Below are 70,346 nucleotides of genomic sequence, written 5' to 3' on the forward strand. Positions count from 1 at the left end.
GGCCACCTGGGTGTTAAATGGCTCTCCCCCTAGAAGGCCTAGGGAGGGGAGGTCTCCAAAGGGCTAAACCAGGAAATCAATAGACCCTTTGTTTTCTCACTTCTGATGAAATAATAAAGCTCCATAGCTTTAAAATAGCCCTTAATATTCCCAACACCACACCTAACACCTATACCTGACAGAAACTGTTGAGTGACCAACATGTATGTGCACGCACACACACACACACACACACACACACACACACACACGACTTACAAGTGTACTGCACTGGGGGATGACCCTGCTCTTCTGCCTGCAGGCCCACCTCAGCACCAGATGAAGCTTGGCACTGGCTTCCACCTATGGGTAGGGTGACTCCTGCTGGGCTCTGATGCTCCCCATGTAGGCTGGGAGGCGAGTTTGGCAGTAACTGAGTGGAGACTGAAGGTCCAAGTCCCCGAGTCCCAGCAGGGACCCAGCTGGCAGTGAGAGGCAGTTAGAGAGTGGCAAGAAGGGCGTAAGCGACCAGAGAGTTCAGACTGAAGGGGGAACCTTTCCAGCTCTCCACTGTAAGTGGCCTTTGTTAGACTCAAGAGCAAAATGAGAAGGTTTAAGGGACAGAGCGAATGCGATGTCTCAGGGGTTGTGTGCTAGGCAGTGCGGCACTCTCTGGGCAGGAGGCTGGACTGGCAGGGGCCTCTCACTCTTGTGTAATGTCTTGGCTGAGATCCATAGACACACAGACAGGATGTTGCTGCCACCTTGCTGTCTAGAGATACCCTTCAGGCCAATGACTCCAATGTGTCTGGCATCCCAGCCTGTACTGCCTACCAGCCCAGACTGCATCTTCCCCACAGCCAGCAGACTGCACCTGCTGGTGTCTAGGCAGCGTCATGGAACCCGAGCCCCATTTGTTTTAACATGGGCTCCATCCGTCTGCTCATTCTGCTGGAACCAAGCCCTGGAAGTGGCCACTCCAAGGCTGAGTGGTCCTCAATGGAACATGACCAGGAAGGTGCCTTGGCTCTGGATCTCCACCTAGAGGCAAAGGGGAAAGACAGCCAGGGGCTCCCAATGGAAAGCTCCCATATTTCTGAGACTTACACATCTACAGGAGAAGAACCATGGGGTCTGGCTGGACCATGATAGGGGCTGCCCAGGAACCAGGCAGCAGAGGATGGGTACACAGCCAACAGTGGAAAGGGAGGAGGCACCTTTTGTGTAAAATAAGAATGCCAAAGTTATGGTCACTTCTTAGAAGGGGGAGAGGGCAAAGGAGAAAAAAATCACAGATTCAAAAAAAAGGCCACAGGTCTGAGTAGAGGATGCCTGCTGGACCCAGCTCCTCCTGACTCCTAAGACAATAACCAAGGAGACCGAAGATGCAGGCTGTCCTAGTGTCAGGATACCTGCGTTCCTCTCTACCAGTCAGGCCTCAGTTTAGTCACGCCGTCACTGGGGCAACCTGGAGACAAATGGGCTCCAGGACCGAGGGCCAAGCCTCCCTTGCCCAGGCTCGTCTGCTCCCAAACACCTTCTGGGAAGGGCCAGCCCTGGTCAGACCGTGAGGACAGGGGTGCAGGAAAGGAGCACCATCTGAGGAGAGAGCCAGGCAAGGGCGGGAGGAGGTCCCACCTGGCCAGTCACTTAAAGGTGTCATCAGTGTTTTTGAACATGAGAATGGCGTTATAGATCTTCAAGGCTGGGCCCAGCTTGACACTCATGATCTTCACAATGTCCGCCTGTGTCAGCAAAAGGAAGGCCTCGCCGTCAATCATCTGAGGGGGCGGGAGAGGGAGGAGGAAGTCGGAGGAGAAGGAAAGGGTGGTGGGGGGACAGGTGAGAGGAAGGGAGGGGCAGATATGTGAGGTGGGTATGGGAAGGGGAGAAGGGGCATGTGGCAGGTGGGAAAGGAAGAGGGGGTAAAGAGGAAGGACAAGGAAGGGAAAAAGAAGAAAGAAAGACAGCAATGGGGGTGGAGAAGGAAATCAGGACAGCTTGGTTCCCGCTGTACACATAGAGCTTCTCTTTCTCTTTCTGCTAACAGGTCTGTGTCAGCGTCTATACTGGAAAACCCTCCCTGGAGCCCTTACAAATAGTAGCTTCGAGAATTCAGCTGCTGCTATACAGTTGTGGGACATCGTACTTAATTCAAATGTGAAGCTCCTTGTTTGAAAGTTATTAAGAATTTCAAAATAGTGACAGCTAAGGACAGAGCCAAATCCATGTTCGTCTAAGTCCAGGGTACAGGGATGCTGCCCAGGAAGCCAGGCAGGCTCGTGGTCTAAGTAGTTTCATTCATTAATCCTCCTTCAAAAATGCTACCTGGGCTCCTTCTGTAACCGGGGTAACAGCCTCCATATCTACACATGTGATCTTGCATTTGTGAAATGCCCGCAGCCAAAACAAAACAAAGACAAGAGAAAGCCCATCGCAGCGCCATGGGAGCCCACCGGTCAGTCTCAGTGCCACTGAGGGTGAGCTGGGCAGATGCTGCATTCTGAGAGCTGCGGCATGGGGTGTACTGTTACCTCTGACCTTTTCCCGCCCCCAAATCAGAGAGACAGAGAACACCTGGATCTAACAAAGCCTTTGGATCTGATCTCTAGTTTAAATGTTTCCTATTACAATCATTTATTTTGTGTATATGTGGCTGTGGGTGTGAAAGTGGATGTGGACATGTCCCGATATGCATGTGGGGGTCAGAGGACAATTTTTGGGAGTCAGCTCTCTCTTTCCATCATGTGAATCCCGGGGATCAAACTCAGGTCTTTAGGCTTGGTGTGAAGAGCCTCCATCCGCTTAGCTAATCTGCTGGTCCTCACTTCTAGACTTTTAAAAATGTCATGAGAAAAAATAAAATGAGAAAAAGAAGAAAAAGGCTACCTTCCTAGAATGGAGGATATTTAAGGGTTATATAACACCGTAAACAATTTATGTGGGTTTTACTTAGCTCAAGAACTATTGTTTAAAATGTTCTGAGGTAACAGGAAATGCGGATATGGGCAGGGTGTGGATGACCTGAGGAGCAACCACTGATTGCTGGTGCAATAACAACACTGTATAAAGTCACGAGTCACAGTCCTTGGGTGAATCATGATGGTGCCTGTAATCTAACAACCTCATGCCAGGGCAGACAAAGCAAGTGTGTGGAAGGCTGATGAGTGCACATTCTAGTCAGGGAGAAAAGTCAGGTGTGAGGAGGGAGGGAGGGAGATGAAGAGAACAGAGGAAGGAGGTTGTATGGGACTCAGGAGGGGAAACCATGTAAATGTCCATGAACAGGAGTCCTGCAGCCTGTTCATTAGATGGAGAGAAACTGAGAGTGTACACAGCACTACACAACAGGTCTCCCAACACTACAGGGAATGAAGAGAGAGACCCACAGCGCCCCTGCTGTCTGATCCTACTGCATAATTTAAGAATAGGCAAGCCCAGTCTATAGTGCTATAATCCACAGTGCTATAAAAGGTTTGATGATCCACAGTGCTTATGTTTTGGGGTAGAGCCTGACTAGTGGGGGCTGAGGAAGAACTTTCTGGTGTGATGGGAATGGTCTGTCTTGATGGAGGTAGATTCAAGTACACACATTTATAAAACTTGTGGTGTTGGGTGTTCGCCTCAGTCAGTTCATCTAGGGATGGTAGGGTGGAGGGGAGGGCCTAGCTATTGAACAGTGGCAAAGAACAGCCTTAGCTTGCAAGAAGCTCTGGGCTCAGTCCTCAGCACCAAAACCGAAGCCAAACCAAACCAAACCAAACCAAACCAAACCAAACCCCAAACAAATGAAAGTGAAACCAACAAGCCACCCATGGAGCAGGCATTTGCTCCCTGTTGGTCAGAAGGTTCTAGAAACAGGAGTCCAGCTAGACACCCAGACAAGCACAAATAAGATCAGCAACACAGGGGGCAAGACCAGCATCCAGACGGGAAGAGGCAGACCGTGCTGGGTCTACAGACATCCATCTTTCTTACAGGGCACAGATTTAGGCAGCTGAACCCACACTGCTGGGGCAAGGGACTGCTTCTGTTGATTTGGAAGGAAGACTCAAACACACTCGAGGACTCCTTCTACTGTCAAATTCCACAGATTAAGAGAGTCATGAAGAAAGTTCTTTATTTAGGGGCAACTGTGCACACAAAATCAGACTACCAACTATTTCTAGAAGTCTCACCCGTATTGGGCTTTTGGTATAGTGGTGGGATTTCTATATGACTCTATAATGTTGTCTGACAGATGTACACACATGCCAGTGATATGATCATGTAGCTATCTATACTCACTCCTGGTCTCTAAAGTTCACAGTGACCTGCCAGGTAGCCTTCAGTGCACTTGCTCTCCCTCCATCTTAAAAACGGGAGGATGTGGGCTCAGAGACAAGCGGTTCAAACTGGGAGAGCTAGGATTCCGGCCCAGGCTGCCTTCAACCTGACATTCGTTTTCCCATAACCCACTGCTTCATATCTTCCCTAAACTCTTGGGCATTAACTTTCGTGTATTGGGATCTTTGCAACAAATATCTACACCTACGCCACCCAATATCTGCTTTGGGTTCAGTGGTATGCAGGGATGCAGCTCAGTGGTGGAGTATCTGCTTGGCCTGGCTGAAGCTGTGTTTGCCCCCCAGCATCCCAAATTGTGAAACACTTCAAACAGCCCCGGGGGAGACAGCATAAGAACAAATGGATTCCTTCTTCAGGACACATCTTTCTTCCCAAAGGGAATCTGAACACAGTGTCTCCAAGCCAGGCCACAGTCCCTGCATGATTTCTCAGACATGGGCGACTATGACTCGTCTTGCCTTGCAGAGCATCAGAGGTCCCTCTCGGGCTCGGGTAATGCTGGTGAGGGTAATGGATTTCCGCCATCTCAACGGCAGCAACTTTGTCTCTGTCCCTCTGCACTGGTACCTTACCTCATCTTTGAAGAGGCGTGCTTGGTCCTCAGAGCCCGTCAAGGTCAGAACAAAGCTGAAGACCTTGGAAATCAAAGGAGATATTCGTTAACCAGGGGAGGGTAATTCTACATGGTCTTGGGGCCCCTTGGACTATGCCAGCAGTTTCTTTCTTATTAGCCTTAGGAAGTCCTCATGTCTTTGTATGGTGGTACATGAGGGAAGGTCTCTTGTTGCTTAAAGTATGTCTGTCCTGCTAGAGTCCCAGCTTGACTGACAGGACCCACCTTCTCTATCCACCATAAGAGGCCTGATTTGGTCAGCCTTGCTGTGCCGCTAAAGGGGCTGTGCATAGGAAGAATGAGCCCAAGGTGGAGGCTGTGAGGAGTGGCATGAGGCTCCATCTGAGCCAGCCCTAGCCTGAGCCCCCTCCTAGGGTGTGGTTTAGCGGACAGGAAGAAGAGGGGGAGAGGCTAAGGAAAGACTCCATACCTCTTCAATGGTCCACTTGGAGACCGTGGAGGCTGAGATACCTGCCACTCCTGGCAAGAGCTTGCAGTGCTGCTCCCAGCACAGAGAGAATGAGCGATCAGGGTGGGTGGCCAAGGTGGACATGAAGAGGGACTGGTGCACCACACTGGGAGGAAGGGCTAGAAGGGAGAAGCAGAGAGCAGTGGGCTAGCACTAGGGAGAGCTCACACTTAGGACACAGGGGACACTGGCTGGCACAACGGACAGGGTGAGGACCCCTCCTGAAAGCCTGCAGAACCACGTGGGTGAGTTGGTATGCTGCTGGCCAAATGGGTTGCTTGCTTGCAGGCTTCGGCACCCACTGTGGAGTAACCCCAGACTCTGGGCCTTTGAGGGTTCTCTCTTGGAGCTGGTGGCATCAAACAACCCTTACATTCAAACGAGTTCATCCCTGACATCAGTACTGAGTTCTGTGTCCTTTCTGAAGCCCTTTTGGACTCTGAGCAGGGTCATTCTGGCCCCAGAGAATGAGTTCTTACCAGCTGTCCAGCCACAGGCTGCCATCGCTTGCTTCCTCATCCGCTCAGGAATCTGATGCCACTGTTTGACTTCCTCTTTAGCAGGTTGGGCACTCACCCCTTTGACTTTACTCAATTCAACTGCTGACAACCTGACTCCATCCTCTGCACTCTCCTGGAGGCCTACTCTGCCTCGGTCCACAGTTCTGGCTAATTGCTCTAATGTAGTGCTTGCTGATAATTCTGGATGCAGAATGCAGCACTTCTAGCGCCGTCTTCTCTATGGCAGCCTCTGCCCGGTACAGACTACCCTGCCCCACCTCATTCCCTAAGCCTTAGCCTCGTGGCTTCTTCAGCTCCTCGTAGTCCCACCCTGGGCCTCTGGGATCCTACCACAGACCCACTGTCATTCTCCTGCAGCCTCTGCATCTCAGTCCACACCTGTGCATTGCTCAGCGAAGCATCACTGATGCTTGTTCCCTGTGACTGCAACAGTTCCAGCTGTGACCCAGCAGCTGTGCCTTCCCTGCCTAATCATGTTTTAGGACCATAGGTAAAGATGGTACCCTGGGTCCTATCTTACTCCCCAGAGCAGAGCCTGACTCTAGTGAGCAGCCGCAGCATTGTATTTAATGCTAGAAGGTTCTTCCAAAGAGGTGACCCTTGTGGGACCTGGGCAATGAGCACAGCCAAGGGCCAGGTGGTGTTCCCTGATGGGACGGTCACGTGCGCATCTGGACCTTGCATCAAGGTCTACCATGGATGGTGTGAGGGGTCTCCTCTAGAAGGGGAGCTGCAGCCAGGGTCCCTTCCTGGTTAAAGGCCTGCCGGTACAACAGACAGCCCTCTGTGGAGATGAGAGACCTGGGCTCTGTCCCTGAGATGCCTTAGGGGCCAGAGTGAGGCCTGAGTCCCTCCCTTTTCCTTTGGCCATAGCTGTAACCACTGGAAAGACTGACTTCTGGGCTGGAGAGAGGGCTTAGCAGGTAAAGGTACGTAAGGTATAGGCTGTGCAAGCCTGAGAACTTGAACTAGATTCCCCAAGCCCATATAAAGGTAGAAAGAGAGAACAGACGTGACAAAGTTGTCCTCTGACCTCCACGTGCACACCAGGGCATCACTCACTCCCCCAATCCCTCCACATTCAGTCAGGAGGTGCCCTCTGGTGGTTAGAATGTAGTCCTGCACATGGGAGCTGACCAAAGTACCATGGCAGGCAAGAGAGAGGCCTATATAGCCTGACCCTGGCTGGGATAGCTTTCTAGGGAGGACCCAGACATCAGCCAAGATGCTTGGCATTCAGACCTGAGGCTACAAAAACTATCTTCTGTTTCCATCAGGAGGAAACAGTAAAGAGAGAAGCCAGGGTGGGGGGAGTCTTCCAGGCACAAGCTTGTAACTGGTGTACAGTTAGCTGTGCTGAACACACATGATTATTCTCAGCATCTGACTGAGGACGCCAGGCTCAGGGAATCTGGTGTGAGACACCAGGGATGCTCACACAAGACAGAGCAGCAAGGGTGCAAGCAGCCAGTGGTCTGAGTACCGGGAGAAAGGTCTGAGAGGATAGCAATCCAGACACCTGCAGCTCCACAACTGTGAGGTGAATACATGCCTGCTCTTCAGGCCACCCAGGGTGTGGTATTTTGTTACATAAATCCACGCAAATGAACCCAAGGGGAATGGGCACTGAGATGACATTAGGGCACAGGGCTTTAGACTAATGCCATGTGGCAGACATCAGGTCCAAGTTTGAATTCCAGCTCAGCCCCTCAGAAGGTGAATGACCCTGAGCAAATGATTTCAGCTCTGAGCCTCCCATTCCTCCCTAGTTAGACACAGTGGGAGGCTGGAGAGCTGGAGAAGGCAGCTACAAAGTGCTCATCACAGTGTCTGGCTCTGTGAACGGTAATAGTAGCCACCATAGTCAGTTCAGCCAGTGACTCCCTGTGCTCTCAAGTGAGGAAAGTGGCTTGTTCAAGGTCATACAACTGACAGCCATGGTCTCCTGAGGAAGCTTAGAATCACAGACGAACAGAGCAGGGCCATTGCTCCACCTTGTGGAAACCCAGCCCCCCACCCCCTTTTCCACAGACTCCTAGAAAGTCCGTAGGACCAGAAGCCTTGGCCACTCAAGGTCTCATCCTGTGCTCTTGCCCCTGAGCTATGCACCAAAACTCTTCAAAGCAGTGGCCTCCTTTCCAGCGGCTCTCATTCCGCTGCCCTGGTGTCTTGTTCCATCAATCACAGGCCCCCTGCTCAGCATCCTCTGTCAACTGGACTCACTCACCTTGAAAATCTTCTTGCAGACTCTTGCGATACTTTGGAGGACGTCCAATCCTGGAGAGAGAGGGACCGGGGCCCGCAGCAGAGGATCAGTGGCTGGCCCAAGAAGACACGAGGCCCCACACCCGTGAAGCCCAGGACCTGACTCCCTGGCCTCCGCACCGGCCATGATGGCGGGGCTTCTTCCTTGGGGACAAATTAGACAGGTTCTTCTTCCTGGCTGCCGTCTCCGAGTCGGACAGCTCCGCTTTCAGCCGACTCTGGTTCCTCTCGGCCAGCGGGCAGCCAGAGAGGCAGTGGTGAGCCGTGAACTTGCCTGTAATGTGGCCAGAGCCATCACAGCCAGGAGTGGGGCACTTCCTGGGGAGATGAAGGCTTTAGTTGGGTGGACCCACTTGTCTCTACTGAGCCCCCCCTAACCTTGGCCCTGGGTCCTGGGGAATGCTGATGGGTCTCGCTCCACAGCTGTAAAAGACTCTTCCCTGAACGATACCTGCTTCACTCTGGGCCTCGGGTGTTGCTTTACTTACCGCTGGTGAAAGCTGTATTTGGAGGGCTTTGTGTGGGGTGGGCTCCTGTGGCTGAGCGTGGGACAGCTCCCGGGTGAGGCAGCACTGGATTCTCTGGGCCCTACAGGGGCAAAAGAGAAGTCAGCATGGAGTCCTGGAGACAGGAGAAAGGGACAAAGAAGGGATAGTGTGCATGTGGTGTGGGGGGGAGGGGTCAGTACCCAGAACTAGTTCCTTGGAGACCAGGCTCTGAGCCAAGCTGTGCCCATTCCTGCCATCAGGTATCAGCTACCATTGGGGAAGGAAGGTTTGACTTTTTCATACTTTGCTGGGACCTGCAGGCATGCCTTGATTTAGTGAGGCAGGAAGAGCTGGGGGTAGGGGGCTGGGCATCCCAGGCTCGCTGCGGGCACTGGAGCCCCGCCTGGGAGGGCTGTCAGAGGTTGGTGGAAAGGGAAAGTTGGCAGCGTGTCCTGAGAGTACACACGGAGAGGAGGCTCCAGGGGATGTCCTGTCTTGGAGCACCAGCCTGCAGGGTGGATGTCCGGGTGGTCGGCGTCGATCCAGAAGTCATAGTTGTGACTCCAGCCATCAAAGTGGAGCTGGGAAAAAAAAGGCCCTTGGGGGTCAAGTGTTGTTCCTGGAGCCCGGCTCAGTCAGGAGGTGCTCTGGGCTCCGACGTGCTCCCTATGCCTAGGCCAAGATCTTGGAGATGAATACAGGGGGCATCTACACAGTAACTGTTCTCAGCCACGTGTTTTCATCTCCATTAAGTCCCTGTGTAGGACAAGGGTTATTAGACCCATTTTACAGATGATAAGATTAAGGCTTGTAGAGGAAAAGGAACCCTTCCAGGCCCACAACAGTGAATCACAGATAAGGAAAGAAAGGTCTGGGGTCTTCAGCTTCCTAGTTCATGCCATGCCCTGACCTCTAAGCATTCTAGAGAATTTCTGTCCCACTGACCTGTCCACTCCCCCAGGCCTAGGGTCCCAGAGCCACCTTTATCCGATGGTCCTCCACATCTTCCACGCTGGCTACCCGAATCAGTGCTGGGTTCCGGCGGTCCACAGCCTCCAGCTTCATGTTGACCAGGAAGCTGTGAGGGGGTCTCTGTGGGGAGATAGGTGCTTTGAGGCTAAGGCCCAGCTCTGAGGAGCTGAAGCTCCAGGAAGAGAGCCACAGGGAGGACTGTCTTGGCCGAGGCCGTCCACTGGCTGACTGACAGGACCATGTCTTCCTAAGCTCAGCTCTAGGGAAGGCGAGAGTCCACTTACCACTTTGAAGGCCCAAGTGGGCACAGCTGAGGTCCCAGTTTCTTCTAGATAATTCTCCCAGCAGAAGCTATCAGGGTCTGGATAGTCTGGAAAGGAGGTGAGAGCAATAGCTGAGCCAACCAGGTGGCTCAGGGAACTCTGTCCCCAGTTGGGATCAAGAACATGGAAGGAAGCCAGGGGTGGTGGCGCACGCCTTTAATTACAGCACACGGGAGGCAGAGGCAGCCGTATCTCAAGGAATCTGAGGCCAACATGGTCAAAAAAGCCAGTTCCAAGATAGCTAGGGCTACACAGGGAAACCCTGTCTCAAAAAAACAACAGCAACAAAACAAAACAAAACAAAAAACAGCAACAAAACAAACAAAAGAACATGGAAGGGGCAGAAACACTTGGAGAAGAAACTTCCGCCATGTGACCACGATCACAATTAGATGCTTGTCCTGGGGCAGATGGGTCCTGGTGAGAACTAAGCCCACGGGACCACAAGAGCTCAGGGTTGTTGGAATCCTAGCTCTCATCACTTATGGCCCCATTGCTCTTAGTCCTATCCAAACCTCTGCTACACTTGGGCCAACAGTGGTCCCAAGTGAAGGACATACGTCCTTTGTTTAGACCCCTGAATGCCTGAGGGAGCCATCTAACTTTCCTTTCCTAAACCCCAAATGTCAAAGCTCCAGGCCCAATCTGCTCCCTACCCTGTCCTAAAGGGCCTGCTAAGGAGGTGCAGGGACCAAGTCTCACATGCTAAGAGACAAGGAGGGAGCGAGGGCCCAGCCTGGGAAGGATGAGTGCTGGGCAGCAGCCTCACCTTGTGGAGGGGTGAGAGGCTTTCCATGCTTCTGGCACCAGCCCACTGGGTGGATGTAGGGACTGCTGGGATCACACCTGAAACCCAAGAGTATGTCATTGTCCTAGGAGAACGGGAGAGGGCTGAGCCTGCTGTCCCCACAGAATGGCACTGGGGACTTCCTCAGCCTCCTTCTTGGTGAGAGGGACATGGGTGATTAACACTGGGTCAGAAAATTGCCACATTGACTGAAAACTCTATCACACCATAAGAGCTAATAAAGATTTATGTTGTGTGTGCATGCACGTGTGTCCACGTTCACACACCTCTTAAGGTATTTTCTGATGAAGTAGGAAACATTGAGCTTTGTAACTCGTGACTCAGCTCAAATCCAGGACGGCTCGCTATCCCCCTCCCCCTCAAATCCAGAGCAATATCTGAATAACTGGGTAGGGCCACATGGTGTCTGAGGTCCTACAGGGGATGCCTCCTCCCCTGGTGCCTCTTCCCCAGCAGGTCCCAGTACCAGTAGTCATAAGTATCATCCCAGTTGTCAAAGTGCACCAGGAAGCGGCCGTCTACCACATCGGTCACACTGGCCACACAGACGAGGGATGGGTTCATGCGGTCCACAGCCTCCAGCTTCATGCCCACCTGGAAGCCCACTAGGGGAGAACTCTAGGAATAAGAAGAGGGCTGTCACAGCCGGGGCCAGGGTGGCCGGAACTAGCCCGGAGCTGCTAGCCAACGCAGGAGCAGGTTCTCTGCATGGATTGCCTGGGAGTGGGAAGTGGGCACCAGGGAGAAATAGGCAGGGAATGAGGGTTGCTCTGGCCCACACAGGGACTTCTGTTCTCCAAGTGTAATGACTTGTGGGAGAAGGTCAGGGACCGTCAGAAGGCTCTGTATTTACCCAAAAGTCCCAGCAGGCTGAGGACGTGTCTCCCCTACCCTACTGAGCCTAGCCAGGCTTGCCTGAGGCAGCTGGGGCAGTAGTTGGGTGGTGGGGGAGGGAGCGCTGCTGTGTTCCACCCTTGAAGGGAGCAGGGAGCAGGGAGCAGGGAGCGGCCAGGGAACTAGTATTGACTGTGTGCTTCAAAGCTTCAAAGACAGCACTTCCTCATCTCTAAGCGCCTGTCTAAGACAGTCATTCTCCTCCTAGAAGTGACGTCTGTGACTCAGAACACAAAGCAGTTAATGCCAGGGCCAGAGGTCAAACAGTTGACTTAAAAATCTGCATTTCTGGACTGGACAAAGGTGGCCCACGCCTTTAATCTCAGCACTCCAGGAGGCAGAGACTGGCAGATCTTTGTAAATTCAAGGCCAGCCTGATCTATGGAGTGAGTTCCTGGATAGCCTGGACTAAACAGAGAAACTCTGTCTTGAAACAAAGAAAAAAAAAACCCAAAACGAAAAGGGGAGTTGTTCTCTGATACAGATACACACACACATACACACACACTACTACTACTACTACTACTACTACTACTACTACTACTAATAATAATAATAATAATAATAATAATAATTTTGCCAGGTGATAGTGGTGCATGCCTTTAATCCCAGCACTTGGGAGGCAGAGTCAGGCAGATCTCTGTGAGTTCGAGGCCAGACTGCTCTACAGAGTGAGTTCCAGGACAGGCTACAAAGCTACACAGAGAAACACTGTCTCAACCACCCCGCAAAAAAAGTACTGTAAAAAATCTGCATTTCCCATGACTAGGAGGTGGGCCCTCTTGACAACAAATAAAGTCTCTGGAGCTGGACTGGAATGGGAGAGTAACTGTCCCTGTCAACAGCATGATGGAGTCCCTGACCCTTCAATATGGTTATAGTGGCAAGGGACATGCTACTAAGATGCACGGCCAGCCCCCAGTATGGAAGTATTTTCAATGGGAGCTCCCTATCTCTCAGACCCTTTGCTTGGGGTTATGTGATACTTAACTAACTGCTCACACCGCTATCGGCCTCTGAGCAGATTAACACCAGGAGGTGGGCTGGTGGGGATGTGAGCAAAGGGGAAGGCTGCCAGAACAGACTTTGATCTCATTCCACTGAGCTGCAGAGCAGACCAGAGGAAAAACATCTGAGCCATGACGAGTTAGTGTCCAGGCTGCAGCAGTCGGCTAGGCCTCTGGGGCATGTATGGGGGAGGATTCTGCAGCTCAGAATGCTATGGTTTGCGCTTCCCCAAAGGGTCCTTTGCTAGCAGGGGACTGGAGACCCCTGGCTAGTCATGGAGAGATTGAATCCTTATTAAAAGAATAGAAAGCAGGCTGGAGAGATGGCTCGGTGATTAAGAGTGCTTGCTGCTCAATCACAAGGACTGGAGTTCAGATCCCAGCGCCCATGGTCTGCAAGTGTAACTTCCGCTCTAGGTTCTGATGCCCTCTTCTGGGCTCTGCAGCACTTAGGCATTGGCATATGCACTCACACCACACACACACACACACACACCTGTAAAATAAACCGTAAAAAGAAATAAAGCGTGAGCCAGGCAGAGGTGATGCACGCCTTTAATCCCTGCACTTGCAAGGCAGAGGCAGATGGATCTCTGAGTTCAAGGCCAGCCTAAACTATGGATTGAGTTCCAGAACAGTCAGGGCTAGGCAGAGAAACCCTATCTCAAAAAAAAAAAAAAGAAAGAAAAGAAAAGAAAGAAAAAGAAAAGAAAAATGGCGGGGGGCAAGCAAGCGTGTACTTATTGTGCTTAAATCCCTCTGGCTTCCTGTGATCTCCTCCACAGAGCCTTCAGCGGTGTGGGGCAATCTGCCATGAAGCCCCCTCAGAGGCTCAACAGAAAGGACTATCTAGTCATGGACTTTCTGCTTCTGAAGCTACAAGATAAAATAAGGCTCTATTCTTTCTGTACTGGTCAGGTTAAAAACTTTGTGATAGCAACAAAATGGATGAGGGCTGGTGAGATGGTTCAGGGGGCAGAGGCACCTGCCATCAAGACGCACTCTCTGAGTTTGAACCCCTGGGTCCACATGGTGGGAGTGGAAAACCCACTCCCAAGTTGTCCTTTGACCTCCTCCAGGTGTGCTATGGGGCATGTGCAACACACACACACACACACACACACACACACACACACACACTCACACTAAATGTAAGAAAACAGAATTTGAAAGAAAATGGATGAAGGCAAGATGGAAGGAGGAGACCGGAATGTGTAATGATCATCTCCCATTTTGGCTTTGACATTTCCCCAGACACGCCTCTTGAGCAGAAGAGAGAGAGAGCTGAGAGCAACCCCTGAGCTCCATGCTCCATTCTGCCAAGTCAGATTCCCCGCGCTGACTGCAGCAACTCTGGCCTGAGGGTGGTATTCACCTGTGCCCAGATCCCCTGTGCTGGCTACAGCGACTCTGGCCTGAGGGTGGTATTCACCTGTGCCCAGATCCCCTGTGCTGGCTACAGCGACTCTGGCCTGAGGGTGGTATTCACCTGTGCCCAGATCCCCTGTGCTGGCTACAGCGACTCTGGCCTGAGGGTGGTATTCACCTGTGCCCAGATCCCCTGTGCTGGCTACAGCGACTCTGGCCTGAGGGTGGTATTCACCTGTGCCCAGATCCCCTGTGCTGGCTACAGCGACTCTGGCCTGAGGGTGGTATTCACCTGTGCCCAGATCCCCTGTGCTGGCTGCAGCGACTCTGGCCTGAGGGTGGTATTCACCTGTGCCCAGATCCCCTGTGCTGGCTACAGCGACTCTGGCCTGAGGGTGGTATTCACCTGTGCCCAGATCCCCTGTGCTGGCTACAGCGACTCTGGCCTGAGGGTGGTATTCACCTGTGCCCAGATCCCCTGTGCTGGCTGCAGCGACTCTGGCCTGAGGGTGGTATTCACCTGTGCCCAGATCCCCTGTGCTGGCTACAGCGACTCTGGCCTGAGGGTGGTATTCACCTGTGCCCAGATCCCCTGTGCTGGCTACAGCGACTCTGGCCTGAGGGTGGTATTCACCTGTGCCCAGATCCCCTGTGCTGGCTACAGCGACTCTGGCCTGAGGGTGGTATTCACCTGTGCCCAGATCCCCTGTGCTGGCTACAGCGACTCTGGCCTGAGGGTGGTATTCACCTGTGCCCAGATCCCCTGTGCTGGCTACAGCGACTCTGGCCTGAGGGTGGTATTCACCTGTGCCCAGATCCCCTGTGCTGGCTACAGCGACTCTGGCCTGAGGGTGGTATTCACCTGTGCCCAGATCCCCTGTGCTGGCTACAGCGACTCTGGCCTGAGGGTGGTATTCACCTGTGCCCAGATCCCCTGTGCTGGCTACAGCGACTCTGGCCTGAGGGTGGTATTCACCTGTGCCCAGATCCCCTGTGCTGGCTACAGCGACTCTGGCCTGAGGGTGGTATTCACCTGTGCCCAGATCCCCTGTGCTGGCTACAGCGACTCTGGCCTGAGGGTAGTATTCACCTGTGCCCAGATCCCCTGTGCTGGCTACAGCGACTCTGGCCTGAGGGTGGTATTCACCTGTGCCCAGATACTCACCTGGCTCTGGCTTACGAACAGGTGCTTGGGGGCTGCCTGAGCTCTTGTACTGCGCAGGTACTGGCTCCAGCTGAATTCCTCTGCCTTGTAACCTGGGCCCCTCGGGGGAATGAAGAGAACGCTGTGCAGAGGCTGGGCCATGGTGAGGACCCCAGGAATGAAGTAGAAACAGGCAGGTCTGAAGTCCCCCAAACCCTCAGGGCCCCTCTGCTAAAGGAAGATGAGACCTGGTGAACACTCAAAGAGTTTAGAAGCCTCAGGGTGGAGTTGTATCACAATGGGACAGAGAAAGTGGCCAAAGTTTTGGGCTTAAAAAAAAAAAGTGGGATGCAGGGTGACCTGAAGGGAGTAAGGGAGTCTGGGGACTCACTGTCTTCCAGGGATAACCCAGAGAGGTCTTACCCTTGGGAGGCTGCAGCTTGTGGCCAGTCTTCTCAAACCAACCAGCAGGATGAATGTCAGGGGAGTTGGCATTGACCCAGAAGTCATGGCACTCAGAATACCCATCAAAGTGCAGGCGCAGGCGGTAGCCACACACCTGGTTGTGACAAGAGTCAGAGGCACGTCAGGGCCAGCAGATACCACCTTCCCACTATTCCGCCTTTCCTGGTCTAGCCTGCAGTCCTAAGGATCCAATGCTAGCAGGCGCCCTGGGTGCTGAGGGTATGGTGGGTCTGCTGCCCTTCTAAGCCCCAGACAGGAAGCAGAAAGTACTACAGGTCATCCCATGCCCTTGGACTCTTTCCTTTAGCCATATTCTCTCACCATACACTCTCAGTATACCCTGCTAGGCTCACACCATCTCATGCCCCAGGGACCATTTTGCTGCATCTGCTTGCAATTTCCTGCTCAAACACAGGTGGCGGCAGATAGGCCTTCCTACACTTTCCCTGCCCACTTAGGCCAAATGGAATATTCCTTGATCTGCAAGCCCATGGCCTGTACTGCTGTGCCCATCTCACACAGATTCCCTTCCTAGAGGACAGGGCCCTATTTGATTCAAGACAGCATCCCTGCCTTTTGGATCTTTCATATCTACCCCAACCCCAGCAAAGACAACGTATACTATTTAGTGATACCAGTGTCCCGCTGCTCCCCGTCTGCTTCCCAGTCTTTGCCTTTAGCCTTCCCTGTATTCCAATGGATCCTCTTGTTTGTCTGGGCTCCCTGAGGTAAAGCAGTGCCTCTCTCCGCTACCCACAACGGCTCCATCACTCTACACCGAGACACTGGGAGGGTGTTTCCAGCTCACCTCTGCCACGGTGAGGATGAAGTACATGGACGGGTGTTGAGGGTCAATGCCTTCCAGCTTCATGCCCAGTTTGAAGCCATTCTTGTTAGGGGCGACTGCCTGGGACTGTCAACGCACAGAATGGAGAGGACCCGGCTTCCATCCAGCCTTATCCTTGCCTCATGGGCTTGGGGTGAAGGAGCTCCCTTAGGCCCCATCTGCCTGCTGGTCTCAAAGGGGTGACTTATTGGGGATCTGTCCTGCAAGGGGTCCCCAGAGGGCGAGAGAGCTGCACGACTATTCTGAAGGGCTGGATCAGGGCTAGAGGTAAGGGTTCTCCCACCTACTTCATGGTGAGGTCAGTGTCAAACCGCAGAAAAGATACCAGAACCCACAAGTCAGCAGATGGGGGTGGGGGGGCTGGAGGGTACCTCTCTACTTCTTCCCACCCAGGAAGTCCCTTACAGGATACTCTTTTCAACTCTAGACATCTTCATCTTGCTAGTATGTCAAAGATTGTCCAGAAGAAAACACTAGAAGCCCTGCGATTGGTGGTGAGTCCCTGAATTGAGAAGATAAAATCTCCTTAGACTGAAATTGTCCAACTCACATCCTGGAAGAGGCTGACTGGGGCAGTGACAGCCTTCTGCTCCTCCAGGTAGGACTCCCAGGACCAGCCTTCCTTCTTCTCCTCCGACACTGCAAAGACAAAACAGGCAGGCTGGTTCCTCAGTTGCTGCCAAGGCATGGACAGTCTTCCTCAGTTTCCCCTGCCTGAGCTCTACAAGCAAACCTTTGTCTGTCCACACGGACATCTTGCCACACTCAGCTAGGCCAGTGTCAGGCACAGGGGGCTCAGACCTGAGGCGAGGTCACAGATTCTGTTTCTCCTCCACCCTCAAGCCACTGTCAGCAGTTGCCCTTTGGATTACACAGCAACTAAGATCACAAAGTATCAGCCACGCTGTCCTTGGATATGTGCAGGGTGAGGGTTAGTGATGCAGCCTGAGCCAGAGGACTTAGTCGCACTGCTACCTAAGCTCACAAAGGGAAGAGTAGGAGGGAGAGCAGGGAGGAAAAAGTGAAGGACAGAACACACAAAAGTAAGAAACCTTTCTAAAGAGTGTTTTCTTAACTACTTACAGGCATAGACATACAGATACGGGTGTGAGCCTGGTGTGCTCCAGCACACAGACCAATTCCAGTCTTCCCAGATATGTACATGCCGAGGGTGGGCACATGTGTATGTGAAGGGTACATGCATTCATGGACATGAGTGTGTGCAAACACACGCAGATATGAATGAAGTGCTTCCAGAGTCTACAGTTTGGGTCTTGTTCATAACCCTAAGAGGACCTGGGCGGGAAGGATGGGATATGTTCCTGCTGGTAAACTCCTGGCCTCCACGCACAGGACTCTTTTTTTTTTTAATTTTTATTTATTTATTATGTATACAATGTTCTGCCTGTATGACAGAAGAGGGCTCCAGATCTCATAATAGATGGTTGTGAGCCATCGTGTGTTTACTGGGAATTGAACTTGGGACCTCTGGAAGAACAGCCAGCGTTCTTAACCTCTAAGACATCTCTCCAGTCCTGCACAGGACTCTTTAAAAGATGTAACAACCAGTTACCACCAGTAGGCTGAGCAGCTCAGCTGAGGTGCCTTCCATTGAAGGCCACAGACAACCAGAGACCCAAGGACGCATAAGCATTGGCTTGCATTTTGGCAATGGATTCAGCTTTGTGATGTCATCTAGTGATGTGGGAAGGTTATTTGTCAATCTGTTGTTTCATTGGTTAATCAATAAAGAAAACTGCTTGGCCTGATAGGTCAGAAAATTAGGTAGGTGGAGTAGACAGAACAGAATGCTGGGAAGAAGGGAAGTGAGTGAGCTAGATGCCATGCCTCTCCTCTCCAGGGCAGATGCAATTGAGCCAGCCACTAGGTCAGACATGCTGAATCTTTCCTGGTAAGACACCACCTCGTGGTGTTACACAGATTATTAGAAATGGGTTAAACAAGATATGAGAGTTAGCCAAGAAGAGGCTAGATATAATGGGCCAAGCAGTGTTTAAGTGAATACAATTTGTGTGTTGTTATTTCGGGGTATAAGCTAGTCGGGTGGCTGGGAGCCAGGCAGCAGGAATGCAGCCTGCCGCTTCTTCTACAATCCACAATGTGAGGATTCTGAAACACGTGGGTCAGGAGAGGTTCTTATGAAACACCAAGACTAGAGTCAGGTTACTGAGTCTTCCTGCTCTTACTCAAGACAGATTAACCCAACTCTTCCTTGCTCTGGCTCACTCAGCCTTGGGTCATCCCAGCTTGTGGTGGTTTGTTGCTCAGGAAGATGGTTCATTCCTCAGTGGAACTCAAGTTTGTTCTACAGCTGCCTAAATTCCTTAGTCACTGTACCAAACCTTGAGCTCCTGATGACCTGACCCAGCTGAGCTAAGACAAATATTTTGTTCATCAACTGATCAACCAAGCTATCAAACTCCCTCTCTTGGAGATTGATGTCAATGCTAAATCTAGCACACATCTCTTCAGGGCATCCTTTGTCCTGAGGAAGACTCCTGCTACAGCCCTTCTGCTACAGCCAGCCCTCCCGGACTCTCCTAGCTCTCTACACAGCTTCATCTATTACTCTCTAAGCAGGAGCATGAAGAAACAAAATCAGTCCCAAAAGAAAGTCTGACAAGAAAGTCCAACTACAGCTGTCTACAGGAAAGAAGGAGCCCACTTCTGACTGGTCTACAAATATGAAGCATTTTTACATGATTTGTATGAAGGCATCACAGAGGCCAGCTGTAAAACGGATTCCTTCCGGCTTCCAGAGTGCTCCTTTGCTTGTTCCTGCTTCCTCAGATGCCCTTGGCAAGCTCAGCCTGGTCAAAGCCAACCTGGAAACGACTACAGCAAAGCTTGGGGCCCTTTTGGTGCTGTTTATCCCAGTCAGTGATACTTCCATCCATTTATCCATCCAGGAACCTGGTAGTGACCTGTGTGCTTCTCTGCTCCCCAGAATCCTCCAGTCCTGCTGATTCCAACTCCTGTGTCTCTCTTGAGTCTGTCTCCACCTTCTCATTTATTCCTTGCTCTAAATATCTCTGAAGTAAGGCGGTTTCTTTTTTCCCCCACGTTATCTTCTCATTTCAAACTAAAGAACAAAACCAGACACAAAACCGGAACCTGGGAACTAACCACCCCCTCCTGCTCATGCTTTACCACGAACCTAGGTGCCTCTGTGGCTGTGAGTTTGCACAGACTGAGTCTCTATTTCGGGTATCCCACGCCACAATTTTCTTCCACCCTCCTAACTTTTTTCTCACTCTCTAAGACCCAGATCCAGCTGCAGCATTAGTTAGGGTTTCACAGGGGACAGATGTTCAGCAAGTGTTTATTATATGACTAGAGAAAGGGCAGATGGCTGTACCAAGTCACAGAATGACTGACTGCACATAGCAGTTGTCCTGCGAAACAGCTTTGTACTTACACACTTCACACATAATACCTGTTATATGATATATAACATAATGTTATATTAAATATTATACATCATACTGTTATACGATAGCTACTTGTCTATATATTCATCTCTGCAACTGTGACCTCCTTAGGCAAGACTTGGTGTCTAGCTCACTCTGAATGCTGAGCTCCTAGCCAGTGCTTGATACAGAGTAGACAATATCTAGAGGATAGGGAGAGAAAATGCAGCAGACAGGATGCTAACACCATGGACCATCTAAGGCTACATAGTAAGATCCTGTCTAAAAGAGGGATGGGGCGGGGAGAGATGACTAGGTCCTGAGGGCACTGCCCATGAACATGCTGCTATTGAATTATTCTGAGAAACTAATGAAAGCCAAGGACCATCTTCTCCCCCCAAATGAAGGGTTTGTAGAGTTTTGCATGGATATTTAGATTAGGAACTTCCGTTAAGAAAGTGTTTCTAAGCTGAGCATGGTAGTATATGCATATAATTCCAGCTCTGTGGAGGCAGAGGCAAAGTTGGCCTGAGAGGCAAGGTGAGTTCCAGACCAGCCTGGGTTTACAGAATCAGAAGATGTCACAAACAAACATCAGAACGTCTCTAAGCTGGGTGAGGTGGCACATGCCTGTAACTCAAGATCTGCAAATCAGAGCCAGGAAAACAGTAAATCAGAGGCTAGCTAGAGCTAAAGACTAAGACCTTGTCCCCAAAAAAATAAAGACACCTCAGTAAACCAGATGGGATGGTAAATGCCTTATAATCTCAGTACTTGGCTAAGGCAGGAGAATCGTTCATTTGAGGCCAACCTAGGTTGTATAGTGTGATTCTGACTCCAAAAAAAAAAAAAAGGTCCAGGAGTGGTGGTATGCATCTTTAATCCCAGTACCAGGGAAGCAAAGGCAGATGGATCTCTGAATTGGAGGCCAGTCTGTTATGTGTAGCAAGTTTCAGGCCAGCCCAGAGCTACACAGTGAGCCCTGTTTCAAAACAAAACAGAAAATCATCCTTAAAAGCCAAAATAAATTTTGAAAGAAAATGGTCAGGGAGGAAGAGAGGAAGAGAAGGCAAGTGAGAAGGCAGACAGAGCCCCTGCAGTTGGCATGCTGGCACGTCTGTTCTGAACTGCACTCATTCTGAGGCCTGCCAAGCCCATATGTCACTATAGCAGTTCAGCATAGCATCAGTTTCTTACACCCAATTTAAAAGTGAACAAGGGTCTAAATTTCTCCAAATAAAATATATAAATGGACAATAAATTCATAAAAGAGACATCACGTATCACTTACTAGTCATTAGGAAAACACAAATCCAAACAATGGGAGTCATCCCACAGGATGGCTAAGATGGAAAAACAGAGTCACCAAGTGTTGAGGACAGGGATAAGCTAGAACCCTGCACATTCTGTAGGGGATGCAAGATTACAGTACAGTCACTTTGGAAAACAGCCTAGTAATATATCCAGATGACAAACGCAGAGCTATTATGTGAAAGAAAATTTCACTCCTAGGTATAAGCCCAATATAAACGAAGCATATGTCTACAAAAAGCTTGTACAATAATTCAGATAAGAGAATATAACAGCCCCAAATAGAAGTGATCTGCCCATCAACTGATGAATAATCACTGGTGTGGGAGGTCCTTTTGTCTATATGTTGCTTATATTGGTTAATGAATAAAGAAACTGCCTTGGCCTATAGCATGGGAGGAGGAAGGCAGAATCAGGGAGAAGCCATGGAGCCACCAGAGATAGACGCTAGAAACTTTAGCCGGTAAGCCACAGCCACATGGTGATACACAAATTAATAGAAATGGGTTAAATTCATATGTAAGAGTTAGCCAATAAGAAGCTAGAGCTAATGGGCCAAACAGTGATTTAATTAATACAGTTTCTGTGTGATTATTGTGGGGCTAAGCTAGCCAGGTGGCCGGAAACTAATGAGTGGCTTTCTCCAACAAATCACAGCACGGATGTTATTCAGGAAAAGGGAATACAGTCCCCATGGATATTAAAATATTGCTAGACCTTGATACCACTGTGCTAAGGAGAAAGAAGACAACCACAAAGTTCAACACGCATGATGCTATTTGAATAAAATGGTCCAAACAGGCAAATCTATATATGCAGAAGGCAAACTGCTGGTAATTTGGGGGATAAAGGTGGTTTGTGGGAATGACCACTGATGGGCACAATTCACCCACTGAGCAGGCATTCCATACCAGGATAAACATCCAAGACACAGTGATTAATAACCTCAGCCCCAGGCTGGCAGGATGCATGTAAAGGCACTCGCTGCCAAGTCTGATGACCAATCATTGATCCCCCAGGAACCATGTGGTGGAAGGAGAGACCTGAGTCCAGAAAATTGCCATCTGTCCGCCAACAGACTCTGAGGCACATGCGCCTCCCCCAAATAGATAAATGCAATAAAACTATAAATAAACAAATAAATTCAGACCCTGGGTTGATATAATTTAAGTGTTGGGGACGGAGGATATAAAATGGCTACATAGATGATTATCAGTATGGTAAGCTCTGCTTAAATCCAGTTGCAGCTGTCACCTGGGACTACAGAAATACTAACAACGGGCCTGAGGGCTGAAGCCAACTATGAAGGACTCTTCTTTAGAACCAGAAGAGCAAACAGGAAGGTCAGGCTAATGACCAGCGTGGGCTTGCCAAAACCACCAAAGGGAAGTAATACTACACAACTCCTCAGGTCTTCAGATACCGAGCCCAGACTTCAAAGGAGGGCCTCCTCGCAGCTGAATGATGCAAGATAAACAGCCCCAAGAATAAACATATAGCCATGCACAAACCACAAGTGGCCACTCGGTCACTTTCATACACACTAACCTGTGCTCACATGTACCATATGCAACCACAACCACGAGCCACACTTTCAGTCTCAAACCTCCGGAAGTATATAAATACTTCACATAAACAACCGCACACAGGCCGCCATACCCAGCTGGCCTCGGCTCCACTCTTCGCCCTCTGGGGTGCTGGTGGTAGGCTGACTCTCTGGATCTTTTCCTTCTTGCTTCTGTAGAAAGAAAGACTAATTCCAGCTTCCTGTCCTCATGGGTCAGGATGTAAGTTCAGCCTCTAGTCCCTGGCCCCTGCCTGGCTCTCTGGTCCAATGTTATGCCTGAAATTGGAAGAGTTTCCTGCAGGGTATATGCTGGAACTCTGCTCCTGAAGTCAATTTGTTGCTTGGGTTTGCACCACTGGGGGGCGGGGGGTATAGATTCGTATGAATACCCTTGTCACACAGCCTGACTACAATTCTCATTCCCAGATGGGGAAACTGAGTACATGAATATCTGCTCTGTGCTGATTTTACCTGCTCAAGAGACTCTTTCTGCATCTACAGCTTCAGTCCTGTGTTTCCCGACCTCTCATTTAGGTACTAGACTCTAAAGATTTCATTTTCCACTGCCACGCATCCACCTTAGGTGCCAATGCCCTTGTGTGTGTTGTAACCCTGACACCAGTTCATGATGGGAGCCACAGAAAATTAGAAGAGTGATCTGTAGGTCAGGAGTAGTCAGGAGGTGGAGGCAGAAAGATAGGGGTTCAAGGCCAGTCACATCTACAGGGTAAGTCCAAATTCAGCCTGGGCTATATACTAAGTCCCTCCCTCCCTCTCTCCCTCCTTCCCTCCCTCCCTCTCTTCCTCCCCATCTCCGTCCTTCCTCCCTCTCTCCCTCCTTTTTTTCCTCTCTCCCTCCTTTTTTCCCTCTCTCCCTCCTCCTTCCTCCCTCTCTCCTTCCTTCCTCCCTCTCTCCGTCCTTCTTCCCGCTCTCCCTCCTTCCCTCCCTTTAATTAGGTTTAATACCTGATTCAAAATGGAACCAGAAGATATGGGAGCAGGCACAACAGGATCTCCACCCCCTCCCCCATCACGGACTGGCAAGATTACAAGGCCGATGCTCCAGCTTCACATTTCTCTCCCCGCCCCTCTTTTTACCATGGCCTCTGTTTCTGACTCCTCTGATGGGCTCTGGTACTCCCTATGTTTCCTCTTCTTCATGGGCTTTAGGAGCTCGGAAGTGACAGCACAGCCCGAGTTCTCTACTATGACTGACCTACAAAAGGAACATTCTCATTAGAGGAAAAAACAAAACCAAAAAAGCAAAACAACAATAAATAATAATAATAATAATACAACCAAAACACTATAAATTCAGTAGAATTCACAGTATTCACATTCTCCTAAGCTTGAAGTCGGAAAGATACCTCAAGGGCTAAAAAACAGGGCAAGAAAGGCTGTAACTCCTCGTTCTTACCGCTTCTGGAAAGGCAGAGGGCAGTGGTCATCTGAAGAACCAAGGTCTGGAGCAGTGCTTTGTTGAGGCCCAAAAGTCTGGTACTCACTGGAGCTCGCGTCTTCTGGGGGTTCCTGAGAGGTGTCTTCTTGAGGGTCCTGGCGGACATCTGTGGAAACCGGCTGGGCCTTAGTCTTCTCACCCTGGACTGCCACCTGCAGGCTCCGCTCACATCCCTACAGCCCATCTTCTACTGGACAGCTTCCTTCAGCCTTCTCCACTTAGGACTGCCTCCCTTCACATTCCCATCCAAGAGTCTTCAGGGAGCTCAAGGGTCACCCAACCACACACTGCCCCCGGAAGCAGGATCCTACCAGGGTACTGGGTGCCCGTATCGCCTCCTGTAGAGCTACCTTCATGTCCGACCAGGCTTTCTCGCTGCCGTTCCGGGCTTGGCGGTCGCTGTACTCCCATCATGTTCAGTGGCGCATATTCGCTTATTCGGAACTGGGAATACAGAATAATTTGAGGACCGTGACTAACTACTACATCAGCTCTCCACCCACCTTGGGTCACCCACACTTTACGTTTGCTCTGCCAGCGAACACTTCTGGGGGTCTATAGACTCCGCCCACTCCGCCCCGACCACGCCCCCACATACGGTTCTGTTCCTGGAGATTACTCACTCTAAGCCACGCCCACCAGCCCCAGCTTTTTCCACCTCAAGCCCCGCCCCTTCAAGCCCACAGGCCCCGCCCCACAGCTGCCAATCCTCCTGGGCACTGACCCGTAGGCCACTCCCAGCTGAAGATGTGCAAACTCCTGTCCAATCCAGGAGCCTGACTGTGCTATTGGTCCCTGGCCCGGTGCTTAGCTGTGGCAGAAAGGTGGCAGTAACTGGTTCGCTGCTAGTCACTCGCTCCAGGGCACCCACATGGGCTGGCTCTCGGGGATAGGACACTGCTGAAGCCGGGCTGGGCAGACTAAGGGTAGTTGCATTGGCTGGAAACAGATACGCAGATAAGACAGAGCACAGATGAGTCTGGTTACCCTTTCTCCTCCCATGCATGTGTATACAGGTGAAAAGCAGGTATAGAAGAGTGAAAAGTGGCCAGATGAGGTAGCACACGCCTTTAATCCCTGCACTCAGGAGTCAGAGGCCAGCCTGATCTACAAAGCAAGTTCCAGGCCAGCCAGGGCTACACAGAGAAACCCTGTCTCAAATCAAACCAAAACAAAACACAGTAACAAAAAGAGTGAAAGTGTCATCCTTGCCCCTGTCCACATCCTCTTGAGCAAGTACGGGACCTCCAGACCACTGATCTTGACTTACTAGGAATAATAAAGGCAGTTGCAGGCAGGTGAGGACGGGGACCTGCGCTGTCTCTGGCCACCAGGTGCACACTGACCTCCCCTGTGGAAGATCCCTTCAGTGTCCTTAGCACCTCCATTTCCGTGTGTCCCTCCATCCAGATGAGTCTACAAATCAAACACAGTCACCAGGATGATGAGGATGGGGAGGGAAGGGAATTTTTGGAGGAGAAACCGGTCACCTTCAAGTCAGCAACTTGCTGAGAAAGGTCTCATCTCCAAGAGGAGTATAGTGGTCTTTTTGTTTGTTTGTTTTTGAGACAGGGATTCTCTGTGTAGCATCCAGAACTGAAGTGTTTTAGGGTACCAGCATCAGGCCTGACTCCTGCCTTTACCAGGTTATTGATAGAACTCTGTCCAGGCCCTGCATCCTCCCCTGCTCATTATTTGTGAAGATGAGCATAACGGCACAAGTGAGAGACCACGCATGCTGCGTGTACAGAAATGGCGTATAGGAAGCATGATTCAGGCCAAGGTTCTGTTTTTGTCAGTGGCACAGCCCAGGCTGAGTCCAAATCATTTCTTTCTTGATCCCCCACTTCCATTCCCCGTCTTTGAGAACTCAGAGTCTTCAGGACTACATGCTACTCTATCCAAACAGGGTCAGTCCTTGTGGAAGGTGACATCTTTCCTGATCTTGTTCTTTTGTGTGTCCCTGTGCACCACTCCCTCTAACACACAGACACAGCCATGTATGGTTAGCCATAGATTAATTATAGAGAGCCATAACGCCTAGGTTGCAGCCTCTGTTGAACAAATGCATGTACCTGAATAGCAAAAGAGTAGCATTTGAAAACCCAGTCAGTACAAGGTCCAGAAGCTGGGGCTTTAGCTTATTGCAAAGCACTGGACTAGTATGCATGAATCCTGAGTTCAAATCCAGCACAGGGGTTGGGGGACAGAGAAGAGAAAGGAAGGGGGTTAGGGGAGGAGAGGGGAGAAGAGAAAGGAAGGGAGGGAAGGGGAGGGGAGGGGAGAAGAGAAGAATGGCATTCCACAGCACGGTTACTACTCAGCTGCTCCTTAGCCATGGCTTCAGGCATAGATGGTAAGGAAGAATTTTGAGGCTGAGCCCACGACGGAGTTTTGAGTTAGACTCTCAGCTTCGCCACATTCACTTGGTACCCGTGACTCCAGATAAGCAGCCTTCCTACTCTGAGCCTCGGTTTTCTTTTCTTTTCTTTTTGTTGTTGTTGTTTTTTTTTTTTTTTTGTCATTTTTCAAGACAAGATTTCTCTGTATAAAAGCCCTGACTGTCCTGGAACTCACTCTGTAGACCAGGTTGGCTTCGAACTCACAGAGATCTGCCTGCCTCTGCCTTCCAAGTGTTGGGATTAAATGTGTGTTCCACCACTGCCTGGCAAGCCTTAGTTTTCTTAACAGTAAAGTAAAATGAAGGTGACAATGGCACCTACCTGAAGGGGCTTTAGTGAATGCTGGCTGTGAAGTATTGATACCAGCAGGCCTTCGACAGACAGCAATCCTCTCCCTTTAGACAGAAACTCCAGGGAGTTGGGCAGCTTCTAGCCAATACCATGGGCACTGGCTACTTGCAAAGTCAAGTTGCAATGGCTGCTGTCGTGTGCCCACCCTCCCTTTCTCTCTTGTTGTTCTTGTGTATTCATTTATCTCCAAGTGTTTCCTCCCTAAAATGGAATATATTACAGATGTCTATCATTAGAAGTATAAAAACATGGTATAAACTGGTAGATAGGGTCAGATATGTGACTTGATTAACTAAAGAAGCATTCAAGCCAAACAAGATGAGTTTTTAAAACTTGAGTTTATAAAGATCCAGTATCTCCCAAATTTCAATTCCAATTCATTTTGCTTTTTACAGCTTAAGTGTTTATATCACTTAGAAATATTAGCCTTATTTTATGTGTACAGTTGGTTTTGCTACACTGTGTGCATGTAGTACCTGCTGAGGCCAAAAGAGGGCTTCTGATCCTCCTGAAACTGGAGCTCCAGATGGTTGTCAGAGACCATGGGGTTGCTGGGAATTGAACCTGGGTCCTCTGCAAGAGCAACAGGTGCTTTTAACCCTGAGCCATTTCTTCTGCCTCTGTGTCACTTATAGTTATTTTAAACAGAATAAAACTCTTATTTAAAATACTGACGCTTATGAAGAGAGGCTGCTTATTCAAAGAAGTCTTAAAAAAAAAAAAAACAACAGTCCCCTCTGGCAGGTGTCTCAGAGAAGCAGCTGAAGATGGTCTTTCTGACAGGACTTTGCTGTCTGGTCTCAGCACGTCCCGGAGAGCCAGTGAAGTGCCAACACTGCTCTATGCTTTGGGGACAGTGGTGCTCCTGAGACACAGGGTTCTCATGAGCCTTCTACTTTAAGGGATGAGGCTGCAGCTGGAGACACATTTGAAAGTTGTTGCACACAGATGGTGTTTAAGACATAGAAGGGAATGCAGAGAAAAGAGGGAAGCCTTGGAGCACCAAAACAATGCAGGTTGGGAGGGCAGAGGAGATCCAGTGCCAGTGAGAAAAACTTGCAGCGAGCTGGGAGGGGAGTCAAAAGAAGCCCTTTCTGGAGACTAATGGAGACAACTGTCAGCTATCAGCCTCAGGGGAACTCACATTCAAATGTTTTCTCCCTAAGACAGCTATAGATGCTCAGTTGACTGAGGCCTATCAAAGCCCCATCCCTTTACCTTCATTTGAGGCATCTCTGCAGGGCCATCTCAAGTTTAGGGATTCCTGCTCCCCAGGCTGAAGCTCTGTTGAGACTGTATCAGTATTTCACCATCTCTGTTCCATCTTGCTGGCTTCACAGGGCTACGCCCATAAACCTACACTTAAATCTGTGTTTCCAGGAAATCCTACTTAAAACGAGAGTAGTTGCACATAGCAAGTGCTCAATAAACAATCTTTGAACGTATCCATTCTGTCTGTCAGGCTTTCCACACACACTCCACCCAGAGCCCTTTGATGTCTTGTATACAGCAGACACCCAATAAATGCCCTGGTGGTAGGTGTTGGAAAGAAGATAGTTCTGGAGGCACACAGAAAACTTGGAGGGGCTTCCCCTGGCTGGTCTCTGCCGAAGCTAATGTAGACGCTAGCGAGTGGAATGCGCTGTTGGAGTGTCCAAGCCCACCCACCACCCGCCTCCCTCGACTAACGCAGACAGTTGCAGGCGGGGCGGTCACTGATCCATTTGCTCTGCAGAAGGGTTACTTTTTTTAAACATCAAAATGGCGGAATTCTTTAGGTTCCCCCCCCCCCCCCCCCGCTTATAGCCAATTTTTTAAAAATCCAATTTTCTGTTAAAAAAATTTTGAAAATCAGTGACAGAGGAAAGTTTGCCAAATGGCCTATGGAAACCCGAACTCGCCCTCCACACCCTCTCATTAATGGAAACTCTTAATTGATTGCATCTCTTTGCAAGGCCAAGTCTCTGCCCTCCCCGCGGCTCTGGATGCCGACAGCAGTGCCGGTGGGCTCGCTCGCCCGGCATCCCGCAGCCCCCAAAGGGAGTGCCCAGCCCTGGTACTGCAGAGCCACCTCCCCAGCCCGCGGCCAGTGCGCCAGGAACTGAGAAAGTACCTGGGGCGGGGCCCTCAGGACACCTGCACTCGTCACGCCGGCCGGGACCGGGGTGTGACGTACCGGGAGCCCCCAGCCCGAGTCCACCGACCCGTGCTTACCTGCAAGGCTAGCGGGTGCAGCCCGCGCCAAGTGACCGAGGGCGCCCGGTGTGGCGCGCGCCTGCGCACACAGGGGGGCGGGTCCGTTCCCTGCAGAGCTTGGCGTGGAGCTGCTTAAGCCGCCTGGTCTGAACGGCCATGGACCCAGGTTGCAGCTTTTGCTTTTTGTCGGAGCTCTGGGGGTGCAGGCTTAATTGCCTCTTCCCCACAGGACCCGTTAGCTTCTCGGGAGAAGTGGGTGGAGATTCTTACAGTATTCTGGGACTCACGGAGCCAGGAGCGGCAGCCAGCCTGATGGACCTCCAGCTGAGTGATCTGTACCAGGCAAGGCGCACCCCTGTATACACCTGGGTCCCCCATTTGGAGAAGGGGATTTCAGGATTTTCGGAAAACTCTCCTAGGATGGGTGAAGAGCACGCACACCCAGATGAAGGTTGGCACCGCGCGGCGTCTGGCCTTGAGCTTGCCTGGCATGAAGGACCCTAGCTGTGCCAGCCTTTGGGTGACCTACTGCCACTGGCTGATGACGTGACCTGGGAACATCACTGTACTCCTGTGCTTCCGTTCAACATTGGAAGACTGTCAAGCCATGTTCTAGAGTTCTATAATGGCTCCTTCAGTGTTGATTCAAGTAGGTCACTGGCTCCTCTTGTGTCTTCCATTTCCTGAGCTCATCACTCTACCAGACCTCTGCTTTATTGGTTCTTATTCTGGTACCACGGCTGTAACGTCATAGAAACGAGTATTTCAAGACTTTAGGAGACCCTGCACTCTAGAATGAAGGAAATCCACCAGGTCTTAGTTTTCCCAGTTCCTAGCACAGTGGGTACTAATGAACAAATGTCTTTCAGTTGACTCTTCAGTGCCCCACTTCCTTCTTACACACAGGTTTTTAATTTTACCCCCTTATTTTGCCCAGAAGGAAAGAGGTCTATTTGGCTCTTAGGTGGTAGCCATCAGCCAAATCTTTAGATGAAAAATAGTTCTTACGGGGCTGGAGAGATGGCTCAGAGGTTAAGAGCATTGCCTGCTCTTCCAAAGGTCCTGAGTTCAATTCCCAGCAACCACATGGTGGCTCACAAACCATCTGTAACGGGGTCTGTTGCCCTCTTCTGGCCTGCAGACATACAGACAGAATATTGTATACATAATAAATAAATATTTAAAAAAAAAAGAAAAATAGTTCTTACTTAAACGGTAAACTCTCCCAATTGTTGTGGCAAACAGTTTAAATTTGAACTATTCTTTACATGTGTTGTCTGGTCTCAACAGTTCTGAACATTTTGTGTTCTTAGGCACAAGATTAGTCAGAAAAAGGATGGGGACTGCCATAATCATAGAAGCCTCTTTAAACACACCAACACACAACCATTGCTGATTTCTTTTATCCAGACTATGCTTATTTAAGATTCAAAAATGGTTAAGTATTAAAATGGTTAAACCTATTAGAACACATGCTTCCTCAATAACAAATTCAAGTTTTAGTGATTCAAACTGATGCATGAAATTTGAGCAGGTGGGATTCAAAAACAGCTCATATAGATTTCAGTTGCTATTTTCTACCTATTTACAGTCTCATTGGTCTTAATACCTGTTATTCATTCCAACACCCCAGGGATGGAGAGCCCCTTCCAAGCTGATGTGATATGGGCAGCTCTGCCCCTATGCTCAGTTTACCCTACTCGTCCCAGTTTGCTTAAAGAAGAGAGTGAGCAAGTCCAATGCTTCCTTCATATTCCACCCTCCTTCCCAAGATTGGGCCCAGATGGTGTTGGCATAGAGAAGCATGGAAAAAACTTGTTTGGAGGCAGCCCATTCTTCCTGTTTCACTAGGAGTTGAAGTCACTGTTGCAGTAGTCCAAGGATCTCAGAATAGCAGGGTTTTGCCCTTCACGTGAAAACATGTTTCCCCAAACACATCAGACTATGCAAATTGGGAATCCTTTTAACACAGGAATTTCCTGTCTAAAGACACCTAAAAAGGCTAAAATACCACAAGGGAGCGGGTGGTGGTGGTACAGCACTCAGGATGCAGAGGCAGGCAGATTTCTTGAGTTCAAGGCCAGCCTGGTCTACAGAGAGTTCCAGGATAGCCAGGGTTGTTAATCACTGAATTTGTAAGGGGGAATCAGGAGCAGCACACAGGGAAGCAACTCTGTCCTGGCATCTCTTGTCATGGAGGGGTAGGGCGAGGCCCGAGTGACTGGAGTCTTCGATTTTATCACTCACAGTGACAGCAGATGGGGCATTAAGTCTTTGTGGTATTGTGGACTTGGAACTGAAATTCCCTGTCTAAAGATCACTCATTTTCTGAATGAGTGGGGGCGCCTTTCAAACTGCCCCTTGCTTCCCTTGCTGGAGGAAACAGTCATTATTAACTGACTCCATTTTTTTTTCCCTTTGGCTTGTTCTAAATCATTTCTCCTCAGCTCACCTTGACTTCCAGAAAGCCCTGCAGACTGTTAATTTTTTTTGGGGGGGGGGGGTGGTACGAGACAGGTTTCTCCTGGAACTTTGTAGACCAGGCTGGCCTTGAACACAAAGAGATCTGCCTGCCTCTGGCTCCCAAGTGCTGGGATTAAAGAATGTGCCACCATCGCCCAGCCACAGGCTGGTAATCTTATGTCAGAACTTAGCTGCCCACTCAATGATTCCCCAGGTGACAGCAATAACCCCACAGAACTAGCCCTGGATGACCAAGGCTGCTTGCCTGTGTTTTTCTTACCCCTAGTTCTGTCTTTCTGGAGTAGCCCTCAAACTTCTGTTAGTATCTTGAAGGAGTCTAGGAGGCCGGTCCCATTCTTTCCAGATGGCCATACTAAATTCTTTACTGGGAACAGAACCTAAGAATCCATGCATACTAGACCAAACTCTACATTCCCAAACCTTCTTTTGGAAAAAAGGTCCTATTGAGACAGTTTCGCTAATGTAACCCTATGTCAGCCTCCCAAGTAGCTGGGATTACAGGTATGAGTAACCAGCTCAATTTAGCCACTATTCAGGCTCTTAAGGTGACAGCCAAATTTGGTCTTTGGCGACCAAGAATTAGGCAACTACCTCATTAGACTACAGGTTAGGAAAATACATAGGCCATTTGGGGAGGGCTCAGGAAGCATTTTTCATTTGGATGCTTAGTGGAGACACGCCATCTTAGGATCGAATCCCTGAACTCATACCACATGCACTAGGAATCATGCACACACTACTCTTTAGAAAGTATTGTGTGTATATGATGTGTGAGTGAAGGTATACATGTGCCATGTCCTCATGAACGGAGGTCAGAGTACAACTTTTGGGAGTCAGTTCTTTTCTTAAATCATGACATGCATGGATTGAGCTCCTAATGCCAAGCTTGCAAGCATGCATGGCAAAGCTTTTACTTGCTGAGCCATCTCCCTGGGCCTACCCTCTTGGCAGTCATATTGAAGCAAGAAAGGCAAAGCAAAAATTGGTTCTGGGTAAGTGATTTACTTGTACAATTAAATGTACTACTCCAAAGAGACAGAACACCAGTCATGGGAACCTGCCCATTTAACCACTAGCAGACCGTCCGTCTACACCTACTTGAGGTACCAGTACAGTTTGAAGAGTACAGGGCTCAAAGGCACATTCATGTAGTCCTGGTAACGGAGGCAAGATTTCTTGAGTGCCTGGGCAACATAACAAGGTACCATAGTGTTAACAGGTCACCCTCAGACTTTTTGTAAGGGTGCTGACTGCATGTTGTTTGTTCCTCATGTGTGCCTGGATACCCTGGGATTGGAGTTACCATGTGGTGCTGGGACTTGAACCTGGGTCCCCTGGAAGGACAGCCAGTGCTCTTAACCACTGACTCATCTCCCTAGCCCTAGACTGCTTTATCTATTGAAGCTGCTGGGGCTGGTTTGTTTTGGAAATTTTGCTTTCACCTGATTTCTTGGGAAGTCAGCCAAATAGCTTAATTTGGGTTGGTCACAGAACTTTTACAGGAGTAACTCCTCCACTTTGGTCTATTGTCATGCTTACACATCTAGAGGACAACAAGCAGCTCTTTTGACCGTGTTGTGTTCCAAGGTCTGAACAGGTTGTCAAGCTTGGTAGAAAGTGCTTTTACCTGTTGAGCCATCTCCAGTACTCCCATTTTAGTCTATTCTTTTAGGGCTCACAGCTGGAGCTCAATCCAAAACAATGACACCCCCCCCCCCCCCCCCCCCCCCCCCCGTAAGCTTTCACAGAGGAAGGGAAGCTCACAATTTGGCTTGTGAGCCCAGCCTCAGATTGCAGATGCTCATCATTTCTTTTGAATCCACAGGCTGTGGAAGCCTGGGGTCTGAGTAGTTCAGGATCTCTGAAAGAACAGAGGACCAGAAAAATAAAAAGCGATGGGACAGCCATGACTCAGTATATGGCCCTTCAGAAATGTAGGTTCCAGATACTCTGGATAGGTAGGTAATTCAGCTGAGCAGACTCAAGCAGACACAGGACAAGGTGAGATAGATGCTTAAGTCTATCCAGCCCTACAATCTCAAGCCCCATTGTTAAGATCACAGTGACACCAGTAAGATACACTGAGGGGAAGAACGAAGACGTTCCTTCTTCCTCCCTGTGTGCCCATCTTCTTTGCACAGACTAGTATAAGTATGGACATGAGACCCACATCTAGCTGCCTAAATAGTCCAAAGGAAGGAACAGCCCCTTACATAAAGGCCTAATTTAGGAACTCTAGGGTTTTAATACTCATTGAGAAGACTGGTTAGCCGATGCATCTCCAGCTCCCTGAGCTGGGCACTGCAATCACTTAAGCCTTAAAAAAGGGTCCCAACGACCATCTATGCTGTTTACTTGTTCGTCGTGCCTTTAAAAAGTTGAAGCATAGTAATCATCAAATGGTGTCTTAGGGTGGAAGAGAAGAAATGATGTGTATTGCTGAGGGAATCCTAGTCCTCATCAGAATACCACTGAGGTGGTCAGGTGATGGCTTAGGGGCTAAAAGCACTTGCTGCCAGTTCTGGTCATTTGAGGTCAATTTCCAGAACCCAAATGGTAAGAGGGAACTGCTGAGCTGGCACCCACATACATAATAATGTAAGAAAAAAAAATACCATGAGTCAGGAATATAGCTGTGGTAGAACACCTATCTGGAATGCATAAAGTCTCAGCAACTTTGCTCTCTAACACTACAGAATGCCACAAAACACCGGGTTCTCAAGTAGAGGTTTGCAATGTGGTCAACACAGACCCAAGAAGACCACAGATTGTTCAGTTACATAGCAGTTTCCTGAAAATCTGGGTGTGGTGCTATTTTCTTGATCTTTTTGCAGTGCCAGGTACTGAATGTGCTGCCAGCACCACAACCTTTAACACTCCTGGCCTGTGACTCAACCGTACTGAATTTATAGGCAGGTGCCACCACACTTAGCTCCAGGGCAGGATCTAGGGTAGCAGGGCCAAATGGAACTTGATGACCGGAGCATGTAGCGGTGATCTGTGATGGTAGTCATGTTTAGGACTGCAGGGTCTCAAACCCATAGCTAGAAAAGTGCTAACTCAAGCACAACCCAGGTCCTACCTTTGTATGAAGGTAACGTTCTGTTAGGGGAACTCAACAGAGTGCAGTCACAACTAAAACGAAACTAGTATAATAAATCTATACATATTTTTTTTTCTTCTTCTAGAAATAGGCACCATCTACTTTAGAAATCAAGTGCTCTGATGAACTGAGCAGAATTGGCTTCATAGGCAGAGGGTTGAAGGACCAGAGTAAGATGGGGGTCCTTCATTTCAAAGTGTTCCTTTTCTCATAAAGGCCAAAGCACAAGGGCTTCTTTATCAGGTCAGCTAGAATTGGCCTGAGTGAAGACCTCTCATTTCTTGAGAGGCCAAATAAACAACTCTTGTTTTCTGCATGACTTCAAACCTGAGCACGAGTGATTCCCCTCTGCTCTTCTGTTGGGCCTGGTGCAGGAAGTCTACACCAACACTCCCCTGACAATTTCATATGAGAGCTTATTAGGACATTTAAGGCTGGTTTCCACCCCGTATTTCTGGATGGATCAGTGTGTCCAGGGTGGGACCTGAGAAGCTGCATTTCAAACAAGTTCCCAGCTGTTGATTTAGGTAAACATCTGTGAAAAATAAAATCTATCCATTTGCAGCAAATGCAAGGCATTGGATATACTTTAATTAGAGCAAATCAAGACTGGGAAATACACAATGACCTAGCTACTTCAATCTTTATGGGGCAATGGAAAAATGTTTATAAACCCACCCTCCATTTGGGGGCAAACTTACCTATGCAACCCCGATTTCAAAAATCATCTTGTGTTGGATTACAGGCTTTGGCCACACTTGGCAGGGCTTAAAGAGATTTTAGATGCCCTCTAGAACTATGTACTATAGCATTACCATTATTAAATGCCTAAAGTTACCTTCAAAATTGGAAACGCACAGGTATATATACTGTTAAAGCCTAAGTGGGCGGTGGTTTATCCCACTATTCTTACTGGTGTTTTAAATTCACTGTAAAAGTTAACAGCAATGATCAAGTGTCATGGCACGTCTATAATCCCAGATCTCAGGCTGAGGCATCTTAAACTGCTGTGAGTTTGAGGTCACCTAGATCAGAGTGATCATCCCAAAACATTAATTAAACCTATTTTGTATACAAAAGCCTCCAAAACATCCTTCTGCAGTTTGTCACTTCCTAACCCAAAATGTTTGGGGATTTTGTTAACTGAGAGCTAATGTACTGGAATCAGAGCCCTGGAATATTCAGACTACTCCATGTCTGTCTATTACTCATGCTGTCAAGAAGCATCTCCAAAGTAGAGTGCAATACCTGCATGTCCTACTTCCTCCAAGGAATCAGGTGGACTTCGCTGCATCACCCTTTGTTTACATTTTATTTTGGAACTGAAACTCCTTTCTGGTCAAACTAGTGCCCATTACTTTATCAACTGCTACAATAGGAGCCTGGGAATCACTACTGAGAGTCAGGTTTAACCACAGGGCTATTTATTTAGGATCTGAAGATAACTGTACTAACCCACCCTTTTAGGAAAGGCTACACTTGTGGTTAGAAATTTAAAATTATCAAGAGTCTGAGGCGGTAGGATTGCTGAGTTGAAGGTCAGCCCCTAAATACAGTGTTAAGAAAAAAGAGACAAGTACATGTACAAATGTGATACTACATGCCACTGATACTGCCTTAACATTACAAGTCCAAAGTCTTGGTTAGTTTGAGCCCAATCTAAGAAATAAAAAGACACCTTAAATAGTGTCTACCTTAGTAACTAAACTTAAAAAATTTTATATTCCAAGTATTTTTTTTTCAGACAAGCTATCTTGCTTATTATACTGGCTGGCCTAAAATTCAGAGCAATCTTCCGGCTTTAGTCTCCCATGCTACCACCACAATCAGTCCCTATTATTTATGCGAGGGAAAGCTGCATCCTGAGCTATGCTTCAAGCCCTAGATCATTCTTAGAAAAACAAGGAACTCCACCATGTATATGAAATCAGATCGATCACAGGTGAGGCTTTTGAGAACAACATTAAGCAACAGAAAATGGAATGGTATTGAAAGCTAAACCTGTAAAGCCTAGAGTGCCCAGGATTAAGGACATAGGTTAAGGATTTGCAAAGTATTTAAAATTTCCTAATTTGAAAAACTGTGTTGAAAATATCAACCACAAGATAAAAATGGACAAGAGTAAATACAGGAAAATAAGACAAACTATCTACTGTCCCCAAACTCTGCCCTCGAGAGCTAAAATAAGAGCACATATCAACTACTAGCCAATGGTAACTAGAACTCAAAAAAACTACCGGCCAAGTACTTGGTGCCAAGGGACAACACAATAAACTCAGAACAAGTCTTTCCCTTGGTAAGCGTTTTATTGAGATAAAGCATAAAATAGGTTAACAAAGTAGAAAAAAAGAATATCCAAGATGAAAGCAATGTTAACACAGGAGGAGTGGGAACATAAAGGCTGAAGTAGGCAGGACTCAAACTGGCCATAAAGGCACTGTGGCAGATCAAGAAACGCTATCATGTCCAACAGGACTCAAGATGTTCCCCACTTCTCTTGTGCTCTTTTATCGGTTGGTGCTGTTGATACTCCACCCAGGGCATCACCAATGTGTGCAAGATGGGATTCTTAGAATCTGCGTATTAGTTGGCAGAACTGAATTCACTAGTCAGTAAGGAACTAAACATTTTAAGTCAAATTTGCTAAGGCAAACGCTTTAAATGCAGTCAGTGGTTTATTCAGTGTATATAACAACTAGGGTCTAGCCTAGGCCTAGATTTTTAATAAAATGGCCTTTGCCCCTAGAAAAATTATATGGATGTTGGCATTTACCTATATATTATATGCTTATTGGGGCAGCTAAAAATAGTCAAATGCCTCTATCATGTACTACATTAATAGAAGGCAAGCACAGTTGAAGATGCATGCGGTCAGAAAGCCTAATTTTACTGATAACCTTTCCTCCCTTTAAAAGACTGTGGCTCAGAAAGCTTTTATATATTTTTCCCTGAAAACAAAGAACTTTGGTCAAACCCAATTTTTAAAGAGCCATCACTTCTGTCTTTGAACAGGCAAAATGGTAAACTACGACCAGAAACAATTTTAACTTCTGAAATTTACACTGGAAAAATAAACATCTAAACAAAGCATCAAAGAAAAGATGACTAAAGCAGCAGCTTTATCTGACACTATTCCCTAAAGTTAGTCTTTTAGATTTTGTAACAGAAATTTCTTGAAAACATTCTCCTTTCCCTGTTTCCAAGTATTCCCAGCTACTGATACCGATGTAGGCCCTTGAATACCCAATGTCCCACTCAGCCTCATTGTATTGCATTTCTGATTATTCAGTCCCACACAGCAACCCTATAGCACTATAATCCAACCCTTGCTAGGTTATGTAGCAACAGCTGAGGAAGCCAATTCATCTACATCTTGACTCAAGACTGAGCAAGTATTTAGGATGAAATGACTTTAAAACATCTGAACAATGAAAGGGTTGTAAGGTAATTCACTTATTGATTGCAGTCTCAACAAACTGGGCTTTTGGATGCATGGAAACTGCAAGTCCAGTTATTCCTACAAGTTTGCACTGTTTATTTTAACTTGGTTTTGACACAGTGTTCATAATGCTTTATGTATAAAGCACAAAGCATTTCAGCTGATCCATGTCGCTGTTTTTGCAAACCAACCACAAAAGCCCCACTAACACAATGGGACTGATTGTTGGGAAGTTATAACCAGCAAATATCTTACCAAGTAGTCTGCTAAGCACCTATTACATATAAGCAACTTTCAGCAGAAAATGCAGCATTATGTGCTTTTCCCACTTTGAGGAAGATAACTAAATTCCTAATCAAAGAAAGGCTACTTCTGTTTTCAAAACATTAGAGACCACCAAACCACACACTAACACTAATCACACTGACCACTTCCAGACACAGGATAACAAGATCCCAAGTACTAGGACTTACTTCTTGAGGAGTTCATTTGTAATCCTTTAGTTTCTTTAAAAACCTCTTAACTGGACAACATCTTGTGACACTAACTACAAAGTCCCTTTTACTTTTAACTAAACCTATTAAAGGGGCATAAAGACTTTGGTAGATATAATTAACAGCACAAATTAAGGTTATCCAAACTGATTAATTTATTGCTGGTCTGAGACTTGCCTTGTTTTTACACTTCAGTGAAACTTACACTGTCTCCATCAATGGCAGGTATCAAAACTTACAGGGCCCTAAGTAGTGACCTATTCAATAAGGCAATCATCTTGGTAGCAAACTTTTATTTAAATCTTACATAACTCAAGCTTTATAAAAAGCCAACATAATTGAAAATTTGGGTTCTCCCTGTAAAGCCTGCAGTATCCAAAGCTTGAAACAGTTAATTTAAAAATAAGCAAACAAAACAACAGAACCCTGCAGCAGATTCTGCTGCAATATTTTTTTTTTAAAAAAAAATCTAAATGAGCTTAATCTTTACAAAAGTTATTTTAGGCTCAAAGGCTATAAAATCAAAATTATCTTAATTCTACAAAGAAGGGACAGGGCTTCATACTACCACTTTAAAACCTCATCTTTTTCTCATTAAATTTGGCCACAAATTAAATTCCTGTGTTCCCTTTTCAGGAAATCCTCTTGAAGAAGAGGCCAAGTACAAACTCGGAAGAGTAACTGCCTAAGCAAGTAGGAAAGTGTTAATAGTGTGCAAAGAACTTAGAGTTCAGGGTTAATCTCTGGAACTTGATCTGGACCTTGAACGAGATCTAGAACGGGACCTGGAAGCTCTTTTTGGTGGAGGGGACACAGAACGGGCCTTTGAAGGTGGAGCAGGCAGAGGTGAATGGGATCGAGACTGGCTCCGGGATCTGGATTTTGACTTTATATCTCCTTTTCCATTTTCTTTGGGGGACCGAGAACGTGACCTACTTCGGGACTTCCCATACTCATCCTTAGATCTGCTTCTTGAATGTGAGTGGGAACCCCGATCAGATTTAGGCTTAGATTTGCTCTTTGATCTGGATTTCCTGCCTTTTGAGCGGGATCGGGATCGACCTTTGCTCCGCGACCTAGATCTGTGTAAAAAAAAAGTCAGATTTTTCAGTATCTTGTCAGAAAACACATGTATGCCATCAACAGGTAAAATTAAGAGAGACCCAATATCACATTATTTACCGGGAGCGACTTTTTGAGATACTTCGAGATCTACTGCGGCTGCTCCTGCGACTCCTACTCCGTGACCTTCTTCTAGAGCGTGATCTACACACAAGAGACAGCGACATTTTTAATCTCTATAAGAACGTGTTTGTACTACTCAGCTATGGCTGAATATCTGTTTACCACAACCAAGAAACACCATAAATTTAATTAAGCAACAACTGAAAACTACAAGCCACCCCAGCCCCTCATGTTACCTGGATCTACTTCCAGAGTAAGAGCGCCTATGGCTTGTTCGTGGCTTATCTTCAATAAGCCTAATATTTCTGCCATTTATTTCTGTGCCATCCAGTTTATCCAAAGCACGCTTCATGTCAGAGTAGGATCTAAATTCAATTACACCCTCATTTGTGCGTTCTTTGTGAGCATCTGCATAAGTCACCTCTCCTGCTTGCCGCATGAAATCCTAAAACAGTAAGACTGATAAGCCCCAGAATCTAGAGCACGTCTATGTAGCACTAACTCTTAATGACGGCCCACTGTCACTTAAAGCCCAGGTACATACCTTTAAGTCTTGCCAACTGCAACGACTAGACAAATTTTCTACAATAAGCCTGAATTCTGTACGAACAGGTGGTCCATATTTGTCTCTGCCAGAAGTTCTCCGACTGCTGTATCCACCTCCACCACCTTTATCACATGGAGGGAGTAATTAGATGCATTGCAATGACAGGGACACATGTTTTTGAAAGTTAGTACAAACATAGCAACGTTTATTACTGGAGTAGGACTTTGCTATTATACTGCTAAACCCTCGATACATTTGTGATTTGCCACAAATTAAATTAAGGGCAAGTCAAATAGACTAAATCCAACTAACCCTCTCCTGCAATCTGTTAGAGAGTGACTGCTCCTTTATTCAATTTACCTCGCTAAGTTTTATTTTACAGAACATTGTAAAATATAAAACTTAACTGATTACATGCATTTCTACATTTACAAAAATGTTTACTAGTTACACTAAGTACTTACATCACAGTGTGAGGTTTTTGGTGGTGGTTTGGCCACAAAACACGCAAGGTAACAGTCACCTAGTTCAGATTAACCAGTTTTGTCTAACCCTTGGAATCCTCACCATCACCCTGCGTCTAATGGCAAAAGGCTGCTGTCGTCATGGCTTCCGGTAAGGTCAGCCAAAGGGTCATAGGGCAAGGGTCACACAATGTATGGAAAAGCCAAGGCCAATCAGGAAAGGCAGTCATCTTAGCCTCAGTGGACACAGCCTCAGCCCCATTGGTCACTTTTAAATTGAAACATCAAGGACTTGTTAAAAAGTTTGAATTCAACATGCAACAATTTCAACATTAAACATTTCACATAACCAAAACCCCCCAACCCCCACCCAGTAACATGCCCCAACTAGTTCCAATACAGCATAAAGCTTATTTAGATTTACTTTGTGGTGTTCTACCACATTACTTAGTTTAAAATGGCATTTTCTTTGGCCCTCGTCCAGTCTCCCCTCTCCTAAGACTTATGCTTCAAGCTCCTCCCCCTCCCCGCCCCCTGCCCCACCCCCGCCCCAGCTTTCCTTAAAACTTCCTCAATGCTAGCTAAAGCACTGACAGATAAGCAAGGCGTAATAATACAAATACAGGCAACCCTGCTTTCCACGTGCGGAGAGCCCGCGTCAGTGCCAACGAGGGCCAACTGAAGCCATCCCTTCCAAACTTAGCCAACCTGCCACCCGACCCAATCCCCGCGCTCCGGTGTCCCGTGGCTACCCGAGCATGCGTGGAGGGAGAGGGGCCTGGGAAGACCCAGGGCCAACGACCCCCGGCCTCCGCGCCTGCCCGGGTTGGGGAGGTCCCGCCCTGCCCCGCCCCCGTGACTGCACCCACCGCCCCCTCCCGGTACCCAGGACGCGGAGCGCGCTGGGGAAGGACTCACTGCGGCTTCCGTAGCTGTAGCCATCGCGGTCGCGGCGCGGGCCCCGGGCGTGCTCTACGATCACGCGCTCGCCGCACAGCTCCTTGCTGTTCAGCTCGTAAACGGCGTCGTCGGCGTCGCGGGAGTCCTCGAACTCCACGAAACCGTACCTGAGGAGGGGCGGAGCGCGGGCCGCGCACCGGCGGGCGTGTCGTTAGCCAGCGCCGCGCGCTCCCGCGACCTCCCCTGCGCGCGCTCGAGGCGCCGCCGCCATTTTGGAGGCCCTGCCACGCGGCGCAGTGGCCTCGGTCGACTCGGTCCTTGGGGGGGCTCCCACCGCCACGGGGCGCGGACCCCCAGATGCGACTCACCCATTTTTGAGGTCGATTTCGAGGAGGCGGCCGTAGCCGCTGAAAAAGCGTTGGATGTCCTTCTCGCGGACATTGTAGCTCAGGCGTCCTACGTAGACGCGCGGCATGGCCGTGGCGGGTGGGCTCCCGGAGGCTAGCTGAGGTGCGGCGGGCCGCGGGGCAGGGCTGCGGTGCGGGTGCGGGGACGGCGAAGGCCCGAACACGCGCCTCACACCGCAGCTGCGGCCGAGTCAGCCACACAATGGTGTGCGCGCGCGCGCGCAGGCCTACGCTATATGCGTCCGGGGGCGGGGCGCGGCGCGTGACGTCGGCGCGTAGCACGTTTTCTCCCGCTCCGCGGTCGGCTCCGGAGAGGTCGGCGCTGCTGGCGGCGCTTGCCTAGCTTAGAGCGATCCGATCTCGCCGCCGAAATGGTCCCCCGCGCTAGGCACCCGTCTCCGTCCACAGCCAGGACCAGGCCCTTTGACTGGTGCCTTTTAATAAGCTGTTCTCGTGCCCAAGCACTCGGAGGACGGCCCCGCTTCTCATTGGTTCCCAGGGATGTCAGTCTGGCCCGTTTTCGTCTCTGATTGGTCTACTAAAAAAAAAAAAGGTTGCGCTTTCCCTCCAGCGTTGGCCCGCGCTGGTTTCGGTGGGAACGTGCTCCTGCACCCGGTCAGTTCCACAGTTTCTCGGCCGGGAGGTCTTAGTGACCCGCGGGGACGTCCTTCACTCTGCTCCGAACGCTGACAGCTCTGAATTCCACGATCACCGCGGCTGCTCACAAAGGGAGCGTGGCAGGGCTCCACTCACCAACAGACGGTGTCCCAGGGTTGTCAGACCTGGTGGTTCCCCAAGAACACCGAGCACCTTTCCTACCCATACTATCCTTAACCTCGTTGGCTCGGAAGGCACGGTATTTATGTGGCAGGAATACGCACTTGGTACATATGTATGTATGAATACGCATAGAGGTGACATCTGTAACGCTGTAGAGCAAGATAAGACACCCCCTCCCCGCCCGAGTAAATTAACTATCGGGGAGCATGCCTTGGGGGTACTCAGGAATTTTCTTAAGTACAGCAAAGGAGTGACTAGAGGTTAGGAAGCTGAAAGCATGGCGTGGTGTGATGGAAGCGAGGAGAACAGGCTGTCACTGAGTTATTACCTGCTCTTTAGGAATTCGTTTTCTGCCTCGAAACAGGGTATCCCCAGTCTTTTCAGCTAAGGTGGGAAGGAGCGATTTCGTCCTCTCGGGGCCGACAGGCAACGTTGATTGTAGCGAATGGGGGAGATGAGTATCTAGTATCTAGAATGGAGAGGTCTTCCTTAAGTTAGAAATAGAAAAAATACGGGAAGACAGATTTAAAAAAGAAAATATTCGTGGAACGTGGTTAGAATGAATCCAACAAATACCATTTTTCTCTATCAGTTTGTCAGTTTATTAAGTATTTTGTGCATTGCTGTTTTGCCATGGGCGTCGGTTCCTATGGAACTGAAATCACAGACAGCCGTGAGCTGTCATGTGGGTGCTGGGAATTGAACCCTGGTCCTCTGGAAGAGCAGTCAGTGCTTTTAACCACTGAGCCATCTCTCCAGCCTTAGGTCAATTTCCCTTCTTCTTCTTCTTCTTCTTCTTCTTCTTCTTCTTCTCCTCCTCCTCCTCCTCCTCCTCCTTTTCCTCCTCCTCTTCCTCCTTCTTCATTTGGCTTTTTTTTTTTTTTTTTTTTTCGAGACAGGGTTTCTCTGTGGCTTTGGAGCCTGTCCTGGAACTAGCTCTGTAGACCAGGCTGGTCTCGAACTCACAGAGATCCGCCTGCCTCTGCCTCCCGAGTGCTGGGATTAAAGGCGTGCGCCACCATCACCCGGCTTCATTTGGCTTTTTGAGACAGGGTTTCTTTGTTTAATCTTGGCTGTCCTGGAACTTGCTCTGTAGACCAGGCTGACCTTGAACTCACAGAGAGCCTCCTGCCTCTGCCTCCCAAGTACTGGTACTAAAGGTGTGCACCACCACAGCCTGGCCAAATTGTCAATTTCTAAAAGTGTGTTAAAACTTATTCTTTGTGGACTGCTGAGATGACTGAAGCAGGTAAAGGTGCTTGTCCAAGCCTGAGGACTCGCTTGTGATTCTGTAGAAGGAAAAAACCAACTCTTTCAAGTTATCCTCTAACCGACACATGTGTGTCATGTTCTCAATAAATAACATAACACATTTAAATTCACTATTTGTAACAGCAAATATATATACACACATGCGTGTATATGTATACATATACATATACATATACATATATAGATACCTAAATTACACATGAGAAATCTTTGTCAGATCATCCTATTACCGTATTTTGTTCCCCTCTTCTGCCTTTGCTCCCTCCACATAGTACCCTTCCTACTTTCATCTCTCACACACATACACACACACACGTGCGTGTACACACACACACAAATCTGAATAAGAGAAAACATAGGATATTTTTCTTCCAAAGTATTTAGTTAGATCAGCAGCACCTTGGGGAGTCTTGTTGCTGACCTATCCTGGTACTTTGGAAGAACAGCTTAAAGGTGAAATGGCAAGTGTGCAACATGAGAATTTATTATTCCCCTTTAGTGGGGTGGGGGAGGGAAAAGGAGCAGAGCTAGGAGGATTGTTGTGCCTTTTAGATCAGCCTTGTTACAGTGGGACATTGTCCTAAAAACAACCAGGAAGGGAGGGGTCACTTGTAAAAGTGCTAGCCGTGGGAGCTTGAGAAACCGAGTTTGATCCTCTCCTGAGGAAGGACTCCTGAAGTGACCCATGGCCACCACACTTGATACACATGCTCACAAGTGCACTCATACATACATTTCGGCACGCACACACAGAGTTGGATGGAAACTCTACTGTGTTTCCTGTTTGTGAGGTTTTGGATGTCAGGGCCTCCACAGTGATGTGAGCCAGCTCCTACAGGTGTTGCTCCCAGCCCCCACGCTCACCCTTACTGATTCTGTTCCTGGGTGGAATCCCAGCCAGCACAGCCACCCAAGAGTATTTGTGTGGAACGCAGTGAATGTAACGGGCTGCTCTGGATGTCAGTCCAGAACTGGAAGGTGTCTGTGACAGAGTTAGGAAGAAATATTAGTCAGGTAGGCTTCTCGTCTGGCCGGGAGACAGGGGTTAGCATTGCTAAGCCACTCCAAACCCCCTTTTAAAGACATCTGAGCCAGGTGTGGTACATGCCTATAATGTCAGCGGGCTCAGTGTACTTAGCAAGGTGCCAGGATGTGGTTCAGTTGTGAGGAGGGCACATTACTCTTGCACCTGAGATCGTTTCATGAAAGGCGAGTGACTCACAACTGCCCATAACTCTAGCTTCAGGCAGATCCATTGCCTCTGGTCTCTGTGGGCCTCTGTACACACAAGCACACACACACACACACACACACACACACACATTTTTAGATAACAATATTAAAAATCATCTGTGCTCTTGTTTCAAGAAGCTATTGGTGATGGTATTGATTGTAGCGAGCTGCGTGGAGTCACACCTGATGGAGATGTATAATCAACTCCTGAGATGGCTAAGGCCTGACCTATGCTATGATCACGCAATGATTATCAGCTGCCTGCATATGCGTGAACCTATGGGCAGTGCCCACCTGGCAATCCGGGATTGGCAGCCCATGCCTACTTAAGGGCTGGGAGAGGTTTGCCCGGAGAGAGAGAGGAGAGAGAGAGGGGAAGAGAGAAAGTGAATAAAGTCCTGGAATAAACTGCAGTGAGAAGAGCTCCGGGTGTTGCGTGTCATCCTTGCTGGACAAGGTGGCCGCGACAATTGATGACTGCTACACATCAGCCAGGGGTTGCACTGCCACCCTGGGCAACTTTGCCAAGGCCATCTTTGATGCCATCTCTAAGATCTGCAGCTACCTGACCCCCAACCGCTGGAAAGAGACTGTCACCAAGTCTCCTTATCGGGAATTAACTGGCCATCTTATGATTTTTTTTTTTTTTCGAGACAGGGTTTCTCTGTGGCTTTGGAGCCTGTCCTGGAACTAGCTCTGTAGACCAGGCTGGTCTCGAACTCACAGAGATCCGCCTGTCTCTGCCTCTCGAGTGCTGGGATTAAAGGCGTGCGCCACCATCGCCCGGCCATCTTATGAAAACCTGTGCCAGAGTCTCAGTTCAGAGGACACAGGCTCCAGCTGTGACTACCACTTACGGGTTTTATACAAGAAAAATTAATTGAAGTCTGTTGTAGAATATTATTTTAGGGTGCGTTGCATTTGTTTATGCTCTGGAACGTTTGCTTAGCGATGTTGCTTTTGTTTATGCTGCATTTGTTTAACTGTGAAGATGCCTGTCTAAAACACCTGATGGTCTAATAGAGATTTGAACGGCCAATAGCGAGGCAGGAGGCAGGATAGGCTGGGCTGGCAGGCAGAGAGGATAAATAGAAGGAGAAAAGGAGAGAAGGAAAAACAAGAGAACAAGGAGAGGATGATGCTTGGGGCCAGCCACCCAGCCAGCCATGGAGGAAGAGTGAAAATAATATTATAGAAATAAGAAAAAGAAAAGCCCGGAGGCGAAAGGTAGATGGGGTAATTTAAGAAAAGCTGGCGAGAAACAAGCCAAGCTAAGGCCGGGCATTTATAAGAAAGAATAAGATGCCAGGCAATGGTGGCATGTGCTTTAATCCCAGCACTCAGGAGGCAGAGGCAGAGGCAGAGGGATTTCTGTGAGTTCGAGGCCAGCCTGGTCTACAGAGCAAGTTCCAGGACAGGCTTCAAAGCTACAGAGAAATCCTGTTTTGACACACACACCACCAACAACAACAAAAGAAAAAAAACCTCACTAAGACTCTGTGAGATTTATTTGGAAGCTGGGTGGCCGGCCTCCCCTCAAAGCCAAAAAAACTAAAGAGTAAAAAGAGTCAAAACCAACAACAGTAACAGAATTTTGTTTTTAAAAACAATCTTTAAATATGCCCTAGCACTCAGGAGGCAGAGGTAGGGGCGTCTCTGTGAGTTTAAGGGCAACCTGATCTATATAGTGAGTTCGTGTTATCCAGGGCTACATACTGAGATCCTGTCTTCAATAAAATAAAAAAACTCATCTGTGCAAGATCCATTTAGAGCTGGGTTCCTCAGACTCCACACTGCTGGTCTTTAGGCAGATTTTTTTTTTTCTTTTATCATGGGCGTCCTTTGTGCTGTGGGGCATTCAGCAGGCTCCCTGAGCTCCGCCCATGCAGTGCCCTTAGCTTCCTCCCATCTCCAGTGTGATGAAAAGATAAAAAGTCTCACACTTCAAACAGTGACAGGCGTGGCTGAGGGACAGAACTGCTTCTGACTGGGAGGACTGGCCCTGTGTCCCTTGCGTTTGTGTGGCTAAGGTGGACCTGCCTCCCTGTGCTTGTGCAGTTAAAGGTTAACCGGAATTCTCAATAAGATGTCACTAGACATTGGGGTTGCCATGCCTAAGAGCGGGCGTGTGCTGAACTAGTTAAAGGTTTGTTATCTGGGTATGCTGAGGGCATTTAATGGTTCCAGTGTGAACATACACTTTTTGTCATATAAATCTGGACCTGCAGCACCCAAGCTCATACCACAAAATGCTTGTAGCACAAACAAGCTGTTAGTGCCACGCGGGACAGCATGGGAGACCTGATAAGTCTGCGAGTTGTTGTAAGGTGGATGAAAACTCCCACCAAGCAGACTCGCCTTCTCAGGGTGAGTGTAAATTTTGTATACAATTTGTGTGCTGCTGGGGACCAAACCCAGGGCTTTGTGCAGTCTAGGCAAGGGCTCTTCCACCAAGCTCTACCCCCAGGCATCAGCTTCTAAGCACACTTCTTAAGGCTGCTGTTACAATGCTGAAACCCGCAATTCAGTGGCTGAAAACATTATGAATTGGTTACCTTCCATTATGGAGATCAGAAGTCTGCACTGGTTTCCTGGTAAGACCTTGTCTTCTGGAGGCTCGGGGCACTAATCTATCCCTTTTGCCTTCTCCAGTGTCTAAAGGTTATTTACATTCTCTGGCTTGTGGCTCCTTCTGCCACCTTCAAAGCTATTAACTTGCCGGTCGGTGGTGGCACACGCTTTTAATTCCAGCATTCGGGAGGCAGAGGCAGGCGGATCTCTGTGAGTTCGAGGCCAGCCTGGTCTACAGGAGCTAGTTCCAGGACAGGAACCAAAGAGCTACGGAGAAACCCTGTCTCGAAAAAAAAAAAAAAAAAAAGCTATTAACTTGATAGAATGTATTACACTTGTCTCTTGGGCCCCAACCCCAGTTTCCCACATGTCCCCCTCTGAGCCAATTTTCTTCCTGCCTCTATGTGGACCCTAATAATGACATTGGGCTCATCTGTATAAATCAAGACAAACTCACCACTTGAAGTTGCATAAGTTAAAGGCCTCTGCAAAGTTCCCTTTGCTATGTAGGGTGACTTTCCCAAGTTCTAGGGATCAGGATGTGGAAATCTTTAAGGGAGGGAACATTTTGCTTTACAAGAGAACTCTGAAATTGAGTCAAATTCAGGAAAAAACAACTAGGGAATTGTGGCTGAGGAGGTGGAAAGACAACTAGGGGATTGTGGCTATGAAGGTAGAAAACACACTATCAAGACTGAGTGTTGCCGGGCGTTGGTGGCGCACACCTTTAATCCCAGCACTCGGGAGGCAGAGGCAGGCGAATCTCTGTGAGTTCGAGGACAGCCTGGTCTACAAAGGGAGTTCCAGGACAGGCTCCACAGCTACAGAGAAACCCTGTCTCGAAAAACAAAAAACAAAACAAAACAAAAAAGACTGAGTGTCACAGATGGTAGAAATGGAAAGGATCTCAAGGAACTAGTGGTCACTAAGTTCATAAACCTTTGACTCAGTAACCTCACACCTAGAAACCTGTATCATCTGGACTACAGCGATGCTCTGGAAAACTCTCTGTTTAAGAGAACTATTCTCAACACTGAGGATTCAACTATGCACATGTCTCTGCAAATTAGAGGTAGAGGGCCACAACTGGCCCTCTACCTGTTTTATAAATAAAGTTTTATTGGCATATGGACACATATATTCACTTACATAGTGGGGTGCCATTCTGGGCTTGTTCAGAACCCTGGACATGGAAATCTGTGGGAGAGTTTCACATGTCCAAGGATTCATTGGGATATGCAGGTGGGAGGAGATTTTCCAACTTCTGTTTGTGGTCACCTGTGAGTGCTACTTGAATCCAAGGAGGAAGGGATAAGGATCTGCAGGAATGCCCTTTCTCCTCCTTTACACCGAAACACATCTGAACAGAAAATTCAGGTTTGGCGAGCAAGTCATGGAGCAGCCAGACATCATTTCTGAGAGTTTAAAGTATTTACAGTCGCTTTGGGAAAAAGTGCACCAAAATTCTTCTGCTTCCTAAATCTGGAAGTGGCCACTCCATGGCTGAGCCATCTCACCCCCTACAGAAATGAGTTCCCAAGCTTGCCAGGGAAAGTACTGGAAATCCAGAACAGCATTATGGGCAAACCCCTTGTGATGGCTGTTCTTGGTCGTCAAATTGAGTACAACCGGAATGAACCATGCTTCAGAAATGGAGGGCACAGTTGTGATCCAGATCTTGAGGCAAGAAGCCAACACATTTTTAATCCAGATCTGGAGGCTGGAAGGCACGCCTTTAATCCTGGCCACACCTCTGTTGGAAGCCTGTGTAAGAAGGAAGGGTTTGTTCTTCACCTGCTAGCTAACCCTGGCTAATAACACTCCCTCATCAGCACATCCATTCCGTCCCCGGGAGCCCAGCAGACCGGTCGGCTGAGACACCCAGCCTCATGGGGCTGAGCAGCTACTAGATCCGTGAACTTTCCACTCGTAACTAGCCATTGTTGGACCGCAGCTTGTAAGTCATCCTAATACATCCCCATAGAAATATTCATTCTGGGTAAGTCCCCACATACATACATAAGCCTGAACTGTGGAGTAGTCACACTGTGCGCCCCCACACAACAGTGAGACTGAGCCACAACGATGCAGATCTTACAGGCAAGGCAGGGCGGAAACAGCGCCATCCCCCTCTGCTATTCCACTGTGCACACCCTGCGAGACTGGCTGAGGGTGCTGCTGGTGGGGGTGTGGCTAGAACAGGCTTCTGGGGTCCTGGTCCTGGCTGAAATGAGCTAGGTGTCGATTGCACACGTAAGTTCTGCTTGTGGACATCTGTGACGTGGTTACTTATGCTTTGGGTATTTTGCATGAGTGTAGGTGTGTTTTAATGGAAAACTTAAAGAATATAATCTCAAGAAAAGTTGCAGTCTGGGTGCGGTGTGTCACGCTTAGGATCATAGATCTTGAGATGCTGAGTCAGGGTCCCCAGGAGTTTGAGAGCAGCCTGGACTCACGGTGAGTTTCAGGCAGCTTGGACACGGAGTAAGACGATTTCAAGAAAACAATCAAACAAACAAAAAAACCAAACAAACCACAAAACCAACCAACCAAAAATAACAAAAAGTACTATTACTTGTAATGGAGCCATTTGAGTTGTTCTGGGGACTAGATCTTATTAGGGGCTTTGTTATAGTGTCTGACCACTAACGTCAATTTATTGGAACCAATCATTTGTTTTTGTATTCCAGTTAAAAACGAAGACTGGAAGCCAGGCGGTGGTGGCGCACGCCTTTAATCCCAGCACTCGGGAGGCAGAGGCAGGCGGATCTCTGTGAGTTCGAGACCAGCCTGGTCTACAAGAGCTAGTTCCAGGACAGGCTCCAAAACCACAGAGAAACCCTGTCTCGAAAAACCAAAAAAAAAAAAAAAAAAAAAAAACGAAGACTGGCTCTGAAAATGTGCCTTTATTGCCACCAAGTGGCTGCAGGCGTGATTGCAATGGCAGAGGTATTAGTGGGTTTCAGTGAAACTCACAGACAATTGAAGTTCTGAAATTGGAATCTAGTTGTCCGATTTCCTGTTCCTCCGAGGACTTCCTACCATTGCTTGAAAGGTCATTTTTGGGTATTTTTTATTGCCTGTATCTCCTCCTCCTTCTTTTTGTATTTCGAGACAGGGTTTCTCTGTGTAGCTCTGGCTGTCCTGTAACTCACTCTGTATACCAACCAGTAAGCCGCCAGACAGACATGGAAGAAACAGGAAAAGTAGAACACATAGAAAGAAAAGGTAAAAAAAAACCTCAAGACAAAATGTGGATGAAAAGAAACAGTTAATTAAGCTAAAGAAAAAAAGTTACTCAGAAACAAGCATAAGCTAAGGCCAGGCATTCATTACTAACAGCAAGGCTCGGTGTCATGATTTGGGAGCTGGTTGGTGGCCCAAAAGAAAAACCCTGATACAGATAGTAACAAATGGCATTGGAAGAGGATAGCTCTGGAGTTCAAGTCCACTTACTGTGATTGTTTAACCCATGGGCTTTAAACCTTAGCTTTTCTCCACAGAAGGCCATTCATTTCTTACCTCTTCCATTCTGCACAAGTAGCTTTTTCTGGCCTCTCTGGGGCACTGGGAAGAGGTAAAAGAGGGCACCAGGAGAAGAAGTGTATAAAGAAGGCAAGGGGAGAGCCAAGCTCCCTGTTCTAAATTCAGGGTCAGGCTGGCAGTAACTACAATCAGCCACTGCTCCAAGGGCTCCGAGTTGGCCGTAAAGAACGAATGACCAGAAAAGGTGTCCCCCAATTATTTTTACATTCAAGATGCAGAGATTACAGACACTCAGTAGAGCCCATCTCAGATCCAGGCTGGCTCCCAGTGCGGGCTGGCAATCACTCAGAAGACATCCATCTCTGGAGAGCGCTGGGAGTCAGGGTCTCACCTGTTAGGGGATGCTCAGACCCCATGTGTGTGCATGCCTCCATGTTTCTCACAGAAAGCTGGCTGAACTGGTTGCTCTTTGGTGGACAGTCAGAGAGAGCAGACCCTTGGTCTCTGTCTGACTCCTTCAGGGGCTTCCCTGGCTTCGGCATCATTCCGGGCTGCAGAGCAAATGTAGTGAGAGCATCAGTGGCAGCAGTGAGGTTACGGGACGGCTGTCACCAATGCAGATGGGTCAGCTAAGAAGGCTTTGACTTTTTCACCAGCTTGAAAGATGTACTCAGGCTTCACAGAGCCCTCTGGTGTCCGCTGATAGCATGAGACACCGAGTGCATAGCCGGGCTTGTGACACTGAGTGAGTAGCCAGGCTTGTGACACTGGGAGGGTAGCCAGGTGGTCAAGCACTGTCAGTCAGCATCATGGGCAGCCTCCAGGAAGTGAGCATCCAGTTTCCTCTGTGATGGCAAGCATTTTCCTGTTGTAGACGTTGCCATCGGCAAAGATCTACCTTGCTGGATGATCAGCTCGGAGGAGAAGGGATACTCACCAGCTCGGCTTCCCTGGTTCCCACTGTATCTTTATCAGCAGCGTATCTCTCAGAATTTCAATGTTGCCTATGGGGATGTTAGCGGCGAGACCTAGAAGCTGGAGGAAGGAGGTCTTCTGGGGCCCCACACTAATGTTTGGGGCTGGCGCAATGACTACACATGGGGACAATGACACCAGTGTGGACAACAGTTGGCACAGTATTGGTCAGCAGCATGCCCCTGATTTCAGTGAGGCCCTCCTTGGTGGACAAGAAGTTCACCTGCTCCCAGATACAAGGCAATAGTTTCTCCAGAGCTGAATTGTTCTCCAGATGCCCCGTGCAGGCATTACACACCATGCTGTGCTGGCTAATCTCCACTGCCAACCTGACAGGATCCAGAATCACCCACAAGCTAATCCTCTGGCCACATCACTTGTTAGTTATCTAAATTAAGGTGAGCATCTGAGAATGTCTGTGAGGATTATCTTGATCACGTTGATTGATGTGGGAAAACATGCCCACTGTGGGTGGAGCCATTCCCTCTGCTTGGGTTCTGCAATGTGTAAAAAGGAGAACTGGAGCCTCTGAGCACACCCATCTATTCGTTCCCCTCTGCCTTTTAGCTAAGGTGCAACGTGTCCAGCTCCCTCGAGCTCCTGCTGCTGTGCCTTCCCCATCATGCTGGCCTGGAAGCTGCTGCTGGGAGGTAAACCCTTTCTCCCTGGAGTTGCTTCTCCCTGTTGTGTTATTTTATCACAGCAGCAGAACCATAACTAGCCCAATGATGTTCTTGTTCCATGAGCTCCATAGCTTTCCCTGTAGGGACATTCAGATCTGCTGCACCTGTCAGTAGCCCACACTGTCTGTCCCAGCAGCAAAGCATTTTGGGTAATCATCCACAAGCCCGATGATCTTAAGGAAGTAGTTGTATGTCCAGCCTCCACTTCTGCCCCCGTGATTGATAAATCCTGCTTGGAAATCATGATGACGTGTTAGGGATTGCCAAGCAGGGGTTATAGATGACATTAGGTTAATTAGGATGCCCGGCAAGAAGCAGAGTATTCTTTTTCTGCCCGCATAGAAAAGAGGGTCAGGAAAGTAAAGGTCAGATGTATGTTTTGGTTTGGATTGTTCTAGAAGTAGGTCCCTAGACAAGAATTCAAGTGTATTCAAAGATCTGAGAGGTATCCCAAGAAACCCCTAGTAAGGTGGGAAAGGGGCCCAGCATGCTGGTGTATTATCAACCCACTTAAACTGTGGGCAACTGAAATCTCACCTGGGGATTTTGGGAAATGATTCTCAAAATTTTATCTCAAAATCATTCCACCTGAGGGACAAGGAATGTGAGGTGTGCTGTGACCCGAGGGTCGTTGCCTGAGGACTATTTCAGGTGTGTTCATCACCTTGCCTTTCTAGCCTATATCATTTGGTGATCAAGAAGATCCCCACACAGAAAATACATTTTGGCAGCTGGTGTGCCCAGGGAACAGCAAGGCCTGGGAGATGAGCCAGTAGATTCTGTCCTACCATGGTTTGAAGGTCGACCCTTGTCTAGGCACCGAGCACCTGCGATCTCCTTTTATTTACATGTGTATCCAAGATTGAATCTTGGTTGCTCCTCTCTCCCTAGACCTATTCTTCAGCGACGAGGTTAGGTAAGTTAATTCAATATTTTTCTGTAGGGCAAAATTTAAGGGGCATCCAAACAAATCCATGAGCCCCACCAACAACCTAGCAATCAAACAGTTTTTAGTGCAATATGAAAAAAAGAAGAGAAATGATACAAAAAAATCCATGATGAACAAACTATTAGAACTTTTAATCAACAGGATCAGTAACCTTGCTGAGCTGAACCACATTGGAGCCTGAGGCAAAAGGAAAAATCACTGCTACTGATTGTGTTCCCGATGGATTGTTTTGTACTCGGTCGAATGTTTAAAAAGTTATTACATTAAAACATAGTCTTGATCACTAACCTTTCCCCTGCACCCTCATGTCTTTTTCTGATTTCTACTACTGTAATGGAATCCCACAGACAAGGTAAATCACAGAGAATGGAAGATTATTTAGCTGATCGGTCTGGAGGTTGAGTTCACGGGCACAGTACGCACTTCTGGCAAGGGCCTTCCTTCATGCCAGTGACTGTCTGCAGAGTCATAGGTGGCACCGGGTGTCATAAGGTGAAGGAGCTCATTGGAGACAGCTAAACTGGAGCGTCTGATGGATTCTTGTGGCCATTAGCCCATTTGTCTCTGGTACCCGTGGTTTCTCTTAGGCAGTCTTAAGTATCCCTTCGCCTCTCTCCACAAGCTCAGATGTGTCCACTCACACGAGGGCTCCCAGGAGACATCAGTGGCTACTTGTGGGACTCCCTTTCCTCCATGTGTCCAAGTCCTCCCACACCCGTGCATATTCTTGTATCAACACAGAAGTGTTCAATCCCACTGTGTTGGTGGAAAGACAATTTTTTAAAAATATTAAACTCTGCACTGTAGCCATTTCTCTGCATGGCGTCTTGTGGCACCCCATGGCACAATCTTAGAGCTTCAGCCATGTAAAATGCCCTCTGATCTTTATCCCTTCTGTAGTGCTACTTCTATTTCCTTACCTTTCCACGTTGGCACCAGGCCTGACAAGGGTGTTCACAAGGGATTAAGGCAAATGCCTTTTTCCTGGCCACGTTTTCTCACTATGTCTTCCCTTTGCTCTACCATCTTATTGTGGGTTTGATAAATTCCTGATCTCACTAAATTCTATCTATGGCTGCTTACAAGAAACTCTAGGCTCACACCTCCATGCTCTGCCCTTGATATGAAAGGGGAGGGCTCTGTAATCAAGGATGTCATTCTGTGTCCCCAGTAAGGCCAGGTTTTAAAGCCACTATCTCCAGACAGATTCCAGCTAAGCTGTGGCCTTTCGATTTTAGGGGTGCGTCTACACTTCTCCTAAAGTAATATCTTTAACATGGAGAGGAGAGCAGAGGAGCTAGTTCTTCCTGTGCAAGCTTGAGGAGCTGAGTGCAATTCCCAGCACCTATAGTAAAAGCTTTTCAAGGGATGTGTGGCTTTGATTCCAGGGCTGGGGAGGTGGAGATGGGAGAATCCCTGGGGCTCACCGGTCAGCCAGTCTAGCCAAATCAGTGAACTCCGGATTCAGTGAGGAACCCTGTCTCAAGAAGTAGGGTGGGGAGTTAACGCAGAAGATATCCGACATTGACTTCTGGCCTCTGCACCTACTGTGTGCACTCGTGGACATGCACACTAATACACACAATCCGACATTGACTTCTGGCCTCTGCACCTACTGTGTGCACTCGTGGACATGCACACTAATACACACAATAGAGCGAGGGTTGGTTGGAAAATAGGGGATCCGTCTGATAGATTCAGAAACATCTCGGGGTTGGGGTGACAGATGGCTCAGCAGTTAAGAGTGTGCTGGGCCTGTGCAGAGGATTCGAGTGCAGTGTGCTGGGTTAGGCATTCACAACCTTCTGTAACTCCAGCTCCAGGGGACTCTGTCACCCCTGGCCTTCTGGGACACCTGCACTCAATATTCACATACCACCACACCTTAGACACAAAACTCAAAAAATGTTTAAAAAGTCCAAAACATTACCTCTCTAGACAGCCAGAGGGGTCCCCAAATTTCTAGCCCAAAACATTACCTTTCTAGACAGCCGGTGGGGTCCCCAAATTTCTTCTTCTTCTCCTTCTCTTTCTCCTTCTTCTCCTTCTCCTCCTTCTTAGCCTCCTCTTCCTTCCTCCTCTTCCTCCTCCTTCTTCCTTCTTCTCCTTCTTCCTCCTCTTCCTCTTCCTTCTTCTCCTTCCTTTTCTTCCTCCTCCTCTTCTCCTCCTTCCTCCTCCTCCTTCTTCCTTCTCCTCTTTCTTCTTTCTCCTCTTCCTCTTCCTTCTTTCTTCTCCTTTTTCTTCTTCCTCCTCTTCCTTGTTCTCCTTGTCCTTCTCCTCTTCTTCTCCTCCTTCAGTTTTGTGAGACAGGGTTTCTCGTGTAACAGCCCTGGCTATCCTGGAACTTATTCTGTAGACCAATCTGACCTTGAACTCACAGAAATCTGCCTTCCTCTGGCTGCCCCCCTCCCCCCCCCAAGTGCTGGGATCAAAGGAGTGCACCACCATGCCCTACCGTTTTTTTTTTAAATTGAATCATTTGAAATGGGAGGACCCACATGAAATTCAGATCCTTTGGGATGGGAAGACCCACTTTAAATCTGAGTGTCACCCTCTGTGACAGTCTATATAAAGACTTGGAAGAAGGAAGCTCTTGCTCTTTGCCTTTGCTCTCACTCTTACTGGCTATAGAGCCTTCTTCAGATTCCAGCATATACTGAAGACCAGCTGAGACAGCCATCCACATGGACTGAACAACTGCTGGACTTTTGGACTTTCTATCAGAGACAGCCACTGTCTAATAGTCAGGCCACTGCCTGTAGAGCACTCTGATCAATCCCACATATAAATGTGTTCATTCCATCAATGCTGTTTCTCTAGAGAGCCCTGACTAATATACCTGAGTAGGGTTGCTGCTCAATCCATGCAGCAAAGTTCATCTGGGTTCCTGGAACCTTGGAATCTTGGCTCCACAAGGGGTTTTGGGAGATGGGTAGGGGGCAGGGAGAATCCAGAAGTTCACCTACATATCTGCAGCCACTCTTCTTTCCCCCATTCACTCATATGTCCATTGTGTGTGCACATGAGCATATGTGTGCATGTCCACATATGTGAGCATGAGAACACGTGTGTGCATTCTTCTCCTCTTCCTCCTCCCTCTCTTCTCTTTTGGTGAGTGGTTCTCCATCTGTGGAGGGTCAGGAGTAGGACCTTGTGATAACTGGTGCCGATTGTCAATATGACAAGGTCTAGAATTGTAGTGGAATTTTGTTTGTAATCTAACAAATGAAGCTTGCCTGAAGATCAGAGTGCAGATCATAGAGGCTGGGTGGTGGAGCACACACTTTTAATTCCAGCACTGGGGAAGCAGAGGCAGATGGATCTCTGTTAGTTCAAGGCCAGCCAGCACTACACAAGATCGATTTAGTCTAAAAGAGAATTAAAGCCAGGCAGTGGTGGCTCACACCTTTAATCCCAGTACTTGGGAGTCACACACCTTTAATCTCAGCACTAGAAAGGCAGAGAAAGGAAGGGATGTGGCTGGGCAGAGAGAGGAATCATAAAGCAAGAGGAGACAGGAGCTCAGATGCAGTTTAAGGGTTCAGTCTGAGCCTGCAGTCTGAGGATTTGTAGAGACAGGACTGCCCTTTTGGTCTGAGCATTGGTAGAAGAAAGAACTTTCTAGTGGCTGGCTGCTCTGCTTCTCTGGTCTTTTAGCATTAACCCCTATAACTGACTCTGCGTTTTTATTATTAACAATTAGAATTTGTGCTACATAGACTCACTTAGAAAACAAACCTCCAGACATGCCCGTGAGTTACCCGGATTAGGGTCTCTTGTGGCCACGTCTGTGAGGGATTGTCCAGATTAGGTTGAGGTGGGAAGATCCACCATAGCTGTGGACAGCACCGATCTACGGGCCGGAGTCCTGGACTGAAGTACAAGGAGGAAGCCCGCTGAGCAGCAGCATGCATTATTCTGCGTTCTGATTGCGGTGTGGTCTCTGCAGCCGTGACCTCTCTCCCATGACAGACTGTTCCCTTGTTTACTCAAGTCGGTTTTGTCCCAGCCCTGAGGAAAGGGACGAATACAGACCCGGTCCCCTCCCAGCCCTGGAAGGCTGCGAACAGGTGAAGAGTCAACCCTGCTGTTACACTTGTTACGCTTTCTCGTCTGTAGTGGAAATAGCAGCAACACGGGGTTTTCGCTCTCGTGCTTTGGGTGTTTGGGGCTGGATAATTCTGCATTGGGTAGTGTGAATGTCCTGTGTGCTCTAGGGTGCTTAACAACATCTACCCACTAGATGCCAGTAGCAAACCCAGCTATAACAACCATAAGGTCTTTAGACTTCACTAAATGTTTCCAGGTGGCAAAACCACATCTTCCCTCGCCCTTCCATGGAAACAGTGCCAATAATATCTGCCTTATACCATTGTTGGTGATGTGAGACAGGCCATGTGAAATGCTTGTGATATGCTTATGTGAAATGCAGCTGGGATAGAGGAAGGATTTGCGATGCATGGGTAAAATGTATTACTGTTATTAGGATTATCACGCTGAAGGCTGCCGGGATTGGGTGGTGGGGGTTCCCACGGAGACGCAGGAGAGTCCAGGAGAAGCCACGGTGGTGCCACCGATGTGCAGCAGTTATCTTGTTCACAATTCTAGATGGCACTGATGGTTCCATTTTCAGGAAATACGCAAACTGGTTGTTAAACGTAGCTGTCCTTGAACTTGGCAATAGCAATGCAGGAGTAGTCACACTCTGAGAGCTGGCGAAGGCTGCAGAGCAGAGCTGTATCTTTAGAAGCTGCCTGGCTAGTGCGGTGCTTTTTCTTTTTCCTTTTCTTTTGTGAGACAGAGTCTCATGTGGCTCAGACTGGTCATGAGCTCCTGATCCTCCTGCCTCAGCCTCCTGAGTCCTGGGATTACAGGTGTGCACCACCGTGCCTGACTGATGTGCATGGAATGAGAAACCGCAGTAGTCGGTCTCTTGACTGTTGGCGTTTGGAAAGAATGATAAATACGATAGGAACTGTAAATTGTTAGGTGCTGCTTGCGTTTGTTGAGAGCTGATGCTGAGGACAAAGATGGGTCCCCTCGTCTCGGACTCAAGCACATTCACCTCAAGTGTCCTCAGAGAGTTCTTTTCCTGTGGCAGGCTGGCCCTCTGACCTTGTGACAGGGAGGAAGGAGAACAGCAAACAGCTCTGGGTAGTAAAAGCATTGCACCCCTGAGAACAGCTGGAAGACAGACCATTTACAACAGAGGTTACTATTGTTTATCCCATGATATAAAAGTGTCTAGAGTGGGGGAAGAGAAGCTGGAAGCTCATCTGTGGGAGAAACACACTGCCTGGCAATGTCCCCACTGGGGACTCCAGCATGGCTGCTTCTGCAGGGCTCCCGAGTAGTGTCTGCTGGATGCTGACTGTTTTGATGTCTGCTGTCTTTTGGCTGCTTGCTCTTTGTTCTTTTACTTTGGCTTTATACATGATTAATAAACTCGCTTGCTCAAATCCCCAAGTATGGCTATCATAGGTCCTCTCCAGAGAGAACAAACTGAGGTATGGTATCAAAACCTGTGACTTATACTGGGAGACACATCACGGGATTGGTTCATTTCCCACATTCAGATTTGATGGAAATGCTGAATTTTAAAGAAGCAGAAAACATTTTTAAAAATTTATGGATCTCCCCCTCTGCCCAATTCTATTGACAGACCTCAGATAAGACGGCCTCTTCTGAGGATCAGCAAGATGGTTCGGTTGGTAAAGATTCAATTCTTGGGATCTCCATGATGGAAAGTGAGAACCAAGTTCTCTGACTCCACACATACCCTGTGGTACACATGTGCTCATATGCCCCCTCCAATAACAAACAAACAAAAAAGTGTAAGCTTAAGGGAAAAAGAAGCCAGGTGATGGTGGTGGCGCACGCCTTTAATCCCAGCACTTGGGAGGCAGAGGCAGGCAGATCTCTGTGAGTTCGAGGTAAGCCTGGTCTACAAGAGCTAGTTCCAGGACAGCTAGGGGTTGTTACACTGAAAAACCCTGTCTTAAAAACCCCCCTCCCCCCAAAAAAAGAAAGAAAGAAAAAGTAAAAGAAGTAGAAGAAGGAGAGGAGGAGGAGGAAGAAAACTGCTCTGAGCTGGTCCTGGTGATGAAGGCCTGTAATTCCAAGAACTTGGCAAGTCACGAGTTAGGAGGACAGTAAATTTAAAGACTGCTTGGGTTACAGAGCGAGTTCAAGTCCAGCCAGGGCTACAGAGTAAAACTTGATTTTACAAAAAAGAGAGAGAGAGAGAAGGAAAAGAAAAAAAGGAAAGTAAAAAGAGGCTGGGTGCTCTAGTTCAGTGGCAGAGAGCTTGCTGAGCTCGGCCCAGGGCTGGTGGACACATTTGATGTGGTAAAGACAGCCACTGCTTGGGTAGCAGTTGTGAGTGAGTTAAAGGGACAAGCAGCAGTTTTCTCACCCGTTGTGGCGGGAAGAAAACAAAGGGTGTATTGATTTATGGAGGTGCTGGGGGTCATTGCCAGGGCCTTGTGCACTCCAGAACTGCACTCTACCGTAGAACTGCCCCTCTCCTGCAATCCCAAAGGATGTTGTTTAAAGAGCTGTGAGGCCTGCTTGGCACCCCACTTTTGCGCGTGCTTCGGGGTGAAGGTATTTTACTTACAGCGTCTCTCAGTGACTGCAGAGATCATCTTTGAAGGTTGGTGACAGATCAGGTACCAGGTGGCACCCGGTTCATCTTCGCTTTCAGTTCGCCTGGGTGGAAATATTTGTAATGCATACACGGGGCAGAACAAATAGAGTTATGACTCATTTTCCACAAATTCTGTCAAGCATTCCATATGCTCCCATGCCTGATTTTCCACCCTGTTTTCAACTGACAAAGTCTGTTTTTCTTTCCCTCCCTCTGAGACAGTAGGCCATGGGTGCCAGTGGGCACGGGACATTGTGTCCTCCTCCCCTTTCCTTCCCCACGGCACAGCAAGCGAGGAACCACATTCTATCTCCTCCTTAGCCTGGAAGCGCCATTATTCCCTGGCACAGGACATTTTTCCAGCTCATTAGAATCAGGAGCTAAGATAAAGGAGGGCAGAGCCATTAGGTAGCAATTTATATGTAAATGCACAAGTTGCCAAAGAAAGATTTGGCTCTGTTCTTTAGCAAACAGTCAAACTGGGACCTCTGGAAGGCTCGAGTCAGTGTCTTCAGCTCATACAGGGGCTCTGGAAATCGCGGGACCCCTCAGCCAACTTCAGGGTGTTATCTCCTTGACTTCACTCAAAAGGAGACCGCATCCGCCATCCAGTTATTGCTGTTAAAATATCCCGTGAGAAGGACTTAAGGCGGGCAGGAAGGATGAATTTGGCCTCACAGTTCCAATGTGCAGGAGTAGGGGAGGGACGGGTGGGAGATGGAGGTAGCCATTGGGGGCACGATGGCAGGAGTTTGAGGCAACTGGTGTCTGTGTATCCTCAGTCAGGCGACAGAGAGATGGATGCTGCTGGTCCCCACACTTTCTTGTTCAGTCCAGGACCCCTGCCCTAGAATGCTCCTGTTTGTGGTTAAGGTGAGTCTTTTTACCTTAATTAAACCTAATCTAGGCTATCTCTCACAGGCATACCCTGGGCTAACCTCTTCTAGATGATCTTTCAGAGGCATGCCCTGGGCTAACCTCATCTAGATGATCCCTCACAGGCATGCCCTGGGCTAACCTCATCTAGATGATCCCTCACAGGCATGCCCTGGGCTAACCTCATCTAGATAGTCCCTCGTAGATGTGCAGGAGGCTTGTGTCCTAGGTCATTCTAGGCCTGTCAGGTTGACAGTATTAGCCATCACTAATGATGCTAATGAGTCTGATGCCCGAGGGAGCACAACGTAAGGCCCATAGGTGACCCCATGCCTGTCCTTGATCATTTTGTAGGACTTCTCAAGAGGATGGAGCCCTTAGCACAAGCCACAGCCTCATTTTCCTTTCTTCTTCCTGAAATTTCCAGCCGGTTCAGGGTGACAGAAGACAGGTTCCTTTGGTTTAAACTTCAGTGAGCCTTGTCCTTGACCAGGCCATTGTATTAGCTACTGTTCAGTTGTTTTCATAAAACACCATGACTGAAGGTCACTTAAGGAAGAGAGAGTATATTTTGGCTTATGGCTCCCGAGGGATGATAGCAGAAGCAGGAAGCTAAGAGACCTATCCCACCCCATGTGTGTGCACATGTGCATGTGTGCATTTGTGTGTGTGCGCTTGTGTGTGCTTGTGTGTGCGTCTGTGTGTTTTTCAAGGATCAGTGCATGCTGTACGGCATGTGTGTGGAAGGTCATCTTTTTCTGGGATTTGCTCTCTCCTTTCGCCTTCATGTCGGCCCTGGGGGTTGAACTCATATTGTTAGGCCTGTGTAGCAAGCACCTTTAGCAGCTGAGCCATGCCACCAGCCCCTCAATTCAACTTTTCAGTGTGGTGAGGAGGGGGAGGGGATTGAGGATCACTTCTTTTTTTCCATATCAAGCCTCTAGTTGTTCTAGAACGGTTTGTTGGAAACAGCCCCTTCTTTATTGAATGCTTTGTTAAAATTCCAGTCTCCCTATGAGGCAGCAGGTGCTGTCATCGAGGGTCCTCTGTTCTAGTCTCTCCCTTGAGCCTTCTGTCCTTACTCCACTGCTGTAATGCCCCAGTTTCTGCGGCACCCCGAGAATTTGTCAGATTGGGGTAGCCCACAACTGTGTCCTTTCCCAGGATTGTTTTGTATATTTGCATTTCTTTATACATTTTAGAACCGATTTGACAAATCATACAGAATGGTTGGACTAAGTATGGCTGGAAGGCTTTAAACCTGCTGGTGGTTGACGTCAAGAACATTGAATATTCCTGTCAGTGAGCTCTGTACATTTCTCTATTTATTTAGAAAATCTTTAATTCTCTGCATTATCTTGTGGGTTTTAATGTAGTCTTTATTTTCAATAGAGGGGATGTCATTTGTTTTATTTATTTCTAAGTATCTCATGGCTTTTGACAATACAGTAAATGAAATTGCTTTTCTTATTTCACTTTCCAATTTTTCCACCATTAGAATGTGAAATATGATTGATTTTGGTATATTGTTATTGTAGTTGTAAGTTTTCTTTTTTTACTTACGAGTTTTCAAAGATGTTTTATGGGCGCCTTAAGATTTTCTGTATAAACAACCATTTCATCTCTGCAGAAAGACCATTTGACTTCTTCTAATCCACATGCCATTTACTTCCCTTGCATCGCTGGCTAAGATCTCAAGGCAACATCGGACAGAACCGGGGAAAATGGATAGCCTTGCTTCATTTTAAATCTTTGCAGGAAATTTGGTATTAACTTCTAGGTATAATGTTAAGTGTTGTCTTTTGGTGATGTCATTAATCAAAGCAAGCGTGTTCTCTTTTCATTTTGACTTGATACAAGTTTTTCTTTTTTGAAATAGGGCCTTATCATTATATTCAGGCTGGCTTCAGATTCCTGGGCTCTAGCAACCCTCCTGCTGCAGCCTTCTCATTAGCTGGGAAATGCTTGCTGTAAAATAAGCCGTGAGAAACAGTCACAGGCACCACAAACATGAGGCCAAACAAGAGTCCTTTATTTAAGGTGGTGACTAAGAATAGGCTCCTGCCATAAAGAACTCTCAGTACTGACTCTCGGGTACAGTTTTTACAAGCGCAGTACCCTCGATGACATCACTGCCAGGTGTCCATCGGGGGAACCTTGGAACATGTGTTCTGGTTCTACATTTGGCAGTTGTTTTGGTTATACATCTGTGGTATGGTGAGGGTCATGGAAAGTCCCGAATGAGTTAATTAAGATGAGACTGTTCAGGGCGCTTAGGGCCTGAAAAGCTTCCAAGCAGACAAAAAGTGGTGTGAGGACAAGATCAGGACAAGATGGCGTTACTTTGGCCACTTCATCTGGACGTCTTTTTTTTTTCTTCCAGCTTTGGTTTATGAATGAATAACTATTGATTTCCTTCCTAAATTATTTCCTTCTTCTTAAAAAAAAAGATTTTAAGATATGTAAAATCACGAGTCTGTGTTGAAACGTGAGTGCCTGTGGAGCCAGAAGAGGGCATCAGACCCCTGGAGCTGGAGTGACGGGTGAGCAACCTGACATGGGTGCTGAGAATGGAACTTGGGTCTCTGCAAAAGCAGGACCGACTCTTAGACAGTGAGCCATCTCTCCAACCCCTGGTTTTCCTGCTTCTCTGCCAGTGAGTGTATGATTTTAAGGATATCTGCTAATGTAGGGTTTCTTTGCCCCTCTGGTGCTAGGGATTGAAGTTATGTCCTTGCATGAGGTAGGTGGACACTGTCACTGAGCTGTACCCAGACCTTCAATCTGTTTGTATGGCTAATGACATCACCTTGACTTTTTTATAAGTTAAATCCACCTCAGATCCCATGATATATTCAATTTGGTCATGATGCATTTTGACTTTACGGATTGTTTTTTCAAGATAGGGTTTCTCTGTGTAGCTCTGGCTGTCCTAAAATTCGCTTTGTAGACCAGGCTGGCCTTGAACTCACAGAGACCTGCCTGTCTCTACCTCCCAAGTGCTGGGTTTAAAGGCACGTGCCCCTGCCGCCCAGCTATATTAATAATTTCTATTTTACAAATTCTGTAGGGTTATTTTTCTCACTGATTTTTATAAACAATATTGGTTTAGAGATTTGTTTTTAAACCTTTACTGTTGGGCTTGTCATTAGGACCACATTACATCTAGTGAGATGGGTTGGGACATGTTCTTTGCATTTGTGAGCTTGTGTTGAAACTCACTGTCAAAAACCACATAGAGGCTGGAGAGATGGCTCAGTGGTTAAGAGCATTGCCTGCTCTTCCAAAGGTCCTGAGTTCAATTCCCAGCAACTGCATGGTGGCTCACAACCATCTGTAAAGAGGTCTGGCGCCCTCTTCTGGCCTTCAGGCATACACACAGACAGAATATTGTATATACATAATAAATAAATATTAAAAAAAAAGTTCCTTAGCCGGGCTGTGGTGGCGCACGCCTTTAATCCCAGCACTAGGGAGGCAGAGGCAGGCGGATCTCTGTGAGTTCGAGACCAGCCTGGTCTACAGAGCTAGTTCCAGGACAGGCTCCAAAGTCACAAAGAAACCCTGTCTCGAAAAACCAAAAAAAAAAAAAAACCAAACAAACAAACAAAAAAAAAAACCCCAAAAAACAAAAAAAAAAACCCCACATAGAGTTCTCCTTGGGAGAGGTTTGCTGTGCGTGTGTAAAGTTATTTACATTATTGTCATTGCTCTTTTAAGAGCGCTGATGTTTGTAAGGCTGTGTAGATAGCACCTTGCCATTGCTTTAGTAAAACACCTGAGAGAAGCTGCTTTTGTAGAAGAGAGGTTTCCTTAGCTTACAGTTTGGGTGATCAAAGGGCATAGTGCAGGCTCAGAGAGGGTTGCCCTTGGCTGCATGCTGTCGTGGCAGATGATGAAGGTAGGAACATCTGCAGATCTGATTTCTATCCAGCAATCAGAGAGACCTGGGTATAGCTGGGCTTGTGCTTTTTAAAAAATCTATGTCTCACCTCTTTATCTGTCTATCCATCTCCCTCCCTCCCTCCCTCCCTTCCTTTTTCTGCCCTTACTCCTGCTTCCCCTTCTCTTTTCCCAGTTCCTCTCCCACCCCTCCCCCATCTACTTTTCTTCCCTTTCTCTTTAGAAAAGGGCAGATTTCTCATGGATATAAGCCAGACATGATCTATCAAGACACAGCAAGACCAGACACTTCCTCTCCTATTAAGACTGGAAGAGGCAACTGAGTAGGAGGAAAGGGACCTAAAAGCAGGCAACTGAGTCAGAGACAGGCCCCTGCTTCCACTGTTACGAGTCCCACAAGAAGACCAAGCTACACAACTGTACCATATGTGCAGAAGGCCTAGGTCAGTCCCACGCAGGCTCTCTGGTTGTATGCCTTACTTCTTAGAGGTTTCTCAGCCTCCCAGCAGTGCCTACATACCAGAATTTCAATCACATGAATCTTGGAGAAGGAGGACACACAGAAACTCATTCCACTCAACACAGGCTCTCCTCTCTGTCTTTCCTGATGTTAGTAATCTGTGTTCTTTTCTCCTTTTGGTCAGTTGAGATAAGGGTTGTTTATTACAGTAGTGGGAATTGAACCTAGGGTCTCTTCCTAGCTGTAAACGCTCTACCCCTAAGCAACAACCTCAGCCTTCTGTTTTGAGCTGGTGTGTGTGGGGTTTCACTATGATTCACAGGCTAGTTTTACACTTACCCTCTATTGCCCAGCCAGGCCTTGAACTTGAAATCCTCGTGCCTCAGCCTCCAAAGTAGCTGGGAAAGTTTGTACCACTGGGGCTAGCTACTGGTTTTACTCATCTAAGAACCCAACTTTGCCTATGTTAACATTTCTGTATGCCGCATGTTCTGTTTTGTTTCAGCTCTTGGATTTTAAATTTGCTTTACTCTTTTATAGTGGGGCATTAGGTAGTTCATTTTATGCCTATTTTACTTCCTAGTATGAATACTTGAAACTGAAGTTGTCTCTAAACACTGCTTTAGCTGTGTCCCATAGACTCTTGATACATTGTGTTTTTACTGTTCATACAAACAGTCTTAAATTCTTCCTTGAGATTTATCTTCATTGATCCAATAATTCTTTATGCTTGTCTTTTAATATCCATGCCCAGATGTTTTATGGATATGATCATTACCTGAAAACAAACGACTCAAAAGCTTGTTTTGGCTCATGGTTTCAGAAGGGCCAGTTCAGGTTCTGTTTGCTGTTGTCTCTGAGCCACTGAGAGCGATGCAATACTGTGGAGCACTGAGCATCATGACCACCAGGAAGAGGGGAGAGAGATACAGGAGTGACTGGGAAGATTCAGCCAGAAGGACACACACCCAGTGACCTACATCCTCCTGCTAAAGCCCAGCTTCCAAAGCCTCCAGTACCTTTCAAATTATTACCACCCACTGGGGAAGCTGGTTCAATGCTAGAGCCCAAGGGGAACAGTTCATTAAACACTATTCAACTATTCCTCTCCTGTGAATATTCACTATTGATTTTCAATTTAGTTCCATAATAATCTGAACATATTTGAATTATTTCAATTGAACTTCTCAAGACTTCTTTTATGGCACTGAATACAGTCCTCCTTGATGAATATGTCATGAACTTTTGAAGCAGATACGCCTTTTGCTGTTTAGTACTCTGTAAGTTTATATTAGATTAAAGTGGTTTATGGCATCGTCTAATCTTCTACATCTTTAATGTTTAAAAACTATTTAATCTCTCTATCTCGTGTGTGTGTGTGTGTGTGTGTGTGTGTGTGGTGTGTTTGTGTGTGAAGGAGTGTAGGGGTGCATGCTTGGCACATGTGGAGGTCAGAGAACAACTTCATGGAGTTGGTTTGCTCTCTTGCTTTTATATGGGTTGTGAGTGGTAAGTGCCTTTACTTGCTGAGCCATCTCCCCTCCTCCCCGCTTCTTTGAGCCTCAGTAGTCAAAGCTGGACTCAAACTGCTTATAGGCAAGGATGGCCTCGAACTCCTGAGTCGTCTGCTGTAACCTCCCCAATGCTGGGTGGCAGGTACGGGTCTACCAAAAAGCCTTGATAAGGTTGGTGGCTTCTGATGTTCCATTATTTACTGTGTTTCTAAGGAACCTCCTTTTGTTTTGTTTAGTTTTGTTTGTCTTTTATGTGTGTAAATGGGTGTTTGCCTACAGGTATGTCTGGGGACCACAAGCATGCAGTGCTCACAGAGGCCCTCAGATCCCCTGAGCCTGGAGTGTCAGATGGTTGTGAACCCAGGTCCTCTGGACCTTTTAAATGCTGAGCTATCTCTCCAGCCCCCCTTTCCTCCTCAAATGCTTTTTAACTTTTATTTTTATTTATTTATTTATTTTTTGGTTTTTCGAGACAGGGTTTCTCTGTGGCTTTGGAGCCTGTCCTGGAACTCGCTCTGTAGACCAGGCTGGTCTCGAACTCACAGAGATCCGCCTGCCTCTGCCTCCCGAGTGCTGGGATTAAAGGCGTGCGCCACCACCGCCCGGCTTTAACTTTTATTTTTACGTGAATGAGTGTTCTGCCTGCATGTGTGTTTGTATAACATATGTGTGTTGGATTCCCCAGGAACTGGAGTTATAGATAGTTGTGAGCTGCCGTGTGGGTGCTGGGAACGGAACCCAGGTCCTCTGGAAGAGCAGCCAGTGCTCTAAACCCCTGAGCCATCTCTCCTGCCCTTATGTTTCTTTTCCAAAATCAGACTCTCTGGTGGTTTCTGAGGTGTACCAGCACAAGTTCAGGTTGGGAAGATGGTATCAAAGACCACAAGGTGGAAGGTCACAGGGGACTGAAGACAGGCTCTGTCGCAATAAGGTTCCTGATCTTAACTGTGAGCTTTTCACAAAGCGAACAGGTCTACATCTGAGAAAGGAATAAAGTTAAATTTTAAAGTAGTTTTTGAAGTTAAAATGTGTCCATTTGGTTATTTTCAGTAGTTTTTATTTGTTAAAATTTCTTATTTGTTCATCTGAGACGTTTAAAATTTCTTCTTCTTCTTCTTCTTCTTCTTCTTCTTCTTCTTCTTCTTTCTCCTCCTCCTCCTCTTCCTTCTTCTCCTCCTCCTCCTCTTCTTCTTCTCCTTCGTTATGTGTGAGCCCATGTATACGCCCACAGAGGGCAACTTTCAGGAGCTGATTGTCTCCATCCATGTCGTTTTTGAGCAGGGCGTCTTGTGTCTGCCATGCTGTGTCCTCTAGACTAGCCAGCCTGCAAGTGTCCTGGTGATTGCCTTGCCACAGGAGTGCTGGGACTGCAGATTCCAGCCACTGCATTCCTCTTCTCAAGAGGGTTCCAGGGCTTGAACTCAGGCTGTGGGGTTTATGCAGCAAGCCCCTTTCCTCACTTAGCCAGCCTCATGTTTGCTTTCTGATCCCTGTGCATAGAGGTGATGTTTACCTCAAAATGACTTCCCTCGGGCTAGAACTCTGAGCCAGAGATGCTGAGATGTGTTGGAAGGGACAAAAGCTTTACTGTGGAATAACACCTGCTCCAAGGAGTGTGACAGAGCAGGGCTGGGCAGGAGGAGCCACCATGTAATGACACATTCCAAAGGCTCCTGTTAGACTGCTGGTGGAGCTGAGAGCAGCAGTTGTTCCTCAGGAAAGGAGAGCCTCAGCTTGCAGAATTGCCTCAGCTCCCATGTCGTTTTTGTTCAGAGACTTGAAGCCACCCAGAGAAAATGGGGCTGAAAATAGCTGCAGGGTCCCTTTCTCCTTAGCTGGCACTGGGCTTTGAGACGTGTGAACTTAGCTAGGTTGAGCTACACTTCACAGATTGCCTTACCTATAGGTTTCTTGTTGGAGTGAGCTGCAAGGGAGGTTCTTGTGGGACCTTTGGAGGGCAGAGGTGAAGCGGAAACCATTTGTCGTTCACCTGCAGGCTCACCTTTGAGGTCGTGCGGATCCACGGTGTCTCTCCTCCATCTACCGCGCGAATGACTTTTAGCTTGGCAGCCCCTTTCTTCTCCACAGACTGAACAAACTATTCAAATCTTCCCTTAGTTGGGGGCTGTTCTCCTGTCACGTGTTTGATGAGAGCGTCTGTCTTCTGACTTGACTTTTTATCCACCAGGAACATCTGTTTCTTGTGGTAGAATCCTGAATCTTTCCTCTCCGTCTTCCATCTTTTCCCTCATGGCTTTTATCTCATTCTCTTTCTTCTCTGACTTTAAGGTATTTATACTTGATCTTCCAGGTTTCCGATTCAAGTTTAACACCACCATTGTCTTGTCTTTAATTTATCTCTCCCCCCCCCCAAAGCATAAAAGTTTCTTTTATTTCTTTAAGGTTTTGAGACAGGGTTTCTCTGTATAGTCCTGGCTGTCCTAAAACTCACTCTGTAGATCAGGTTGCCTCGAACTCAGAGAGATCTGCCTGCCTCTGCCTCCCTACTGCTGGGATTAAAGGCATGCACCATCACTTCCATCTGGCTAAAGTTCTTGTTTTAAGCTTCAAAAGTCCTTTTTATGATGGATATTAGAAATTCTTAAAAGCCAACTATTTTTTTTTTCTGTTTTTTATTCTTTTATTTTTAAATTTAGGCGTTGATCGGCCCCTTCAAGCTCTAATTGCACCCTCCTGTGGCGTCCCTCTGCTGATATGGCAGTGTTTGCATCCTGCTCCCCAGGT

General features: G+C 47.9%; 2 protein-coding genes across 6 annotated transcripts; both read right to left on the reverse strand.

Annotated features, from left to right (window-relative positions):
• Positions 1 to 1,512: 1,512 nt before the first annotated feature.
• L3mbtl1 (L3MBTL histone methyl-lysine binding protein 1) lies at positions 1,513 to 25,684 on the reverse strand. Of its 5 annotated transcripts, XM_041670581.1 has the most exons (21): positions 25,549 to 25,684; positions 25,003 to 25,217; positions 24,590 to 24,722; positions 24,237 to 24,384; positions 23,918 to 24,035; positions 22,912 to 22,990; positions 17,061 to 17,149; positions 16,472 to 16,576; positions 15,622 to 15,757; positions 15,220 to 15,311; positions 11,252 to 11,403; positions 10,747 to 10,823; positions 9,939 to 10,024; positions 9,664 to 9,774; positions 9,149 to 9,263; positions 8,683 to 8,782; positions 8,315 to 8,512; positions 8,157 to 8,206; positions 5,370 to 5,527; positions 4,899 to 4,961; positions 1,513 to 1,760 (listed from the first exon to the last, which is right to left on the reverse strand). In XM_041670581.1, the coding sequence occupies exons 1-21, from the start codon at positions 25,682 to 25,684 to the stop codon at positions 1,626 to 1,628; spliced, it is 2,496 nt and encodes an 831-aa protein (XP_041526515.1). In that variant the 3' UTR covers positions 1,513 to 1,625. The 5 variants fall into 5 exon arrangements, with proteins under 5 accessions (XP_041526515.1, XP_041526516.1, XP_041526518.1 ...); XM_041670582.1 differs by lacking the exon at positions 4,899 to 4,961 and having other exon boundaries at positions 22,912 to 23,005; XM_041670580.1 differs by lacking the exon at positions 1,513 to 1,760 and having other exon boundaries at positions 4,651 to 4,961; positions 22,912 to 23,005.
• Positions 25,685 to 38,328: 12,644 nt separating this feature from the next.
• On the reverse strand, positions 38,329 to 42,471 carry Srsf6 (serine and arginine rich splicing factor 6). Its single transcript, XM_041670481.1, has 6 exons — positions 42,212 to 42,471; positions 41,862 to 42,010; positions 40,477 to 40,601; positions 40,169 to 40,377; positions 39,930 to 40,013; positions 38,329 to 39,829 (listed from the first exon to the last, which is right to left on the reverse strand). The coding sequence occupies exons 1-6, from the start codon at positions 42,316 to 42,318 to the stop codon at positions 39,484 to 39,486; spliced, it is 1,020 nt and encodes a 339-aa protein (XP_041526415.1). The 5' UTR covers positions 42,319 to 42,471; the 3' UTR covers positions 38,329 to 39,483.
• Between the last annotated feature and the right edge of the window lie 27,875 nt (positions 42,472 to 70,346).

This window comes from Microtus oregoni, unplaced genomic scaffold, assembly GCF_018167655.1.
Source record: "Microtus oregoni isolate MIOR12 unplaced genomic scaffold, Mior012 000020F_ref0000438, whole genome shotgun sequence".
In the NCBI taxonomy this organism is placed as follows: domain Eukaryota; kingdom Metazoa; phylum Chordata; class Mammalia; order Rodentia; family Cricetidae; genus Microtus; species Microtus oregoni.

Bases quoted from the DNA above. Each gene is read 5' to 3' on its own strand.
- L3mbtl1 (XM_041670580.1), bottom strand. From the start codon at position 25,684: ATGGAGGGACACACGGAAATGGAGGTGCTAAGGACACTGAAGGGATCT. The intron at 8,783-9,148 runs GTGTGTACTCTC...TTGCCCCTGTAG, and splicing joins TCCCCTGGAGCCTCCTCTCC to GGCCCAGAGAATCCAGTGCT. The intron at 8,513-8,682 runs GTAAGTAAAGCA...TCATCTCCCCAG, and splicing joins AAATACAGCTTTCACCAGCG to GAAGTGCCCCACTCCTGGCT.
- Srsf6 (XM_041670481.1), bottom strand. From the start codon at position 42,318: ATGCCGCGCGTCTACGTAGGACGCCTGAGCTACAATGTCCGCGAGAAG. The intron at 40,014-40,168 runs GTAACATGAGGG...TCTTGTGTGTAG, and splicing joins TACTCTGGAAGTAGATCCAG to ATCACGCTCTAGAAGAAGGT. The intron at 39,830-39,929 runs GTAAATAATGTG...TTTTTTACACAG, and splicing joins ATCTCAAAAAGTCGCTCCCG to ATCTAGGTCGCGGAGCAAAG.